Source organism: Malania oleifera, chromosome 11, assembly GCF_029873635.1.
Source record: "Malania oleifera isolate guangnan ecotype guangnan chromosome 11, ASM2987363v1, whole genome shotgun sequence".
Classification (NCBI taxonomy): domain Eukaryota; kingdom Viridiplantae; phylum Streptophyta; class Magnoliopsida; order Santalales; family Ximeniaceae; genus Malania; species Malania oleifera.
The window spans coordinates 83,679,972-83,752,060 of record NC_080427.1 but is presented as its reverse complement, the minus strand read 5'-3'; the positions used below and the strand labels follow the sequence as shown (position 1 = coordinate 83,752,060).

Here is a 72,089-nt window from a genome sequence, read left to right as displayed (position 1 = left end):
TAAAAGGAAAAAGCTAAGTCGTGTAGCATTGGGAGATAGCCTATGTGCAATCAATTTTGAAGATGTGTCGTGCATAATAAAGTAAGGGAGATAGCCCACGCACAAATCAATTTTTGGAGATAGGTTGTAAGGTTTAACCTAAAGGATAAAAGTCATGCAAGCATTCAAGGAAGGGGGGCTAGGTACTAACCTAGAGGGGAGTAAAAGTTGCTGGGCGGCAAGAAAAAAGAAAAAGGTCGCTAGCTTGAAGGAAGAGAGAAAAAGAGGGTTTGTAAAGAACTTTTTTAGGGAGTCGTGTGGAAGAGAAAGAAGAGGGAGAGCAGTAGCTTAGAAAAAAGGAGGTTGTTCGGCTCTGCAGGGGGACTCTTGACCTCACCTCACACTCTCTCACTCTCTTTCTCTCCTCCTTCCCTTTCTTGGTTTATTTATATTTTGCTTTATTTCATTGTTATTTCAATTCTTGTTTTAATACCTTGCTCGAATTTATTATTTGTTTAAGTTTATTTTTATTTAAACCATTGTTGAGGTTAGTTTATTGTTGGATTTATTTTTATTTAAGCCATTGTTGGATTTATTTTTCTTTAAGACATTGTGGGGTAAGTTTATTTAATTGTGAATGGTTGTTATTCGATTAATGAAATTCTTGCTTGTGATTTACTATTTGAATGCTTAACTATTTAGTTGTTTCATTTATTTTATTTCTTTATAGTTGTTTTATTATTTGAATGAACCATTAGATAAATTATTTTGGTTAATTATGGCATTGAGTTTGTTGTATTTATTTTATTTAAGTTAATGTTGGAGTGGAACTTTCATGGTTGAATGTTTATTAAATGAATGGAATACTCATGTTAAAGTTCATAGTTGAATGTTTAAGCATTAAGTCATTTGATTCGTTTAATTTCGTCATTGGTTAATTTATTGTTTCATTTTTTTTCATTTACCTTCCGTTTGCTTAGTTGTTTGGTTTGTTTAACTTCATTATAGTTAATTTATTGTTTATGCATGTTATGCTTTTAGTTTAGGTTTCGCTTTGTTTTAATTTCGTTACAAGTTCTTATAAATCCAAAAATATGAATATGAACTGTGTTCAGAAAATGTTTTTTTTTTTATTTTCCCTTTTTGTTTTAATGCGAGTTTGAAATTCATCTACATTCCCTGACGAGATGATCTAGCCATTTGGGCTATTTGTTACGCGGCAAAACTCTTATACTTAGGGTAGCCTTTGCGTTGCTTAGTTTAAAGTGAGTCAAGTTTTTGGCGCCATTGCCGAGAAATGTCAGATTTAATTTCAAACTCATGGTTTCCCTTTATTTAAGTTTTTTTCATGATCTAAAAAAAGAAATTCATGCTCATTTGAAGAAAGTATGGCTGCACCTGCATCACGCACTCTTAAAGATTTTTTGCATCCAACACGAACCACTATACCATCATGCATTGCTTTACCTAATGATGCACCTAATTTTACGATTAAGCATGGGATGTTGTCAGTGATACCTTAGTTCCACGGGATGGATTTTAAGAGCCTTTACTAGCAGGACATACTTTGAGTTGGCTTGCACTACTTTTATTACTAAAGTTGGCACTAATGAGTTTGTTAAACTCCGTTTATTTCCTTTCTCTTTAAAGGATAAAGCGAAGATTTGGTTTAATTCTTTGAGGCCTAATTATATCTCTCGTTGGACTGATATGCAACATGAATTCTTACATAATTTTTTTCCTTTTCAGAGAACCCAATTTCTGCAAAAGCAAATCAGTCAATTTATGTAGAAATATTATGAGACTTTCCAAGCTTGTTGGGAAAGGTTTAAGGAGCTAATAAACATTTGTCCACATCATGGGTTTGAGTCTTCAAGGCTAGACAATTATTTTTACACAGCCCTCATTCCTAAATGCAAATAGTTTATGCAAACCATGTGCAATAGGGAATTCTTTGGCAAGGAACCGGATCAAGTACTCTCATATTTTGATTACTTAGCTGAAAGTGCCTAACAATGGAATACACGATCTGATTGGGCACCAGTGGCAACATAACCCCTCAAAGCAAATGGTGGTGGAGGTAAATATAAAATCAAAAAGGAAACTGATCTCTAGGCTCCTATTGCTACTTTGATTAAGAGGTTAGAGGTTATGGAATTAGAAAAGGTGGAAGCTGTGAAAGCTGTGAATGTGTGTTCTCTATGCACCAATTCTTGCCATAAGACTCAGGATTGTTCGATTATGCCAGTGTTACAGGAGAGTGGGTCTAATCAGATATAATCAGTGAATTGGGTTAATAGAGCACCAAATCAGCCTTTCTCTAACACATATAATCCGAGATGGAGTTATCCAAATTTTTCATGTCTTCTTCACATTTTCAGCAACCTCCCCAGTCCTATGCACCACCTTCTTAGCTGATATATCATCAGGCCACTCCTCAGCATCAGTATCAGCCACCCCCAAGATTCCAATCTGATGTAGCTACTCCATTGAAGAAATCTCTTGATGATAGCATGACACAAATGGCTAATACACTTCACCAATTCATGATAAAAGAAACTATGACCAACACTCAAACTTCTTAAGCCATGAATGAGATAAGCACTAATTTGACTAGGTTGAAAACAACATTGAGTGCATTAGAGAAAGATGACTCCCTATTTCAAGCCCAGCTAAATACTCAAGTATAGTTTACAGCCATGGACTATCATCCTCTACTGGAGTAAATGTTAGGGATTGCAATGCTGAAACAAATCTCCGCAGTAGTAAGGTGATTGGTACACCCGATAAAGAAGCTAAGCATAATGGTGAGAGTTCCACTTTCAAAGAACCAGGTAAAAATTTTAATATTGATGTTTCTGAAGAACCGAAGGTAACTATTCCGACTTCTTTTCCTCAAAGACTGGTTCTTAAAGAAGTGAATTTCCTGGAAAACAAACTAGATAAAGATCCTTTCTTGTTAAAACAAGGAAGTCAATCTGCACAAGTTTTGTCTAACACTTTGGAGAGCATTGATTTATTTGAAACTATATTTTGTGTAGGTATCAAAGCAAATTCATTGTGGCAACTCAAATTTGGAGACCCGCCAATTCAATTTATAAACTTGCACCACCAGATGAAATTCCTCCTGAGTCTCCTCCTGACATACTGTGATGTTTTTCTTTCCTTTATTTTTATTTTGTTTTATTTTTAGTTTATTGACTAGTACATTTTCCTTTAGTTTCAATTTTTATTTTCTCTTACTTCTCCAGCCAAGTACGCTTTTACTTCCCTCAGTATCATTCTTTTGCTTCTCTTTTCAATCATTGAGGACAATGCTATATTTTAGTTGGGGGAGGGGGGGGAGAGAATATGTATATGCAATTTTGTGTTGCTATCTAATGAGTTTTAATGTGATATTTGCATGTGATGTGTGCATGGGTTAGACAGTTTGGTCCACTTTGGGAAAGTGCTGGTATTGAGCTTAAAGCATACTAAATCCTTATTTGTGAACGTTACAGGCTAATTTTTTTCTTTTTTGTGGACATGGAACATGTAGGATGTAGTGCAAATCAGAGTTTGAATTAAAAGGGAAATTTACCCATTTCACTTAGTTTCAACAAAGGGAAGGATGTTAAAAGTCTTACTAAACACACACAACACAGGTCAGTATACTTAGAAAGACTACCTTAGATCGTTTTTGGTTTATGTATACTTCAATTGTTTGGGACTCTAATGAACCATATCATAATATCATAATGGCTTAGGAAAAAAAAAAGAGAAAAAGAAAAAGTTTGAAGCAAATGAAAACGAGAAACAAGTTAGGGATCAATTGCAAAAATAAAAGAAATAAAAAGAGGGAAACAATTGTGTATTAGAAAAAGCTACCTACTATTGGGGTCCTAACTAAATAAGAAAGTGGGTGTCTTCTAAAGTGTAATAGCGTGAAAGCCACCACTACAATGGTTTTGAATTAGAGTAAGACCGTGTGGTTGTCTCAACTTAATTGTTGTGAATGAAATTGTTAATAACAATTGGTAGTCAATCTTGGAATTCTAGCCTTATTTTCATTCATGCAAGCTTTGTTACATTTCATTACCTTGGTTGACTTATAAATGGTGTATAAATCTTTCAATTGATATTTAACTTGGATTAATATGTTTCTTGTGTTCCTACTCTCAATAAGCATATTTCATGGCATGTGATATTTAAAAGAATTGGAATTATGGTTGCTACTCCCCTGGTTTGAATGCATTCACGTTATTTGCTAGAGACTAGCAAAATGTTAGTTGGGGATGTGATTACGCGTCAAAGTTGTGTAATTAGGAGTTTAAAAAGCGTTAATTAAATAGTGCGATTTTGCTTAAATGCCTAATTACGTCCAATATTTCAATATTGAGCTAAATTTATAATATTTGAATTTTTTATCCTATACATGCCTTAAATTTTAAAAAATTTTGTATTTAATTATTACAGGAAATTTTTGGAATTAAAGAAGAAATAAAGATGCACATGCAAAAAGTGGAGTGGGCCATGCCAAATGATGCAAATAGGGGCTTTAAGTGCAAAATGAAGCTAATTCGGCGATTATTGACAGTTTCAACATCACTTCATAATATGGGAATAACTCTCTCATCTGAGCTCCGATTGAGATGATTCATGATGCTATGGAACGCCAAGAAAAGGCTTTACAACTTTTATGTTTTGAGTTTTAAGAGATACTGGCCGTATCAAGGTTGAAATTGGGCTTAAAGTTGCTGCACCTACTACACCAATCATGCATGGGGGAAGTTTGAAAGCCCAAAATTGATTTGCATGGGCCGTGCATAAAAGGAAGAAGCTAAGATGTGAAGCATTGGGAGATAGCCCATGCGAAATCAATTTTTAAAGATGGGCCATGCATAATAAAGTAAGGAAGATAGCCCATGCGCAATCAATTTTTGGAGATAGGTTGTAGGGTTTAACCTAAAGGATAAAAGCCATGCAAGCATTCAAGGAAGGGGGGCTCGGTGCTAACATAGAGGGGAGGAAAAGCTGCTAGGCAGCAAGAGAAAAAAAAAAGAAAAAAGAAAAAGGCCGTAGGTTTGAAGGAAGAGAGAAAAATAGGGTTTGTAGAGTCCTTTTCTGGGGAGTCATGTGGCAGAGAAAGAAGAGGGAGTGCAGCAGCTCAGAGAAAAAAAAAAAAAGGCTTTTCAGCTATCCAGGGGACTCTCGACCTCACCTCACACTCTCTTACACTCTCTCTCTCTCCTCCTTCCCTTTCTTGGTTTATTTATATTTTGCTTTATTTCATTGTTATTTCAATTCTTTTTTTAATACCTTGCTCAAATTTATTATTTGTTTAAGTTTATTTTTATTTAAACCATTGTTGAGGTTAGTTTCTTGTTGGATTTATTTTTATTTAAGCCATTGTCGAATTTATTTTTCTTTAAGATATTGTGGGGTAAGTTTATTTAATTGTTGGATGGTTGTTATTAGATTAATGAAATTCTTGCTTTTGATTTACTATTTGAATGCTTAACTATTTAGTTGTTTCGTTTATTTAATTTCTTTATAGTTGTTTTATTCTTTGAATGAACCGTTAGATAAATTATTTTGGTTAATTATGGGATTGAGTTTATTGGATTTATTTTTATTTAAGTTAATGTTGGAGTAGATATTTCATGGTTGAATGTTTATTTAATGAATGGAATACACATGTTTAAGTTCATAGTTGAATGTTTAAACATTGAGTTGTTTGATTCGTTTAATTTCATCATTGTTTAATTTATTGTTTCATTTTTTTTCATTTACCTTCTGTCAGCTTAGTTGTTTGGTTTATTCAATTTCATTATAATTAATTTATTGTTATGCATGTTATGTTTTTAGTTTAGGTTTCGCTTTGTTTAATTTTGTTACAAGCTCTCAAAAACCCAGAAATATGAATCTGCACTATGTTCGGTATATGTTTTTTTTTTTTTTTCACTTTCACCTTTGAGTTTTAACGCAAGTTTGAAATTAATCTACATTCCATGAGAAGACAATCTGGCCTTTTGGACTAATTATTATGCGACAAAACTCCTATATTTGGGATAACCTTTGCGCTGCTCATTTTAGAGTGAGCCACCTGCCTACGTCCTCGCCTCAAGACAACCCGCTTGAAGATTCCACTATCCTGCTCACTTAACCAGGTGGAGTAGAAACCGTTTGCAGTTCTTTACAGGCTGGAGTCACCCTAGCTCCCTTAACCGAGCATAGTCAAACTGTTACACACCATATAGGATGGTGCCCTCCTAGCTCCCTTAACCGGGAAGAGCCAAACCATTACACACCTTACAGGATGGTGCCCTCCTAGCTCTCTTAATCGGATGGAGCCAAACTATTACACACCTTACAGGATGGCGCCCTCCTCCAATACAAAGATACGAAAATAATTTTTCGTACAATGTGAATGCTTTTCAAAATAAGCAAAGAAGTACAAGTTAAAGCACTATAAGCACTCTCAAATGATAGGATTTAAAGCTCAGAAGAGTATGTTTTTCTCTCTAAGAAATAATTTTCCAAATAAGAATGGAAGAGTGTGGGAATGATTTACTCAAATAATCTTTGAGGTATGAAATGTGAGAAGCCTCTCAAGTAAGTATATATATAATGAATATATGCTCAAGGCTCTCTTCAATAACCCAAGGGTTTTCTCAAAAATTATTTTTAAATTGAAAATAGGAGAAGCTAGGGTTTTTGCTCAAATATAATTTCTTGCAAATGAAAAAAAGGGCTCTTGAATCTTGCAATAAAATGCTCAAAGATTCACAAGCACTAAATATTTCTCCAAAAATATTTATCAAGAGAATAGTGAGAGAAACTCAATATTAACTCTCTAAAAAGATTTTTCAAAGTAAATACACGTGAAAGAGTAAATGATTTTATGATGTGAAAAATAAATGCCCCAATATAATGTTTCTTCAGCAACCCTCAAGAGCAATAGACTTGCAAATGAAGGGAGTGAAAAAAAAATCAAAGCTCTCTTAAAAGATTTTTCAAAAGAATAAGAATAAGAGAGTGAATGCTTTCTTGCTTTTGAAAGAGAAATAAAGCCAAAAATATTTTAGAGGATATCCAAATAATCAAAGGGTTATTAAATGAGTTTATGAATGGGCTATTTATAGAGTCTCTCAAAATATGACCGTTAAGGACATGTTGGGCATTTTTAAATTTGTTTGATAAAAAGTTAATGAAGTTTTTTTGCGTTGAAACTTGCCCAACCCAAGAGGTTCGGTCGACTCAAGATAGCACCGATCAACTGGCCTTAGGCAATATTTCAAACTCTTGAGATGTTCGATCGACTGGGCAAAGCATCGGTGGCTAGACCAAGGCAATATCCAAATCACCAAAAAAACCATCAACTGGAGTCAAGATCTAGTCTGTCGGGTAAAGAGGCCTGTCAATTGGGATTTTCTATTAATTTTTGGGCTGACCAGCTGGCCTTTGAATTCTAGCCAAAAAGCATGGTCCGGTCAACTAGGGTTTTTATGAGCAAAATGGACCGGTCGACTAGGGCTTTTGAAAACAGGTTAAAACATCAGGTCGATCGACTGGGGCTTTTACAATGTGTAATAGTTGATCGACTGGGATTTTTTAAAAAAACATTATTTTGGCCACGTGTTAAGGTCGGTCAACTGGGGCACTCAAGCTTAACCAAGGTCGGTCAATTGGGCACTCAAGCTTAACCAAGGTCGGTCAATTGGGCACCTTGAGGATTTTAGTTTCAACCCACTTTTTGACTTTTAAAACTATTCAAACCTTTTTGTATGATTTTAGTTATGTTATGAAAAAGGTTTTGATGAAAGGTTAGGTTCCCTAAGGTCTTTCTATGGTCCATTGAGCCTCTCATCATACTATGCAAGACATGCATTATTACAATCAAATCTAAATGCATTACAAATTAAATAAAACATGTCTTCTTTTCCTTACTCTTCAAATCTCCATGGAATACATCAAGTGAGAATTAAGGTGTACTCCCAAGAAGGGGGGTGAATTAGGATTTTAAAATTTTATATATAAATTCTTTTATTAAGTCTTTCCCAACTTTTTTTTTTATATATTTAGCAATCACGCAAGTATAATTGATTTAAAATGACCAGCACTCTATCCAATCAATAAGATAAGTTTGATTTCTCAATATGAAATAAAATAGAACTTTCAACAAACTTCTAACATTCAGATTTTGATATCAAACAAGTTACTTGAGTTTAAGTATGTTAATGAACTTTGATATTTAACAACGTACTTCCTTTAATCAAGGTTTCCGCAATCAATGTACTTCCTTTAATCAAGTTTTCTGTAATTCCCAATGACTTTTTAATTTCCAACAATTAAGTAAAAATCAACACAATTTATATATGTAGAAAATTAAAAATGTTTAGGAAAGAGAAAGACACTAAGATTTTACGAGGTTCAGCTATACCCGCCTACGTCCTCGCCTTAGGCAAACCACCCAAGGATTTCACTATGTCGTTCCCTTAACTAGGCAGAGCAAATTGTTTACACACTACTTCAAATAGGATAAAGCCCTCCTCTCCAAGAGATGCCCCACACTTGGTAGTCCAACGATTCAACAATCCTAAATCGTAAAAAACAACAAGAGAAACAAGAACAATTCTTGTGTACAAAAAGCACTCTCAACAATAGCATATTAGTAAAAGTGAATATCACAATATACTTCAATCAAAATCAATATAGAAAGACGAAGCTCAAGAATTTATCACTGGGGTTCTTTCTTAGATTAAGAAACTCAGTAGAAATGCAAAGACCGTAGACTTTAATCAGCAAATTCTCAGTAGAAACTTCAGCAAATGTTTTAGCAAGAAAGCTTTTGAAGAGTACGAAATATTATGCTTGAATGTTGATTTTAGGAATTGTTTGTATTTAATTCTTTGATATAACATGTATTTATATATGGAAAAAGTTTAATTTTCATATTCCCCAAATTACTTAGAGTGTTTTCCAAGTTTTCATAAAGTTTGGGGCTCGAGCAATCTATTTTGGAAACATTTCTTTGCTATTTAAATTTGACCATTACAAAGTTCAATCGACTGGACTATCGGGATCAGTTGCCTAATCTTTTAAAATCCAGTGAAATTTCAAAGTCAAAATGGGGTCAGTCGCTTAAACTCATAAGGTCAGTTAACTAGGCCTATTCTATTTTCCCAATTTATGTCAGCATAAAAAGGTCAGTCGCTTGACCAGAACAGGTCAGTCGCTTGATCATGCAACAACATATGCTTTTACAATTTTTTTTCCAAAAACTTTTGTTTACTTTTATACTTTCCATATTGCTTTGAGACTTTTGAAAATATTTTCCAGGGTTTTCAAAATTTGGTCTCTAAGTCAATAATGAAACCTAAGAGTTTCATTCATTCATATTGAAATGTTTGAGGTACTTACATGAGACTTCTTAAAAATTATGACTCTTCTAATCACAAAGTCTGTATGTATATCTTCCATTCTTCATATTGAGCTTGGCTTTAAGCTTCATCTTTAACTTCACAAGATTTTGTGTCATTAAGTTCAATCTTTTAATAGACTTTATCAAACACTTTGATATTAGTCACTTGGGTCACTTGAACTTGATACTTGAGTTACCTGAAACATCTTCACTTAATCAAAGCATGTTAAGTTCCCTTGATTTGTTATCATCAAAATAAGATTCGTAAGTCTTGTTAGGCCAACACCAAGTGCATATGCTCTTCAAGACCCTCGTGGCTTTCATTTTTCCTCTTACATGTGTGCGATCTGAATTATGAATCTGTTCAAGTACTAGGCACACACATGATATACTTGTGCTTTGTCATTATCAAAACAGATATCAGACTCAAAAAGTCAACAATCTCCCCCTTTTTTATGATGACAAACACACATGAGCAAAATGGGTTCAGCTTGAAAAGGTTCCCCTTTACAGTATGCAAAACTTAAAAATTAAAGAATATAGCTCAAGCATATTACGAAAAAGAAGACATTTAAATCATACATTTAGTTTTGGTAATGAAGCAATGACACACATTCCATTTGAATTTTAAAACACAGGGAGTATAAAAATGTTTGTCATTTTGCTCAACAATCCTCTCCCTCTTTTGGAATCAGCAAAGAGGTTAAGTTAAGTGTAAAGACATTTGAGCAATTAAAAAAAAAAATTAGCTAAGAGGAGAACACCCCCTATTTGATATAAAACTTAAGCATATAAAAGCATCCTTATTGTTGTTTTGAAAAATTTTGCACCTAAGCATACAACAACAATGCAACTAGCCAAATGGGATTAATAATATATGATGATTATGATAAACATGGTCAAACCAGAGATATCCACAAACCATTGCAATTTAACCATTTCATAAGACTTGTAAAAAATTTGAGTTCAAAGCATACGACATATGATAGCAAGTGTAGGTTTGAGCATAAGATCGGTCTAACTAGTTTGCATGCATTTCATATATATATATAAGCATTTCATATATATATATATATATATATATAATCAATGAAACAGGTATGCAATGTCCTTTTTCAAGAAAGTCATAAAAACAATAAAGCATTTAAAAATATTTAAGCAAGAGAAAAGAATTTTATATTAAAACATTTCTTGCCATAAAAAATATTTCCTCTTTTTGATATCATCAAAGAGTATTGGGGATTATGCTTGCTAAAAAAGAAATTTTAACACAAAGATCAAGCAAGCTACATCTTTCTAGTTAAGGATTTAAGAACAATTCATAATATAACTAGAAACATCAACCACATAGATCCCAAATATATCAGAAAATTTTAAAACATGGATCATATGGCTATGAGCAACCTATTTTCATTCACAATTTACTGTGAGCAAACAAGATATTATACTTTGAAAAATATATGTCAGAGTAAAATGTCAGTCTAAGCTAAAAATAAGGTGAGCATAAGAAATAGGATTTTATAAAATCTCCCCCTTTAGATTTGAATACCAACTTAGATGAAATAAATTGTTTATACTAACCAAGATTAATTTCCTTGAGCATGCAAATTAGCGTAGGCAATCATTATAGAATCTTTAGAATAACTATACTAGATATAGACTAATTCATTTCTAATATACAACCAGTATAATCATCCCTATAGGTCACAAACGCATCATAAAATAGATATTAAGGCTTTATATAGTGCACATAACCGATAACAATCCATATCTACTTATAAAGTCATACAAATTGGATATGATGTTCAGGGGTTTTCAGAAGAGCCTCAATATTCAAAAAGCTAAATAGGTGTGATGCGTGTGAGTCCTCGAGTTTTTAAATTAGACCCTATTCTTTAAGGGTAGAGCTTAGCTCCCCTGTATGTTCTCCTGCGTGCATTTTCAATCAAGGATGAAGATCAGATATCCATTCACTACATAGTCATCCTTTAAAATAAAGTTCAGTATGCAACAACTTACAACCGTTTGCACATGGTTACCGTATACTGCATTCAATTCAGCTCTCGATAGCCAGAATGGCTATACTCAAATAATCATGCCATAATTATGCAAATGGGGTTTAGATGAAGATAACATAACTCACAAGAGTCAATGAGTTTGTGAGACAAGAAAACTTCCCCAAGTCATGGACTATAATCAAGGCCTGATTAACCATATAGGTCCTCAATTTAGTTCAGCAAATATGGCTTAGACCAAACAGTGTCCATGAACTAGATTTTCCTAAAATCATAGAATACGTATACAATTTAGAGTGTTTTAGGAAATTTTAGTTTTAATGAAAATTTGGGTAACATGCCATTTGTAAATAGATCATTTTCCATAAAGACATGCACCAAAAACCTGGATGTTTACAGCAAGCAATTTACAATATTCTGCATTATGCGGATGTCATTCAAATCAAGTATGCAACAACCTAGATCCACTACCAGCATGCAATTCACAATACTGCATCAGATTAAGCATGCAATCCAATATATTCAATCAAGTATAATCAATAATAGTTCATGATACCAGATTAAGAACTAGTCACTATCCATCAAAGAAATCTAAGTATTCATTACATTATGGATAGTAAGCTCCAGTGTTGTACTCATAAAGGCATATAAGTATAAACACAATAAGATCATGAGAGCATTTAATTAATATAGCTATGAAATAAAAATGCTCCCCCTCAATTATGTACTATCATCATTTTACGCCATTTTCATCTTTTCATTCTTTAAATTCTTAGCCAAGTCCCCTAGATTTTTAAACTTGGCTTTTAGTGCTTAGGATTAGAGGACCAAAAAGTCACGAAGAGTATTCCTTTATATGTACTAAGCCTATTTTTCCTTTTTTTTTTAAGAATCTTAATGCGTGAGAGGCTCATGTTCGAATGACTTCCAAGTTTAACTACTCATGCATAGGTTTCTTTGAACTTTGAACTTTGAACTGTAATCTAGATTGAAACCTTGTGTACCTTAGCCATTCAACACATCTCTAAGGATATAAAGCTCTAATGAATTTGAATTTTATTTGAGAGCTTATGAAAGGAGAGGCAGTACATTATTCAGGATAGGTAGGCTAAAGATTATGTCTTGACTATTTTGGCAATTTGAAAGGCAAGCCAACCATGATTAATGCAAACTCGGACATCACATATTTTTGTACCATAATTTCACCAACCATGATTAATGCAAACTCAGACATCACATATTTTTGTACCATAATTTCACTAACCATGATTTTTCCTTTTCGTCTATTAGGATCATCTTGCAGCATCGGTCACTTAAACTATTTGCTCTTGTAGAGGATGATGGAATACGCATTGTAGGATCCCCTCAAAAAAATTGTACTGTGCTCCAACAACAATGATGCATTGGCTTCTTCTTCAAGACATCATTAGACACTTTGAAATCCTTCATAGGGCTTGGTTTGAAACTTTGATCCTTATCTTGGCTTTGATAATCATCTCCTAATTTCACATGATGATGTTCATACGATGGGTATTTCCTCTAGCAGGCAGTTGGGTCAAAGACCATATTATGAAACATCAAGTTCCCTTCATGCCTGAACACAAAAAGTTGCCTACGTGCAAGTCATAGTCTCTGGAAAACTTCGACCAGCCATCTTCCTAGTGTTGCTACTTCTCAAGACAGCTTTCTTGCAATGTTCACCGTGAGTGTCATCCAATAAGTACTTGATCATGAAAGAAGATGGAATCGACAATTCTATATAGCCCCAAGGCAGTCATGATCAAGAGATAATTGCCATCCATTAAAGAGATTTAATCATTTAATACATTATATATAAGCTGATATGGATCCCTAGGGCTCAATTTTGTGCGATGGACAAAAGATGCTTAACTTAAGATATTCATGTTTAGGCATGAGTTAAGCATTAAAAATTATGTACCAAGCAAAGATGCTTTTGTCCATTTGGAAGTGGATTTAATCCAACATGCTTCTAAGATTCTTTTTTAAGGGTAGATGATTTGTGTTACTTATCTCAGAAATACAAGGTTATAGAGATTTTAGCTAGTTAAGCCCTCAACCTTTACTTTGAACAAATCAAAGGAATGATATAAATTATGGAGATGACTCAAATTTTTTTTTTTTTTTTGGTTCAAAGTTAGCAAGTTGTAGTCAATATTTCCATGTTTTATATATATATATATATATATATATATATGTGTGTGTGTGTGTGTGTGTGTGTGTGTGTGTGTGTGTGTGTGTGTGTTAAGTGATTAGATTGGATATTTTACTTGTGATTTCATAGTGGCTTGATTCTCTAAGATTCTTAGTATAACCATAGTATATAGTGAATGCATGTACTAAGATTTAACATTTTAAGCACAGACCACTTCCCAAGCCTCTTGTCATTACTACCCCCTTTGACTAATCCTAAGAACAAATGCAAAATTAAGTGATTATGTAATTCCTATTGGAACCCATTCTTCCTTTTGTCCTATGAGATTTTGTTGACTCTATGAGCCCAATCCTATTTTGATAATAACAAATCACTTGGTATTTTACTTGTGCATTGATATTTTGAACAGGATCATGACTTAGCATGCACGGAGGGTAAGTACGCTACGGAAGCCACAAGGAACAAGAAATACATTCCACTTGGCTCAATCCATGGAAGTCGAAGAGCAAAAGGATAAAGGCAATCCAGATTTTCAGTTGTAATTCGCTTTAGTTTTAATTGTATTTGCATAACTCATAAAATATGATGCGAAGATCAAAATGACATATAGATTGACCTTAGGATGCATATTTTTCGTGATATATTCATATGCATTTTACCTAGGTTGGATCGGGCTGAATAACAAGAAATATTTCCTATCTTGAATAATTGTGTGTTATAGCACTATTAACTAAACAAAGTTTTCCATAGACATTTTAGAATCAATCAAAGCAATGATAAATTTAAACATAATATTGCTTACTTTGCATCATTGTTTGATTTGAAATAAAATCACTAAAATTTATTTTTACTTCTTTACTATTTTCCTTTACATTTATAGATGCTTGGTATAGATCTACTAAGTGTCTAAGCGTACGACAGGTACGCAACCAATAACCTTTTATTCTGCATCTATAGCATTCATTTTCATGATGTGTATCATTGATTATCCTGCTTCTGGGGATCATCCCTCTTCTAGGGGTTATCCTTCTTTGGGGGGATCATATCCTCACGTCTGGATGCCAGTGATAATTTCAATCGCAGCCATAATTATGCCCACGACCATACATGTGACCTCGTCTTCGACCACAAAACATGTTCATATTTTACTTTAGGGAATAGGGTTGAACCAATTTGACAAGTTTGGTAATATTTTATCAAAAGCTCATTATTTTACTTAGCAACAAGACATGATATGAATACAGAAAATTTACTAAATTTCCTATCTCTATATTGCTGCCATATGAGCATATTAGAGGGACAGAAAGTAGTAAAAGTCTTTTCAAACATGTCTTCATTAGTAATATTTTCACCACATGGTTTTAACTTCGAGTTAATTTTATGTAGAGCTTAATTATATTTGCTGATTGTTTTAAAATCTTGCAACTTCAAGTGCAATTATTCATATCAAACATTTAGTAAAATCTGATGGTCAAATATATCCTTCAAAATTTTTTCATATAATAAGTGAGTCTCTAACAGTGAGGTATTCAGTCTTTAATTCTTCCTCTAATTAAAGAGAACAATTATGACTGAGAAGAATTATTAATTAGATGGGGAACTTAATATAAAATAAAAGAGGCAAATACAATTGAGCCCATGCATGATTATATAAATAATAATATATAATATTTTCTTAATAAGCTACTCAATGCATGCACCTTCCACACACCATCATACATACATGTGTGAGGAACGTCATGGCTTTAACACGATTCTTTAAGGATGCGGTATTTCAATATAAAATAGTATTTTCCAAATTCAATGCATTTAGATGGATTTTGACATCAAGAATATATAATATATAATTATTGTCTTTTGATATTAAGTAGAACAAATTTAATTTTACTTATGTTTGACATGTAAATAAATTAACAATAAGACAATTTATAGAAACAAAATGTAAAAGCTGAAATAATAATATAATATTAATCCACTTAAATATGTTTCTTCAGGAACATTATTTTATCTTTCTCAATTTGTACTTTTCAGGAGTATGATCCCAATTTATAATATTAAATTGGGTAATAATTTACCACTTCTCTCAGAGGTTAAATATACTACCTCATATGGAGGATAAAAGTTTTGCCACATCAGGAGGTCGATTTTAACATCTTTTCAAGAGGTTAAAAATATACCCTTTTTAGAAGGTAAATATTTAATATTTCTTCTAGAAATTAAATCTAGAGACGAGAAATTTAAATATATAACATCTCTTCTAGAGATTAGATATATAGCCTCTTCAGAAGGATTATCTTTTAAATATATATACGAGAAAATTAAATATATTACATCTTCAGGAGGCCTGTCTCTTCGGGAGATTAAATATATATACGGAAGATTAAAATATATAACCTCTTCAGGAGGACTATCTCTTCGGGAGATTTAAATATGTATAGCCTCTTTAGGAGGACTATCTTACTACCTCTTCTAGAGATTGGTAGTTTATATACATATTGTTGGAGTGTCAAGCATGAAGAAGAAATTATTCGAGCTGTCCATTTGATGTAGAGATCCAATGGCTGCTCTGTATTTTTCATTTTGGGGGGGGGGGGGGCATTGATGTAATTTTCTTGTAATTAAATGTAAATTGAAATAGCAGGGCTAGGGGGTAAAAAGAAATAGAAACAGAAAAAAGGAAAGGGCATTCAACAAAGACTTCTTCTTCAAAATGGATTGGCCTTCACCTGCGAGCGAGAGCTACTACCGGAGAGAGTCTTCACCGGCCGAGAAGGAGCCTTCAACCGCAGTGGGAGAGAGAAGGGTACGGCAGGAGGAGGGCTCGGCGTTGGGGGTCTCTAGCTTCCAGCGGAGGTTCACGCATGGGTAGGGGCAAGGTAAACACAGATCTAGCTTTTGAGAGCGTTTCTTTCAGGGAAATCAAGGAGGAAGATAGGAAGAAGCCTAGGGTTCTTCGCAAGTGCAAAAAGGGGTTTTCTTGGGTCGTTCTTGAGCTGATTTTTAATGGAGATCGATAAGTCATAGAGGTAAATCTATGTACATATATTTATTTCCACCGTCTTTAATAAACATCTCCGAAGGTGAGTTCCTATCGTGGATGTAGGCTAATTTTTGGGCCGAACCACGTAAATGCATTCTTGTGGTTTTGTGATTTTGCATGTTTATATTTTGCTAAAATTATTGTGACTTTGCTGAATGTTGATTGGTGAATAAATATTTTCTTGATCAGGCTTGGCACATATGCACACGTTGAAATAAACAAGTTTCAATTTAGGTGTGGTTGTGATTGCTGCAAAAAAAAAAATCATATTTGTATTGTGGTTCGTGAACACTGCCAAGAAGATTTATAATTGATTAAAATCTCTAAATTAGAATAAGAAATCAGGTTATTCACACAACAAGTGGTATCAGAGCCTGGCTATGTGATGGGGATTTGAAATAGAAAAATTTATCGGAAAAATGACTTTGGTTTATGGAGGATTAAGATGCATGCCATCTTGGTACAGCAGGGACTTGAGGAGGCTTTTCTTAGAAAAAAGAAGGGGGCTTCCACTTCACAAGAGGGGAAACCAAGTTTACCCTCCACCGAAAAAGTGAAGCACGAAATCCTCCAAAAGGCACAATAATGCCATTATCTTGTCCCTGAGAGACAAAGTGCTTAGGGAAGTTGCTAATGAGGATACGGCAGCTGGAGTTTGGTCAGAATTAGAAAGTTTGTACATGAAAAAATCCCTAGCAAATAGACTCCATAAGAAGACTAGACTCTATACCTTTAGAATGACCCTTGGAACATCTATTGATAAACATTTAGATGAATTTAATAAAATTCTTTTGGATCTTGCTAATATTGATATTAGTATAGATGAAGAAGACCAGACAATTCTTTTATTGAGTTCTCTTGATTCTACATATGATAATCTTAAAGAAACTATGATGTATGGGAGAGAAAAGCTGACTTTAGGAGATGTGCAAACAGTTTTGCACTCTAGGGAATTGCACACTAAGTTTGAGTCTAAATTAGGGTCAAGGGAAGGGTTAAATATGAGAGGTAGGTCTAAAAAAAGGGACAAGAAAGGAAAAGGCAAGAGGTTTAGATCAAAGTCTAAAAGTAAAGCACTAAAGTGTTTTTCTTGTCACAAGGAATGGCATTTTAAGAGGGAGTGCCTGGAAAGGAATAGTTGCCAATGCCACCACCTTTAAACCAAAGGGTAAGGCAACCGTAGTTTTAGATTGGTATGATAGTGCATAAGTGTTGAACGTCTCTGAGAAAGTTTCGGTAAAAGAATGGATATTAGATTCAGGATGTTCCTTCCATATGTGTCCATTAAAAAACTAGTTTGAGTCCTTTACATGCTTAGAAGGAGGTCATGTTGTCCTAGGAAACAATAAGTCATGTAAAATACATGGTATTGGGATAGTGAGGCTTCTAATGCATGATGGGATTGAAAAAGTGCTAAGAGATGTGAGGTACATACTTGAGCTGAAGAGAAACTTGATTTCTCTTGGTAGCTTAGATAAGACAGGGTACACGTTTAAGTCTGAAGGAGGTAGCCTGAGAGTATATAAAGGTTCACTGGTAGTGATGAAAGGGATGCTAAAGAATGGGTTGTACACCTTGGTAGGAAAGACAATGATTGGTGAGGCTTCGCCTATCAATCACAGGGTAGAAAATCAAGTTTCCTTGTGGCACAAGAGGCTAGGACATGTTAGCCAACAGGGCCTAAAGGAGCTAGAGAAACAGGGGCTGCACGGGGATAGGAAACTTGAGGAATTGTCATTCTGTGAGGAGTGTGTCTTGGGTAATTCTACGAGGGTTAGTTTTAAGAAGTCCACTCACACCACAAAACAGACTCTTAATTACATACATTCAGACTTGTGGGGGCCTACTACAGTTAGTTCTTATGGTGGTTCTAGGTATTTTTTATCAATTATAGATGACTTTTGTATCGACCCGAAGAATAATGGTATTTAAATAATAAAAAGAAAGGGAAATGGAAACAGGAACAGAAAGAGGCAGTCGATGATGTTGCATTTTGGATGGGATAATCCTGAGGAATTTTTCAGCTCCTCGTCGACGAACACAAGGGACTCGTCGACGAGGGTATAAGAGGAGCTCATCGACGAGGACAGGATTCAACGATGAGAAGATGCTGAGAGAGGATTTTTGGAAGCCTGAAATTTGTTGATGAGGGTTGAGGTTCGTCGATGAACTTTCTACAAGACTCATCGACGAGGTGACGTGGCTCGTCGATGAATCCCGCAGGATAAATAGGGTTAAATGTGATTTTTTAGTCATTTTCCTATGCAAAACTTCTCTCTCTCTTACCCTTTGGTTCCTCTTCCTCCTCTCTTAGATTTTGGGCCAAATTTTCACTAGTTTGAGGATCTAAAGCCACCATGATGCTCCTGGAAAAGTTCTCTGCCAATCTTCCGGAGCGGATCATTAGTGGGGCTGAGTTGGAAATCATCCCAAATCCAGGGTAAGGCTTTCTACTCAATATTTGGATTTTTGATAGTTGTAGAAAGCATAGTACGCACAGAAATACTGAACTTTAGTTCTGGAAAATGTTGTTTTCAGGGTATTGAATAGGGAACCCTACGGGTGCAGGAGTGTTTGATTTAGGGGCTTTTCAAGAATCGGGTAAGGGGATAAACTAAGCTAGTAAGTTTATAAAAATATGTATATTGTTATAGCATTTGGTTTCAAGGAAATAAATATATTTATATATGATTTATATTTGGGAAAATACTGTTGAAAATGATGGTATGTTAAATATACGAAAAACCTGTTAGTTTGGCATGAGTAGAAATTGTTATGAAATACTATTTTTTGGGAATGTGTTAATGATACGGATTTTTAAAATGAAAAACTAGCATACGAGCAGAGATTTTGATATATTTGCTGGCGTATGGGGTGAGCTATGTGCTTGATTTGCCGGTGTACGGGCCAAGCTATGTATATGATTTGCCAGCGTACAGGTCGAGCTATGGGTGTGATTTTCTGGTTGTTAGCTTTACCGTGATCCCAAGATGGGGGGTGAATTGGTATTTTTAAATTTTATCTCCTAGGTATTCTTCCTAGCAGCAGTATGTCCACAAGCCTAGGGTCAATCTAGTGCAAGCAATGTAAAAGTACCAGGAATTTAGTAAAGCAATCTAAACAACCATACAAGCACCAGAAAGCAGTAAAGAGCAAATGACACGCAGATATGTTATCGAGGTTCAGCCAAATGCCTACGTCCCCGCCTTGGCTAACCAGCACAAGGATTATCACAATAACTTGCTCACTTAAACGGGTGGAGCGGCACCTATACAAACCAGGTCAAATTACCATAGGGCTGACCTCAACCTTTACACCAATCCTTACCGGGCTGGATTACTGCCCCCTCAGGCCACGCCTGGAATCTCTCAGATATACAATCAAAGGTACAATGCAAGAGTTCTTTCATGTAAAGTAGATTTGTACCACCAATGCGCACAAATACAAACACCACAGATGATTTAATAATGTAAGCTCAATGTGGTCTAAGCAAATTAACTCTCAAAAATGTTTTCTATCAATGTAGTGAGTACGTGAGAGTGTCAATAAAAATCCGTGTATCTTAAAGTGTTCAATCAAACGCCTTCACACAGAGTATTAAACAAGCCTCAATAATATCACTCAATAGAATGTGTCAATCATATGAATGTGTATATGCTTAGATGGCAAAATAGATAATCTTTGTTTTTGGAAAATGATATATATACTTGTATAAATAATACCACAAAGATTTATATATCACACACACGAATATCTTTTCACAAATATATCAATATGAACACCACAAGATATTCAAATATGTTTGAAAGTATTTTTGCAATCCCCAAACAAAAACGAACTTCCTAAGATATTGCAATGAGAATGCAATACTTGGGATGTCACCACAAGTCTTTCTTAGGGTAGGCTTATTGGCAAAGCCTCCTAAGAAAATTTAGGTTATGCTCTCAAAAGATCGATTTAATTATGCAACAATATGGAGAGCAAACCTCTAGATAACAATACTCAATACACTTACAAATAAATATGGATGGATGAAGAAGGTAAGCTTGAGTTGTTTTTCAAAGATGTAAGCAATGAGGAGCAAGATAGAATAATTTTTGCTTGAGAGAGGATTTCTTAATCTTTTTGTTAATCGCTACTTAATCCACCAAATGAAGGAGTATATATAGACATTCTGAAAATTTTGACCGTTGGGGACTTATTAGAGATTATTGGAAAAGTTTAATTACACTTAAGACAATTTAACCCTGTTTAAAAAAAATTATTAACCGCGGTAAAAATAGGACCAACCCGAGAGGTCCGGTCGACCAGGACTCAAGTAGCTCAGTCGACCAGGGGGATTTTGAACTAAGTGGCTCGGTTGACCGGAGATGGCGATTTGCCAAATTTCCTAGGTTCGGTCGACCGGGGCTATTTTGAACTGAAGGGCTCGGTCGACCAGACCATTGGGAATTCTCCCAAGACCCCTCGGTCGACCAGGTTGTTGGAGTAGAAATTTGGTCGGTCGACCGGGAGGTCAAAATGTTGACTCCCAGGGGGTTCAGTCGACCGGGGTCAAATGAACTATAAAGGGTCGGTCGATCGAGCCTTGGTCAAACTGTTGACCCAGGGCCAGTTCGGTCGACCAGGCCAAATTGAACTGAATTGGCCGGTCGATCGAAAGTGCACTAAGTGTGCATTTCGGTCCCGTATCGACCCAAATAAATCTTATTCAAGTGCTTAACAAACATGTGTGCATATGTGTGTGTCCTAGGGTCACTTGGGTCCAAAATAGAGTCATCGAAAAAATACGGTGTCGGTCGACCGAAGGTCAACCAAAGGTGCACCCTAAGGTCCTATCTCATTCATGGTTTGATTTGAGCTTACAAAATAAATCATGCATGTGATGTGTGTGCTTATTACAAACCGAAAACCCTAATTACTATTACAGACAAATTTCATTGAAAATTATTACAATTAAGAGTATGAAATTGTCTTCAAGCTTTGAGGTTTCACGTGCCCCTAAAGATATGCTAATATGAACCTGCACATGAACTAGATATTTATTAAATACAGTTGTATTTGTCATTATCAAAACCAGGGTGTAACCTATAAGGTCAACACTGGTGTATGGACCAAGCTATGGAAATGATTTCCCAGCGTATGGGCTGTGCTATGGATATAATTTACCGGCATACGGGCGGAGCTATGGTAAAATGTGAAATACCAGCATACAGACCGATGATTTTCATGATATAAGTATATATGAAAATGATATGATTGACTTGATAATCAATGAAATGAAATATCCATGTATCACAGTTTCAGTATATGTTATATGATATCAAAATGTGGTTGGCTTGGTCTAGGCTAGCACTTGCACGGTACCGTTGCTATATGTCCATGGTCATCATAATCATGATATTTGTGTTAACGACGCTGTACGGAGTGGTGTGAGATTGGATGGTCGATGTGGTTTTTAAGAAGTGTGTGAGCGCCCCTGCTGTACGAACCAGGTTTGGTAGACCCATCAGACTTATAGACTGTACTTTTGACTTGGCAGTGGTCGGCCAACCATTGTCAGGTCCTACCTTCGGGCCACACAACCCAGTCATGTGGGAGTAATACATGACAACAGCTAGCTAACATACCAGGAATGTTTTTGTATTATTATTATATGAGAAGATATATGTTTATGAAAATGCAGTATGTTCTGCCATGTTTTGATGATATATATGTTTTCCCAGATTTGACATAACAATTTATTGAATATGTTCTATATGGTATATGTATAACACGGAATACTCATGTTTCCACACACTAATATTAGTTTATTTCCCTTACTGAGACGTGTCTCACCCTAAATTTTATAATTTTTTTAGGTGCCCCTAATAGAAAAGCGGGTAAAGCCCCGCTAATCTAGTACGATTGGTCTGACCTTCCAGAAGGATAAGTGTTTTGATAGGATCGGATGTATTTTGTGGGATGGCCCTAGTTATCTTTGGGTTGTGTACTATGTGTATATAAATGCAGTGGATGTAGTAACTCTGGTATTATGATGGATGATTTTGTATTTATGATACTATGATTGTGTATTTCCTACTACTTAGGCTTCCGCACTATGTTACTAATATATCCATTGTATCCACGGGTCCAAATGGATTATAATCTGCTGAACTTTGTGATATTGTATTATATTATGAAAAAAAAATTAAAAATTAAGTAAGTCGTCATAGTTTGGTATCAGAGCCTAGGTTGCTAGGTTCTGTAGACTTTAGAATGTAGCGGAAACAGTATCAGAGTATAGGAAATGATTTAAGGATTGTTCTACAGTCGGGAGACAGGACTTCCGTGGTAGTTTCTATGTTTTTTCTGGGGTGACAATTTTAGGAAAACCATAGTAAGGTATTGTCGGGTTGTATTCCTAGAATGTAGGACTGGGGATTAGAAATAAATTGAGAGTATTGAGATAAGAGGCTAGGTTAAGAGGGTAAATTATAAGGATAGGATTTCTAAGTTGTGTTTCTTGTTTTTAGGATGGATCCAGGAGGAAGTAGTGCCCATGCGAGTGGCAGTGATGGATCAAGGCCATCAAGTGTAGCTAGGACTGACTCTGACGCGGTATTATGTAGCATGGCTCAGCAGGTTATGGTTGAGATCGCTAGGAGCTCAAGGGAGCAGAGTGGTCCATCTACAGGCCATGGGTGCACCATAGAGAAGTTTACGAAGATGAATCCTCCGACGTTCTCAGGTGGAGTTGATCCTGCAACCGCTGAGAACTGGATGCAGGAGACCGAGAAAGTCTTGGCTCTATTTCAGTGTACTGAGCAACAGAGGGTCCTCTTTGCCACCTATAGACTGACAGGAGAGGCCGAGAGGTAGTGGACTGCGGTGAGACTGCTAGAGCAGCAGAGGGTGACTCTGATAGCCATGACATGGGATCGGTTTAAAGAGTTGTTCTTCAATAGATATTTTCCAGCTACTGTCAGGAAGTCTAAAGTAGAAGAGTTCCTGATTCTGAAGTAGGGATAGCTATCCGTCCAGCAGTATGCGGTGCATTTCATCGAGCTCTCTCGTTTCGCCCCATATATTGTTCCTGATGAAGTGAAGAAGGCAAGGCAATTTGAGAGAGGCTTGAGGCGGAGTATATTCAAGCAGGTGGTGGTGTTGTGGATCTAGGACTTTGCTGAGTTAGTCGACAAGGCAGCCTTGGCAAAGATTGGTAAGCGTCTCGATGCAAAGGAGCAAGAACAAAGGAAGAGATCTACATCTATAGGCTACCAGCAAGGTCGTAGATCGGATTAGTGGAGGAGAAGAAATCATGATAAAGGGTAGAGACAGGAGACTAGAAGACGTGAGGTTTAGGCAGTGTAGGGTCCTCCAGTCTGTCAAACTTGTGGTAAGAGACACTAGGGAGAGTGTCGAGTAGGAGGGGTGGTGTGCTATTGCTACAGTAGATTGGGGCATATGGTGCCAGACTGTCCTACCCCACCAGATGTAGTTCCAGCTCCCAGACCATACCGGGGAGGTTATTAGGCACCACGTGGGGGCTAGCAAAGGAATACGGCTCCAGCTAGGGTGTTCACTCTGACGCTGGGTGAGGCTGAGACGGTAGGTGACGTGGTGACAGGTATGGTTATTATGCTTTCTTTTAAAGTTATTACATTGTTTGATTCAGGAGCTATGCACTCGTTCGTGTCTTCGAGGTGTGTTAAATTATGTGGGGCTGAAACACAATCATTAGATGTTGAATTGTTGGTAGCTACACCGACCGAGTCAAAAGTGAGATGTAGTAGGGTACTCTGTGGTTGTCCAGTTGATATTTAAGGAGAAATTCTGTCTGCTAATCTGATAGTGCTGGGCATGCACAGGTTTGATGTTATATTTGGTATGGATTGTCTAGTAGCTAATTTTTTCAACATAGATTGTCGAGCACGAGAAGTGATATTTAGACCTTCAGGGAAAGTGGAATTTAGGTTTGTAGGATCACAGGTGCAATCCCCGCATCAGCTAGTTTCAGCTATCCAGGCCATGAGACTACTGCTGAGTGGTTGTTAGGGGTTTGTGGCAGTTATAAAGGAGATGTCAGAGAATGAATTGAAACTTGCTAGCATACCTGTAGTAAAGGAATTTACAGATGTTTTTCCAAATGAGTTACCAGGCTTGCCACCCAATCGTGAGGTAGATTTCCCTATTGATATGCTTCTAGGTACATCACCGATTTCTAAAGTACCATATCGGATGGCACCAGCGGAGTTAGCAGAATTGAAGAATCAGTTGCAAGATCTACTTGATAAGGGCTTCATACGACCTAGTGTATCTTCGTGGGGAGCTCTACTTTTATTTGTGAAGAAGAAAGACAAGTCTATAAGGATGTGTATAGACTATAGGGAGATTAATAAAGTGACCATCAAGAACAAGTATCCTCCACCCCGTATTGACGATTTGTTTGACCAGCTCTAGGGTACACAGGTGTATTCAAAGATTGACCTCAGATCCGGCTATCATCAAGTGAAAGTGAAAGCAGAAGATGTCTCGAAGACAGCCTTCAAGACCAGGTAAGGGCATTACGAATTTCTTGTTATGTCGTTTGGTTTGACTAACGCTCCTGCGGTATTTATGAACTTGATGAACAGAGTCTTCCACCAATACCTAGACCAGTTTGTTGTTTTTTTTATTGAAGATGTATTGGTCTATTCAAGGAGCTATAAGGAGCATGAGACGCACTTGAGGCAGGTTTTACAGATGCTTCGGGAAAAGAAGTTGTACGTAAAGTTTAGTAAATGTGAATTCTGGCTTGAGAAGGTCGTGTTTTTGGGGCATGTTGTGTCGGAAGACGATATTTTTATGGATCCGAGGAAGGTTGAGGCGGTAGCGAATTGGGCTAGACCGAGGAACATTCAGGAGATGAGGAGTTTCTTAGGGCTAGCTGGGTAATACCGTCATTTCACTAAAGGATTCTCAGTTTTGTTAGGGCCTTTGACACGACTGACTAAGAAGAATGCCAGATTTGAATGGGATGACAGTTGTGAGCAGAGTTTTCAAGAATTGAAGTAGAGGTTAGTCACAGCGCTAGTACTAATCATCCCGTCAGGGGGTGAGGGTTATACTATTTATAGTGATGCGTCCTTGAAGGGACTTGGCTGTATATTAATGCAGCATGGTAGGGTGGTGGTGTATGCGAAAGAATATGAAAAGAACTACCCTACACATGATCTTGAATTGGCTGCAATAGTACACGCCTTGAAGATTTGGAGGCATTATCTCTACAGCGAGCGGTGTGAGATCTTCTCCAACCATAAAAGTTTGAAGTACTTTTTCACTCAAAATGAACTGAATATGAGGTAGAGAAGGTGGTTGGAGCTAATTAAGGATTTTGATTGTACCATCAGTTATCACCCAGGGAAAGCAAACGTGGTAGCTGATGCGTTGAGCAGGATGTCTAGGGAATCAACGTTGGCAGCTATGGAGATCCAGTATCCGATCATGGTGGATCTGGAGAGACTCGACATCGAATTAGTTGAAAGTGGTTCTCAAGCTCACATTGCCAGTTTAGTGGTGCAGCCTATTTTGCAGGAGAGGATTAAAACTGCCCAAAAGGAAGACCTAGAGTTAGTAGAGGTGATAGATAGAGTACAAAGTGGTCAGGGGGAGGAATTCAGTATTGCAAATGACGGGGCTTTGCGGTTCCATTCCAAATTATGTGTTCCTATCAATACTGATATCAAAAAGGCTATTTTAAAGGAGGCTCACAGATCTCTGTATACAGTTCATCCCGATAGTACGAAAATGTACAGGGATTTATGAGAGTCGTACTGGTGGAGTGGTATGAAGAGAGAAATTACCGAGTATGTAGCCCAGTGTCTGACGTGCCAGCAGGTAAAAGCTGAGCACTAGAGGCTAGTAGGGCAGTTGCAGTCGTTATTCATCCCAGAATGGAAGTGGGATCATATATCTATGGATTTCATGTTAGGATTGCCGACGACGTTACATGGTCAAAATGTCATCTGGGTGATTGTTGATCGTTTGACTAAGACTACCCACTTTTTACCTATCAAGATCAGCTACTCCCTTAACCGTTTGGCGGAAATCTATATTCAGGAGATAGTTCATTCTCATGGGGTGCCAGTATCGATTGTATCAGATCGAGACCCGTGTTTCACATCACGTTTTTGGAGGAGCCTACAGGAAGCACTAGGGTCTCAGTTATCGTTGAGCACAGCATTCCATCCTCCGTTAGATGGGCAGACTGAGAGGATGATACAGATATTGGAGGATATGCTTCGAGCATGCGTGTTGGATTTTAGGGGTAGTTGGACTTAGTTCATGTCGTTGGAAGAGTTTGCATATAATAACAGTTATCAAACCAGCATTAGCATGACACCATTTGAGGCTCTATATGGTAGGAGATGTCATTCTCCTTTATTTTGGGATGAAGTGGGTGAGCAGTGAGTAGTGAGGCCAGAGCTTATTCAGCAAGCGTGTGATAAAGTTTGGCTTATCAGAGACAGGATCAATGCAGCTCAGAGCCGACAGAAAAGTTATACTGATAATCACTGCAGGAATATGGAATTTGATGTGGGTAATCATGTGTTTTTGAAGATAGCTCCATTGAAAGGGGTTATGCGATTTGAGAAGAAGGGTAAACTTAGTCCTAGGTTTATCGGTCCATTTGAGATTCTAGATAAAGTAGGACCGGTAGCCTACACGCTAGCTTTGCCACATGTGTTGTCCAAGATCCATGATGTATTCCATGTTGCTATGTTGAGGAAATATGTCCCAGATCCTTCTCATATCATTAGTTATGATGAATTAGAGCACAGTGATTCACTGGTATATGAAGAGGTACCAATACAGATTTTGGATAGGAAAGTACAGGAGTTACGTAACAAGGAGATTACTCAGGTAAAAGTTTTGTGGAGGAATCATACAATTGAAGAGGCTTCTTGGGAATCCGAGGAACAAATAAAGTAGAAGTATCTGCATCTATTCCAAGGAGTCTAAACAGGTAAAATGTAAGTAGTTAGGTAGTATTTCTTTTGCAGGTACATGTAATGGTTCAATTAGTGTAGCATTTTAGTTTTGGGAGAATTTTTCTTTTGTATATGTAATCCCCCAGGACTCAGAATGTAACCACGATATTCCTCTGCCATAAGTGAGCGTAAGTAATAAAATAAGTAGACCCTTTTCCTATTAAAGGATGATGAGTTACGTGAACATTAAATTTCAAGGACGAAATTTTATAAGGAGGGGAGAATGTAATGACCCAAAGAATAATGGTATTTAAATAATAAAAAGAAAGGGAAATAGAAACAGGAATAGAAGGAGGCAGTTGACGACGTTGCATTTTGGATGGGATAATCCCGAAGAATTTTTCAGCTCCTCGTCGACGAACATAGGGGACTCATTGACGAGGGTATAAAAGGAGCTCGTCGACGAGGACAGGATTCATTGACGAGAAGATCTCGAGAGAGGATTTTTGGAAGCTTGAAATTCATCGACGAGGGTTGAAGTTCGTCAACGAACTTTCTAAAAGGCTCGTCGATGAGGTGATGTGGCTCGTCGACGAATCCCATAGGATAAATAGGGTTAAATGTGATTTTTCAGTTATTTTCCTACGTAGAACTTCTCTCTCTCTTACCCTTCAGTTCCTCCTCCTTCTCTTTTCAATTTCGGGCCGAATTTTCGCCGATTTGAGGATCTGAAGCCACCACGACGCTCTTGAAAAAGTTCTCTGCAAATCTGTCAGAGCGGATCGTCAGTGGGGCTGAGTTGGAAACCATCCTAAATCCAGGGTAAGGCTTTCTACTCAATATTTAGATTTTTGACAGTTGTAGAAAGCATAGTACACGTAGAAATACTGAACTTTAGTTCTGGAAAATGTTGTTTTCAAGGTGTTGAATGGGGAACCCTGCAGGTCCAAGAGTGTTTGATTTAGGGGCTTTTCAAGAATCAAGTAAGGGGATAAACTAAGCTAGTAATTTTATGAAAACATGTATATTATTATAGCATTTGGTTTCAGGGAAATAAATATATTTATATATGATTTATATTTAGGAAATTACTGTTGAAAATGATGGTATGTTAAATATACGAAAAACCTGTTAGTGTGGCATAAGTAAAAATTGTTATGAAATACTATTTTCTAGGAATGTGTTAATGATACGAATTTTTATAACGAAAAATCAGCGTACGGGCCGAGATTTTGATATATTTGCCGGTGTACGAGCCGAGCTATGTGCTTGATTTGCCGAAGTATGAGCCAACCTATGTATATGATTCGCTGGCATACGGGCCGAGCTATGGAAATGATTTGCTAGTATACAGGCTGTGCTATGGATATGATTTGCCTGCGTACGGGCCGAGCTATGGTAAAATGCAAAATACTGGCGTACAGGCCAATGATTTTCATGATATACATATACATGAAAATGATATGATTGACTTGATAATTAATGAAATGAAATATCCATGTATCACAGTTTCAGTATATATTATATGATATCAAAACCTAGTTAGTTTGGTCTAGGTTAGCACTCGCACGGTACCGTTGCTATGTGTCCATGGTCATCATGATCATGATATTTGTGTTAACGTCGCTGTACAGAGTGGTGTGAGATTGGATGGTCGATATGGTTTTTAAGAAGTGTGTGAGCGCCCCTAGTGTACGAACCAGGTCTAGTAGACCCATCAGACTTACAGACTGTACTTTTGACTTGGCAGTGGTCGGCCAACCATTGTCAGGTCCCACCTTCTGGCCACACAACCCAGTCATGTGAGGGTAATACATGACAACAGCTAGCTAACCTACCATGAATGTTTTTGTATTATTATTATATGAGATGATATATGTTTATGAAAATGCAATATGTTCTGCCATGTTTTGATGATATATATGTTTTCCCAGATTTGACATAATAGTTTACTGAATATGTTCTGTATTGTATATGTATAACACAGAATACTTATATTGTCACGAACTAGTATTAGTTTATTTCCCTTACTAAGAGGTGTCTCACCCAAAATTTTATAAATATTTCCGGAGCCTCTGATAGGAGAGCGGGTAAAGCCCCGTTGATCTAGTACAATTGGTCTGCCCTTCCAGAAGGGTAAGTTTTTTTATAGGATCAGATGTACTTTGTGGGATAGCCCTAGTTATCTTTTGAGGTGTGTAATGTGTGTATATAAATACAGTGGATGTAGTAACTCTGGTATTATGATCGATGATTTTGTATTTATGATACCATGATTGTGTATTTCCTACTGCTTAGGCTTTTGCATTGTGTTACTGATATATCCCTCGTACCCACGGGTCTAGGTAAATTATGATCTGCTGAGCTTTGTGATATTGTATTATATTATGGAAAAAAATGTGAAAATTAAGCAGGTCGTCACAACTTTTCTAGAAAAGTATAGGTTTATATTCTAAAACATAAAAGTGATACTTTTGAAAAGTTTAAAGAATGGAAAACCTTAATTGAAACTCAAGTTGACAGAAAAGTTAAAACACTGAGAATAGACAATGGATTAGAATACTTGTCAAATAAATTTTTTGAATTTTGTAAAGTTGAGGGCATTGCTAGACATTGGACTGTTAGGGATACTCCCCAACAGAATGGATTAGTTGAAAGTATGAATAGGACTATTCTTGAAAGAGTAAGATGCATCTTAGCCACTTCAGGTCTGCCCAAGACCTTTTGGGGAGGGTATGACCACTGTTGTATACCTTATTAATAGGTGTCCTTCCTCGACTATAAATTTTAAAACCCCTCAAGAAATCTGGTCGAGTAAGCCTGCTAATTATCAGGGTTTAAAAGTTTTTGGGTACGTAGCCTATACCCACATTAGAATTGATAAATTAGAGCTTAGGGCTATTAAATGCATTTTTTTGTGATACCCAAAGGGGGTTAAAGGCTATAAGCTCTGGGTTACAGAACCTAGAAAACAAAAATGTATTATTAGCAGAGATGTAGTTTTTAATGAAACTACAATGGGGGGAAAACTAGAAAATTCAGATGAAATTGTTAGGCACTTTAATACTAGTGACCTGCAGCTTGAGGTGGAGCAACCCTCCACTTCTCATAGCCATTTAGAAACAGATGCTACAGATTTTGAGGAGAAAAACTCAGAAATAGAAACTTCTGAATAAAGTAAAACCTACCTTCTAACACAGGATAGAGAGAGGAGGGTTATAAGACCCCCTCAAAGGTATGGGGAAGCTGATATGACAACTTTGTCTCTTTCTATTGCTGAAAAAGAAATTGAGGTGGAGCCTAGGACTTTTAAACGGGCCATGGATAGTAAAGAGGCTGAAAAATACATTCTTGCAATGCAAGAAGAAATGAAGTCTCTAAATAAGGATAAGACATGGGTGATAGTACCTAGACCAGAAAAACAGAAACTCATAGGATCTAAGTGGATTTTTAAGAGGAAAGAGGGAATCCCTGGAGTTGAACCACTTAGGTATAAAGCTAGGTTAGTGGCTAAGGGATTTACGTAAAGAGAAGGGGTAGATAATGAAATATTTTCCCCTGTTGTGAGGCATAGTTCAATTAGAATTCTATTATCTTTTGTTGCTACACATGACTTGCATTTGGAACAACTTGATTTTTAAACTGCTTTCTTGCATGGTACTTTAGAAGAAATAGTTTATATGCAACCTCCTGAGGGTTTTGATATAAAAATGAATAAAAATCATACATGTTTATTAAAGAAATCATTACATGGGCTAAAACAATCACCTAGACAATGGTATAAATGATTTGATTCCTACATGATTCAAAATGATTTTTGTAGAAGCAATTATGATGACTATGTTTATTATAAATCATGTGATAAATGTCATATAATTTGCTATTATATGTTGATGACATGTTGGTTTCTTGTGGAGAGTTGGATATGTTAAATCAAGTTAAGTGCATACGTAAATCTAAATTTTAAATGAAACACTTAAGACCTGTTAAAAGAATACTTGGTATGGAAATAACTAGAGAAAGGAATTAAAAGCTTATCTACTTGTCTCAAAAGTCTTATATTTCAAAGGTGTTAAAAAGATTTGGAATGAGTCATGTTAAATCTACTTCTGTTCCTATTACACATCATGTTAAATTGTCTAGAAAACAGTGTCCTAAAATTGAAAATGAGTCACTGTTTATTAATAGAATACCTTATGCTAGTATGGTTGGTAGTGTAATGTATGTTATGGTATGTTCTAGACCTGATCTATCTTATGTTGTAAGTCAAGTGAGTAGATTTATGAGCAAACCTGGAAAACCACATTGGCATGCTTTGAAACAAATTTTTCAATATTTGTTTGGAACAAAACAGCAAGGATTAATATTTGGAAAAAGGGATATGCATTGTGAAATAGGATTAAAAGAATATGTAGATTCTGACGATGCTGGAAATATAGATACTAGGAAGTCTTTGTCTGATATGGTCTTTTCTTTTTTAGGTAGTGCTATTAGTTGGAAATCACACATGCACTCGGTGGTAGCCTTGTCTACCATGGAGGCTGAATATATTGTCATGACTAAAGCCTTTAAGGTGGTTATATGGATAAAAGGACTATGTCTAGAGTTAGGAATGTATAGTGGAACCGTTATAATTTATTGTGATAATCAAAGCACTATTCATTTGGTTAGGAATCATGTTTATAATGATAGGTCCAAGCATATAGATGTTAGGCTGCATTTTGTGAGGGATATTATTTCTAGTGGTGAAATAGAAGTAAGGAAAATTCCAATAGAGGATAATCCTTCTGATATGGTGACTAAAGCAGTACCTAAATCCAAGTTTGAACATTGTTCAGACGTGGTTAACCTTGGAAGTTGCTAGTGTTTGTTTTGTAGGAACCGCCATAGGAGATGCTAAAGAGGTGTAAGGGACACAAGCTTGCCAAGGTGGAGAATTGTTGGAGTGTCAAGCATGAAGAAGAAATGAGTCGGGCCGTCCATTTGATGTAGAGATCCAACGGTTGCTGTGTATTTTTCATTGGGGGGGCATTGATGTAATTTGCTTGTAATTAAATGTAAATTGAAACAGCAGGGCTGGGGGGTTAAAAAAAAACAGAATCAGAAAAAAGGAAGGGGCATTCATCTGAGACTTCTTCTTCATAACAGATTAACCTTCACCTACGTGTGAGGGCTGTTACCGGAGAGAGTTTTCATTGGCCGAGAGAGAGCCTTCAGCTGCGTGGGAGAGAAAGGGATACGACAGGAGGAGGGTTCAGCGTTGGGGGTCTCTAGCTTCCAGCGAAGGTTCACGCACGGGTAGGGGGAAGGTAAACACAGATCTAGGTTTTATGAGAGTTTCTTTCAGGGAAATCAAGGAGGAAGATAGGAAGAAGCATAGGGTTCTTCGCAGGTGTGAAGAGGGGTTTTCTTCGATCGTTCTTAAGCTGATTTTTGGAGGAGATTAGTAAGCCATAGAGGTAAATATGTGTATATATATATATATATATATATATATATATATATATATATATATTTATTTATTTATTTATTTATTTCCATTATCTTTAATAAAGCGTCTCTGAAGGTGAGTTCCTGCCGTGGATATAGGCTAATTTTTGGGCTGAACCACGTAAATGCGTTCATGTGGTTTTGTGATTTTGCATGTTTATATTTTGCTGAAATTATTGTGCCTTTGCTGAATGTTAATTGGTTAATAAATATTTTCTTGATCAGGCTTGGCACACATGCACACGTTGAAATAAGCAGGTTTCAGTTTAGGTGTGATTGTGATTGTTGCAGAAATAAAATCAAATTTGTATTGTGGTTCATGAACACTACCAAGAAGATTTATAATTGATTAAAATCTGTAAATTAAAATGAGCAATCAGGCTATTCACACACACACACAGATAGATAGATATATATATATATGTATGTATAGGCGGTACAGAAATAAAATCGACCATTAAGGCGATATAAATTTACATAAATATATCAATCGGTTAAAGTTTTGTAAATTAAATAAGAATTAAAGAAATAACTTAGTTGGTTAAAGTCTCGTGCTGATAACGTGTTATAAAATGATGCAGAAATTAAAAATAAAATAAACAAAGATGAGCAAAAAATAAATGGAGACAAGACCAAATTTTACGTGATTTAGATATACTTACTCCACGGGCGGATTTGATCAAAGTTTCACTATTTTAGAAGGAATTACAAAGTGATATGAAACTAGCCTTATACAATACATTTCTCCCACTTTTTTTTTTTTTTTTTTTATATCTCTCATCTTTCTTTCTACTTCTACATTTCTCTCTTCTTCTTTTCCTTTTTATATGATCCTCACTTCAAGCATGCAATATGTATATATAAACATGCTATATGTATATCACAAATGAGAGAGAGAGAGAGAGAGAGAGAGAGAGAGAGAGAGAGAGAGAGAGAGAGAGAGAGGGTGTCCTTTTGTAGGATAAGGGGCGAAAGATGAAGGGGTGGAAGAGATGAATTAGTGCAGACATATATGACAAGTTTATAGGAATATAAATTAATGCTTATATATGGGACAGGTTTGTAGGGACATAGGTAGACATTCACCTATATTTCATAACAATTATAAAAATAATTTTAAATAATTAAATATGTACTAAAAGATCATTTTGATATTTACTCGAAAATTTGTGTCCAAAATATTCAATTTTAAATGATTTTGGAGAGCTAAAGTTTGAAGTTTAAACGACGTGGTCTCATATAATTAATAGCACAGATGTGGTACATTTTTGTGATAAAAATGATTTACTAGAAAAAGTATCACCATATGGTGTTTATAAAATAAAGGGTGGAGGAGGCGGGAAACGTTCTCTAGGGTTTTTTTGTTATGAAGGTTGGGATTGGGCGGCCCCGACCCTCGCCCCCCACTAACAATTCAATTCACCACTTTAAAAGCAAAGCTAGGGCATTCGGCCGTCACATACTCACATGCACTGCGAAAGCCCATTCTCACGTTGGACCCACCAAACCCTTCCCCCTTCCCTGGCTTCAATCTTTTCTCGCTCCCTTGGCAGTTGGAGCGTGTTCGCAGCGCGATCGCAGGCGCGTAAATATCAATCACTCGCCGAGGGGCTTCCCCCTCAATCAATACAAAACACCAGCCCGCACCTTCACTCTCCCCGACTCGCTTAAAAGGCCGCGAAACCTGTGATAGAGCTGCCGTTTCCTCTCTCTCTCTCTCTCACTCTCTTCTGTGCTTTTTCCTTGGGCATTTTTTAGCTGGGGCCCTGGTACTCTGCATATCCAGCAAAACCCAACTGGGGTTATAATTAAATCTTCCATAGACCGCAACACCCATTTCTCCGGTCATCAAAACCCCACTTTGGGATATTTTGTGTCTCCTGCTTTCCTATTTCTAGATTGTGGGAATGGCTGATGATTTAGACGACGGCGAGTTCTGGCTCCCCCCCGAGTTCCTCACCGATGACGACTTGCTCATGGAGGAGAAGATGAGTGGCATGAACTTCCGTAAGAACCAGACTGAGGGTACTGGGGCGCTTTTACCGTGTGGGTTCGGCTCGTTTGGGGCTCCTACGGTTCTCAGTTCTCCGGTTGAATCGGTGATGGGTTCGACGGAGACGGAGAGTGACGAGGAGGACTCTCTAACTGAGTTAACTTGGCGAATGGCTCAGTCCACGCTGCAAGACGATTGCAGCAAAATGGACTCTGTTTTAGGTTCCGAAAACCCGAAGGTACGAGACTTGGTTCTCTTTTCTTTTCTTACTACATTTCTTGTGTGCTGAACGCACTTTTTTCTGAATCTCGAAAGCGTTTTTGATCTGGGGCTTATTTGCTCTGTTTCACAGGTACGGGTTCTGTCCGGTTCGCCGCAATCGACGTTGTGCGACGTGTGGGGCGGGTGCGGCTGCAGAGAAGACTCGAGCCGCGGGAGCCCAAACGGCCCATCGCGGGTCTCGTCTCCGCCGGCGACTTGGGAACTGCTGCACGCTGCTGCCGGTGAGGTCGCTAGGATGAGGATGAACGAGGAAGGAACTGGCTACTACGACGGCCGAGGGCTTTTGATTCCTCTTAGGAAAACTACTCTGGTCTCCGCTCCGGTGAAGAACCCTAACTCTAATGGCGGATTGTATTACGACCAGTCCCTTTCTCAGCCGAATTTTCACGCTGTTCAGGTATGTTCGAAACAAGAGACTATTAGTTAAGAGATATATAGCATTTTAGCTTTGTTTCATTTTACTGATTGGGTATTTGCTTTTTTATTTTCTTATTCTGTTGCAGATTCAGCAGCTGAGGCAGCTCCAGATGATGAAGCAACGGAGCCAGGCGGCGTGGGGAGGACAGGGCATGGCAGGTGGACTTTATCAACAGCACCAAGTGGTTCCAAACAGGGCAAGGGCGAACGAGTTCGCTAACAACGGAAACTCTAGGCCTCTGGGTTTGCCTCCCTCTGCGTGGCCTCCACTGCAGAAGCAAAATCAACAGCAGCAGCAACAGCAAAATGGATCGGGTATGAGGGCTGTATTCTTGGATTCGCCTGGGTCTAGGAAGGGATGTGCTGGAACTGGCGTGTTCTTGCCCCGTCGAATCGGAAATCCTTCCGAAACGCGCAAGAAGAAATTAGGTATTTCAACTCTTTCTCGCTCGCTTTTCGCAGTAGGGTGCTTCCGTTTTGACAGTGATTTTACATTCTGATTTTTCATGAATTTCACTCTACTGATTCCATTCCTGTTTTAGCCGGCTAACTATGTTTTTTTTAATTTTTTTTTTATTAATTTTCATTCTCAGTTTCTGATGCCTCGAGAAATTTATTTGTTGGCTGATTTTCTCTGGTTTTGTTTTCCAGCTTGCTCCACTGTTTTACTTCCGGCAAGGGTGGTGCAGGCCCTAAACTTGAACCTAGAAGAAATGGGTGCTCAATCCCGTTTGATGAATGGGAGCTTCCCTACAGACACCGGTAACAATAAAAATCTTCGGCTCTACTCCATTGATAATGGTTTTTTGGTTTAAACTGCTCTGCTCAACTAATTTTGTGTTCTCTTTTTGGTTCTTTATTTCGTTGAAAACCCAGATGTTCCTCTGAAGCTTCGAAGCAACAACGCTCATCAGCCTCAGCAGAAGCACAGCGTCCGTCCGCAGCCGGCGGCGAGCCATGAGATCCGGTTACCGCAGGAGTGGACCTACTGACCCATTTGGACTTCCTTTTTTGGGTGTTTTTCTACCAATTTGTGTTTGCTGTCTTGGAGTTTTAGAAGGAAAAGGAAGAAGAATTGATGGGTTAGAAGCAGGAATTAAAAAGAGAGAATTGCAGTTAGTTTGCAATAGGAAAATATTATAAAGAAATAGGTTTAGAAGATGAAATGCAATGACGAAGCAAAATTGTTGTTGGCAGAGAAAGTATTTTTGGATAGATTTAGAGGACAATAAAGGGAAAAAGGGATGCTACGCCTCAGCTGCAGCTTCTGTTTTTTCTGATTTGCTCAAGATGCAAAGTTGGATGGAGTCTGTTTCTCCGTTGTTTCTTGTATTTTGGGATAAAAATAAGTGGGGAAGATTTGGGGGGGAGTATTTTAGGGGGAGGATAGGAAATATGTTTAGGAAGTTTCCATCCTCAAGAGGCCCTCTACTCTTACAGTACTACTACCATATATAGTCAGTCTTGTGTTTGTAGAAAATTTGATTCCCGCCCAGCCATCCTCCATGGCTGTGCTTTATCAGTAATAAGAAGAAAGCTAGCAGTTTGATATGTGGGTGTTTTGTTTTCTTGCCTACTGATTTTGATTCCAATGCTCTTTGTATTGTGGAGCAGTGGTGATTTGCGAGGTTCATAAAAAATTGCAGTGGTGATTGGTTGTCTTCTTTGTTTGGTAGTTGGCTAATACTTTCCCATACTATACTGCCTAATGTCCTGACTGATGGACTTTTTCTCTGCTTTATTAGCTGGTGTTCTGTCACCAATAAACAATTAATAAATTAATAAACAATTTAAAGATCACATCAGAGAGGTGTCATGGTACGGATATGATACCAAAGATATGACAATTCTATTTAATAAACTATTCCGAGACGTGTACGTTTTAAAAATTTTAGGGCAAAAGGACTCGAAATAAATACCAAATATCATGTTAAGGAAAGTGCAAAAAATAGTGTCTTTTTCAATTATGCCCACCCAAGATGCTAGCCTCTTACTTATCATATGGCTTTTTTTTTTTGTCTTTATTAACGTCTTCAAAAATAATTTTTCATATATTATCTCTCCTATTTTACCTTAATACAATCAATCATTTTCATGTAAAAATAATACAAAAATATTCAGAATATCTTATATTTGTAAGAAAAATTGTGCTTGAACCTTGAAGAGAACCTTCGATCAGGGATGCAATGACTGCCACAAATTGCTGTGAAGCCTGTGAAAGAGGAATAAACAAATACGCGGAAATTTTCAGAACACAAAACTTGGGAGAAACAAGATAGAGACAAGCACATGCCAAAGAAAATTCACACGCACACAGAAGATAATATTTATGTGGTTCGGTAATTTTGCTTACGTCCACAGAGTTGTAGAAATTTCACTATTATCAAGGAAGTATACAGAGTGCAGCAATTACAGAGTTTTTCTCACTCTTAACAAGGAAGAAACAACGTGCACACACCCTAAACACTAAAGTGAACACCTTTGAATCGTGCACACGAGCTCACAACACTCTCCACGCTGCAACACACTTCTACGCCGCTCACAGCACATAGTTGAACATTAGAAATATATGTATCTTAGGGTTTACAAGATCAAAACTTTCAAAATAGGAAAGTTCTGTCGAAATCTCACATAGAAGATCGTCGCCGTCAACCTAATCGCCCCCCTATTCCCCATGGTCGTGACCTGGTTGAGCCTTACAGGAAATCAAGAAATTTGAACTTCAGCATCCTCGACCTAGTCGCACCATTAAGTCTTGCTGGTTGAGATGATGGTCGAGCCTCAAGATCTCGTCCTTCAGGATATCTTAGAATCTTGACTTGGTCGCCCTTCAGGGTCTTCCTGGTCGAGCACTTGGGCGAGTCTCTTAGTATTTCTGGTCAGGCCTAGGCCTATCGGCCCAAGCCTTCGTTCCATGGATTAAACATAACTAGGCTCGACAAAGCTCAACAAATCTCCCACTTGGAGACTAGTTCAATCACTAACATCAACCGCAATTCTCCGAAAGAATAATCACTCATCCCTGCAACTCATTCTCCTATCCTCAAGTTAGAAGGCCAACTGAAGCTGCACACAGCTTCAACTTCTCAATAGTGACACCTTTAGTTAACATGTCTGTCGGGTTTTTAGATCCACAGATCTTTGTTGGAATTAGTGTATTCCCAAGAGGGGAGATGAATTGGAATTAAAAAATTTATCTCCTAGATTAAACTATCCAGCAGAAGTATATACACAATCTAGGGTCCATTTATGCAATTCTAAATGTGCAGACAAATATAATGTGCGAAAATTAAATCATGCACAGTATTCACATATAATTGAGAATAACATACATGTACAGTAAATATAAAGTACTGAAATGTAAAGTGCACACACGATATGTTATCGGGGTTCGGCCAATACTGCTTACGTCCCCACCTTAGCTCGCAAGCCCGAAGATTACCACTATTACTCACTTAACGAGTGGAGTAGCACCGTTTACAACTAAGTCAAATTACCAAGGCTAACCTCAACCTTTACAAGTTCTCCTTACAGGGCGGAGAAGACTCTAGGTCAAATTCACAGGGCTGACCCCAACCTTTACAATCCACTCCTTAACAGGGCCGAGTATACCCTCTTCGGGCCCACGCTTGGAATACAATCAATCAGCTCAATATTTGCGTACAAATGAAGTTGCTTTTAATGCAAACAGATTTATACCAATACAACACAATATAATCAATGCACATTAAAAAAATAAGAACTATAAGCTCAGTGCTATATGTGTGCAATCAACACTCAAAGTAATGTCTATATTCAATCAATCACAAGAGTGTATCAACAAGCTAATCTTTGAAACTAAGTATATATGTAAATCTCAATCATAGTTTAAGGTTTCAAAGATTTCTACCCAGAGTATTCTAAATGTCTCTAAAAAATATTTTCTCAATATTTAAGCACAAGAGATATTTGAAAAATGAGCTTATGAAAAGATTGTTGCACACTCAAAAATACAAGTTCAATGAGTCTTGCAATGAAGACGCAAAGACTCACTATGTTGATTAAGGTGTAATCCCAAGAGAGAGGGGGGGGGGGGTGAATTGGATATTAAAAAAAATTGAGCCACTGAATTTCCTTTTATACACTTCTTATAAATTCACCAACTACTTTTTGTTGCTTAATTATGTATGTGTGTGGCAATCCTATCTATGCATGCAATATACTCAATTTAAATCCAACGCGAAAAATAAAGAGTAGAGGGAAGAGAGAAGACAACCACAATTTTACGAGGTTCAGCCGACTTGGCCTACGTCCTCGCCTTAAGCAACCACTCAAGGATTCACTAAAAACCCTGCTCCTTAAAGTGGGACGGAGCTTCCCTTACAAACCGCTGCTTACAAGAGGTACAACTCCCTCCTTATCCGCTGCTCACAAGAGGTACAGCTTCCTCCTCACACCCGGTTCACAACCCGAACCGAAATCTGAAAATAACACTCAAAACAATACAAAAGCTTGGGAGTACAATTCAATTTCCTAGCACATTAACATATGATATAACTTGAAGCTCGTGAATGTATGAAAATGATAAACTCGTTTTATGTATGATATGCCTCAACACACGAATCCCTTTTTAACCAAAACTTTCAAGTAAAGATAAATTCAAAAACGTTTTGGAATAATCTAGGGTTCTTGGTTCACTTTGCAAAAATGCACACTTATATAATTGAAGTGAACTTGTTGGCAAAAACTTTGTCTTGAATATACACTCAATCAAAATCACAAAGTTTTATTTCAAGTACTCAACCACAAAACTGAGTATATTAATTTGCAAAAAAATATCCCTCAATTAAAATTATATTTATAAGTATCAAGGATATTAAATCAAGTTCTAATGTACCTAAAGATAGATCCTTTTAGAAACCACACACTTGAATCAAACCTTTCAATGAGTCACACACCATAAAACAAATAATGATCTTATTTAAAATAACTTGGTATATATAAAGATACTTTTGAGATCACTCTTTTAATCAAAAACTAGGTTTTTCAATAAGAAGCCCTTTGAGAAAATATATGTATATTTATATACTCTTGAACCACGATTTAATCTACCAAGTTAGATAAACTTTCTCAAGTAATGATCTCTTAGAAAATTAATTTTTGTACGAAAGGCACACTCAAGATCAATACTTTTCAATACAAGTGAAGAACAACCAGTGAGATGATATGTAAAAATCACAAGACTAATAACTTGAAAGATCAAACCTCAATACTAGATTGAAGTACAGTAGAGTAACCAAGTTCCCTTTGAAAATCTGAAATGATTTGCCCAAGTTTTGAAGATATGAGATTGATGTATAGACAAACGAATAGCACTAAGAGTAGATAATCAACAAACTTGCAACAAGGTGTGTTCTTCTCTTTCTTGTGTGTCTCTTTTTTTGTTTTAGGGTTTAGATATTCATAATATATAGTATATTACCCTTAGAATTGATCTCAGCCGTTGGATCAATAAGATACCTCGCGTGTCTTTTTAATAAAGAACTGATTTTTAGGCTTTCTCGGGAGTTCAGGCAATCGAACTCAACTTCAGGCTCCTGAAGTGTCAACTTCAGGTGCCTGAGGTTCCAAGGTCAGGCAACCGAGGTACCTCTGCCAGGTTCTGTCTTTCTTATTTAATTCTTCAGGCGACCGAACTTAATCTTCAGGCAACCGAAGAAATTCTTTAGGCTACCGAAGTCCAAATTTTTATTTCCTTTTTCTAATTTTAGAAAATGCTTTGCTCTTTTTCTTGGGCCTTTTATAAAACATATTTTCCATGATTTCAAAAAACATTTCTAAGTCCATGAAGGTTCCCTAATGATATACATGAAATGCATGAATCCTAAAATCATTCTAAGTTATGTTGAGCATCAAGATAAATCATACGAAAATGTAGATACATGAGTTCTAAATACCCTTTCCCAAGATATTCTTGAACTTTGCCACTTGCATCTTGATTCTCGTACTCTTTGAGTTCCATGGATCTTGCCAAGATTTGTTAACTTTTCGTGCATACTTAGTGTAAGTTATGTTCACAAACTCAATGCACAGATCAAATATCAAGTGATTTGTCATTATCAAAACAAGATTGGACTCGTAGAGTCAACACACTAGTTACAAGATTTTTCTCACACAGATTTATTAAATAAAATCAATGGAAAAATCTATGCTGAACTCTCAATCCAAAATCAAACAAACAATATATACAATGAGAGTTTCTAGTAAATGAGAATGACGAATAACCACTCAAAGTACTCTCACAAAGCTTGGTTTAGCAAAGAAATGATAATATGTGGGGGTATAGGGTTTGTATTTGGAAAAATCTCTCTACAAAATATAGAGGATATTTTGCTAATCAAAGTGCTAATCAAATCACTAATCTGAGCAAATGAATTCCTACATATAGAGAAGACCTAAATTATAACCATTGAGGACATAAGGGTAATTCTTAAAGTTATTTAAAACATGTTTAAGTAAAATAACCCTGATTAACCCCAATTAACCGTGGTAAAATTTAAGTCAACCTGAGAGTTTCGGTCTACTGAGCTATAGGTTCGGTCGCCCGAACAAACATAATAGAAAAAGTGACTTTTCCAAGTTCGGGTGCCTGAATCAGGGTTCGGTTTGCTGACCTAGGCGATTTTCCAATTTGTCCAAGGTTCAGTCACCTGGACACAAGTTCAATCTGCAGAAATTGCATGTTTGGTCGCCCGAGGGTGATTTGAACGTGAATGTTCAAGTGCCCGGGTTGTTGGAAAAGGTTAGGGTATGAGTTCAGTTGATCGAGGACTGTAGAATCATTTTTGGTTTGGTCACCCGAAGTCAGGTCAACATGCTGACCATTCAACGGTTTCGTCGACTGAGGTGTTTTGAACACCAAGGTTTGGTCACCCGAAACCTCACTATTCTTATACATTAAGTCTTGTTTCAACTCAATTGGTTCCCCTGAGAGTATATATGATAATGGGGACTTACTTAAGTGTAATTGCAAAGGTCTAGAGTCTTTCTAAGGCCTTTTTGAGTTAGTCCCAAAAATTCAGTGTCAGTCGACCGAAGGGTAATCCCTAAGGTCCATCTATGGTCTTGAACTTGTAGTTCCTACCATACATGACATGCATCAATTATTACAGACCGATAGATAATTATTACAGACCTAATGAATTGAATATAAATTACAATAATTAAAACACTTTGGGTCTTCATTTTTCCTTTGAGTCATCATGTGCCACCATATGATTTCACCAATATGATCCTGACACAAATTTGTCAAATATTAAATACCTTGTATTTGTCATTATCAAAAACAAGATAGGACTCAAAAAGTCAACAGATCTTCTCAAGTATTACCAGCTTATCTTTAATAAGGTAACGAATAAAGTGGTATTTTTTCTATATATGCTTCAACTTTGAATGAAAAGCCAAATTTTTAACAAGAAAGATTGCACTTTGACTGTCACTATGTAGAATGCCCATCTTCTGCTTCTTACCCAATTCATCTAAGAAACCATGTAGCCAAATCATTTCCTTTCCAGCTTTAGTTGCTGCAACATACTCAGCTTCTATAGTAGACAAAAGTAACAATCTTTTGTAGATTTGAAGCTCAAGATATAGCTTTACCACCCAGAGTAAATATAAACCCAGTAGTACTCTTTCTACGGTCAGTATCACTAGTAAAATCAGCATCTACATAACCATGTAGTTTCAAACTTGCACCTGTGAAGCAAAGACATGTATTTGATGTACCCCTCAGATATCTTAGAATCCACTTGACTGCCTCTTAATGCTTCTTTCCAGGCCTACTCATGAATCTGCTCACAACGTCTACTGCATGTGGCCTTGTACACACCATGACATACATCAAGTTGCCAATAGCTGAGGCATAGGGAACCTTGCTTATGTGGTCCCTTTCTTTTTCTATCTTCATTGACTATTTTTTTCTTAGTTTGAAATGACTACCCAAGGGTGTGCTCACTAGTTTAGCTTCATTCATGTTGAATCTTCTAAGAACTTTCTTCACATACTCGGATTGTGAAAGCTTTAATGTACCATTAGCCTTGTCTCTAATGATCCTCATTCGAATGATTTACTTTACAGCTCTCAAATCCTTCATTGCAAAATGTCTTGAAAATTGCTTCTTCATATTGTTAATCTCCTCAATGCTAGACCCTGCAATGAACATATCTTCTACATATAACAGTATAATGATGTGAGAATTGTCAAATAACTTAACAGCAATGATCAGTTTCACATCTCTTGAACCCAATTTTATGCATAAAATAGTCAAATTTCTTATACTAGTCTTGGAGCTTGTTTTAGACCATACAAGCTCTTTCTCAATTTGCAAACTAAATTCTCTTGTTCCTGAACAATGAACTCTTCTGGTTGACTCATGTAAATATCTGCCTATAAGTCACCATGAAGGAATATCATTTTCACATCTAACTACTCAAGATATAGATTTTCTGCGGCCACCATTCCCAGTACCAGTCTAATTGTAGACATCTTCACAATTAGAGAAAATATTTTTGTGAAGTCAATGCCCTGGTTCTTCTGAAACCCTTTGACAACTAATCTGGCTTTGTAGCGCTTGCTACCATCATGTTCATTCTTTATTTTGTATACCCACTTGTTGTGCAAAGCCTTCTTCCCTACTAGTAATTTAGTTAGTTCTCATGTTTGGTTCCCCAACAAGGAATCCATCTCATCCTTCTTGGCTAACTCCCATTTGCTTAAATTTTCATTTTGTAAGGCTTCATCATAACACTATGGCTCACCACCATTAGTTAATAGGAGATAATTTAGAGCAAGTGAATAACACTGTGGAGGTCTAATGGTTCTGGAAGATCTACAGACCGTAACTATAGGTGTATTCTAATCTACCTGTGATTCTACATTCTCTGTTGACTTGATTGGTTAAACCCAGTTTTGATTATGACAAATACTTTTGGTACTAATGGTGGTATTGAGAATTGCATGCAGGTTCACCTTGTGCGCGCTTCAGGACTAAAAGACTTATCATGATGGCGTGCAGTGTTCGTGCCGATGAATGAAAAATCTTGGGCTGCATTTGTATTTATTATTTAGTTTCTTCATTCTGGGATGTAATTTTATTATGGACTATACACCCAAATGGCTTGTAATAATTTACATCATGCATGATAGGTAGGTATGCTCAAATCGACCTTAGTTGGACTTTAGGTACCTACACAGACCATAGAAAGACCTTAGGGAACAAACTTTGGTCAACCGACACCGGACTTTTTTCGGTGTCTTCAAATTGGACCCCAAGTGACCCTAGGACACACACATTTACACATATGTTTGTTAGGCACTTGAATAGAGCTTGTATTTTTAGAAACGGGACCGAAATGCACACATGATGCACTTTCGGTCGACTAGCCAAGTCAGTTCATTTTGGCCTGGTCGACCGAAACCTCTCTCGGTCAACTGATTGACCAAGGCCTTGGTCAACAAAACTAAAATAGTTCAAAAGCCTCGGTCAACCGAAACCCTCTATGGTCAACATTTTGACCACCTGGTCGACCAAACCAAGTAGTTCAAAAACTCCTGGTCGACTGAAACCTCCTTGGGTCAAAAGTTTGACCATCTGGTCGACCGACCCTTTTTGTTCTCCAACTACCTAGTCGACCGGAGGGTCCTCGAGAGAAATCCCAGCGGTCTGGTCGACCGAACTAGCCAGTTCAAAATGGCCTGGTCTACCGAACCTCAGAAAATTGAGAAATCGCCCTCTCCTAATCGATCGAGCTCTCAGTTCAAAAGTCCTTTAGTCGACTTAATCATATGAGCCCTGGTCGACCGAACTGATTCTAGTCGACCGGACCTCTCGAGCACCCTGAATTTTTTTATCGTGGTTAAATATTTTAAACAGGGTTAATTATTTTAAAATGATTTAAAACTTTCCTAATAATACCCAATAGGTCCCCAATGGCTATAATTCTTCCATTCTCTATAAATTGCCCATCATTTGCAAAAATTAAAAGGAAATTAGAAAACTTGATTAGGGAAAAACTCTCTCAACTCTCAAAATCTTATATTAGCCAAATACTTCTTATAAACACTCCCATGCTCTTCAATCTTGATTCCTTTTAGTATTGTGAGTATTTCTATAAGGCTACAGTGCGTAATCTCTCTAGCTATTACTCTCTTTTGGTATAAAGTTTGATTGATTTTATTTGAGAGTATAGCCTAAAGTTCTTCCACGGATTTCATTTGATAAATCTTGTGTGGGAAGACTTTGAGGGTTGTGGTTCTTGCATTATAGATGCAAATTACCTAAACCTAAATTTTGTGTGCAAAAATCCTTTTGTGAGAAGCTAGTCTTTCAAACAACTCCATTGTGCTTTAAACATTGAAACATCGTATTGAGTTTGTTTGATCTATCTTGCTTAGCATATTAGAAACCTTGATTTGATTTTGTGATATTCGAATATTGTGTTTCAAATCTTTCTTGATACACACTCTAGATCTTGATTGATTATCATACTTGATTGAGTGTTTAGCACACATTAGAGCACTGAGCATATCTACATATCATTCGTGCTAGCATTATTGATTGAGTTGTATTGGTGCACACATCTGCTTTTCTAGAAGCATATTTTCGTGTACAAATTTTATACACATTTGTTGTATTTTCAGGCACGGGCCTGAAGAGGGAGACTAGCCCTAGAATAGTCCCGGATTGGCTTAAACCCGGTTAGGAAAGCTAGGTGCGTCGTCTTGTTAAGGCGTGTAGGTTGAGGTCAGCCCCGCTAATTGACCTAATTAAGGTTGAGGTCAGCCCTGTATTAATTTGACCTGGTTGTAAATGGTGTCGTTCCACCCTTAAGTGAGCTATTAGTGGAATCCTCGGGCTTGCGAGCTAGAGGTGGGGACGTAGGCATAGTTGGCCGAACCCTGATAACATATCGTGCGTGTTCTTTACATTTTCACAATTTATTTACTGCACGTGTATGTTATATTGTGAATGATTAGGTTTACATTTGCATAGACAGACCCTAGGTCTAGTAATACTGTTTATCTGGTTTAACCTAGGCAATAACTTTTAAATACCCAATTCACCCCCCCTCTTGGAATTGCACTAAAGCTAACATTCTCCTTATCTTCTTCACCCCTTTCCTAGATGGTACTTTCAATTAACTCATCTAAGTTGATAAACTCATATTTCTTTTGATCTATCTCAGTGAAATCTGGCACTGCAGTTGACTTGTCCTTGTACATCACCTGTTTGTTAAATATCACATTTCTACTTCTAATGATTTTCCTATTTTGTTCATCCCAAAACTGATAGTCGAATTTCTTATCACCATAACCAATGAAAAAACATATTTTAGACTTTGCATCAAATTTGCTATGAGCATCAGAATCAATATAGACATAAGAAACACAACCAAAAACTTTTAAATGAGAAAACTTTACCTCTTTATTGCTCCAAACCTCTTCAGGAAGTTTGAAATTCATGGGAACCGAAGGTCCTCGGTTTATCAGGTAAGCTGCAGTGCTAACAGCATCAGCTCAGAAAGTTTTTGGTAGTCCAACATGCAACCTCATACTCCTAGCACGCTTATTGAGAGTTCTGTTCATGCGCTCTACCACACCATTTTGCTGTGATGTCCTAGGAATGGTCTTCTCCATTCCGATTCCATATGCAGCACAATACTCTCTGAACCCTCCATACTCTCCTCCTTTGTCTGACCTCACATTTTACTTTCAAACCTGTCTCAGTCTCAACCATAGCCTTCCACTTCTTAAAAGTGTTAAATACATCAGATTTATTTTTTAGAAAATAAACTCTTACCTTTCCTGTTGATTCAATAATGAAAGTGATGTAATATCTTGATCCTCCAAGGGATGCAACTGGAGAAGGCCCCCACAAAGTAGTGTGCACTAACTCCAATTTTTCAGCCTTTGGTGTTCTGTCGGTATTCAAGAAGCTCACCCTTTTTTGCTTCCTTAAAATGCAGCTTTCACACAAGTCAAAATCAATGGACTTCAATTTTGGTAGCTTCCCTTGTGACAGTAGCATCTTCGACAGAAATCAAATTCCTTCTCAGGTCAGGAATATGTCGTACCTTCTTTAGTAACCAAGTAGACCCATTGGGCAACGACATCCAGACGTTTCCCATACCCACAACATCCAAGGTTGTACCATCAGCCAAATACACCTCACTGAAATCACCTGCAACATAGTTCTGTATGATTTGTTGGTGTAAAGTGGTATGAAACGAAGCTCTTGAGTCCAAAACCTAATCATCAAGTAGACTGTCTACTGCATAAGTAGTGCATCCTGTACCTCCTTTGTTACGGCATTAGCAGAGTCATCTTCATTCTTCTTCTTGATACTTTTGCATTGCCTCTTGAAGTGACCCGTTTCCCCAAAGTTCTAGCATTGTCCTTTTTGGCCAGATCTCTTTTTTCTTACGTTCTTATTAGAAATTTTGGATTTTGATATGCCCCAATTTGAATTTCTATCATTACCTCTGCCTCTTGTTTCAAGGTTTAGGGTAGAACCAGATCCTAAGGTTTCACCAGTATCTTTTCTGCGAATCTCCTCAGCCAAAACTAAATCTCGTATGTTATTATGCTTTATTTTTTCTTTTCCCATGGAGTTACTTACAACCATCCTCATGGTCTCCCAACTATTTGGCAATGAAGCCCAAACAATTAGTGCACGTATCTCATCATCAAAATCAATTTCTACAGACGACAATTGATTTGCGATTGTGTTAAAATCATTCAAATGTTGTGCAATCGATGCATTCTCAGCCATCTTTAAATTAAATAGTTTCTTCATCAGATGTACCTTGTTATTCGCAAATGGCTTTTCATATATACCTGACAAAGCCTTCATCAGATCTGTTATGGTCTTCTCCTTTACAACATTATATGCAACAGACCTAGACAAAGTTAATTAGATAACTCCAAGTACTTGTCTGTCAAGGAGAGTCCATTCCTTGTCCTTCATGGTGGCAGGATTTTTCCCCTAGAAGCGATAGATGTAACTTCTTCCTATAGAGATAATCCTCGATTTGCATTCTTTAGAATCCAAAGTCTGTGCCATCGAACTTTTCTATCACAGGTGCTTTTCCTGCTTCCTCTGCCATTGCTTGTGATGCCTAACCATAGCCTCTGATACCAGTTGAAAAGGGAATAAAAAAACACGCAAAAATTCCCAGAACATAAAACCTGTGAGAAACAAGATAGAGACAAGCACGCATGCCAAAGAAAATTCACACACACGCACAAGACAATATTTACGTGGTTAGGCAATTTTGCCTCGTCCACGGAGTTGCAGGGATTTCACTATTATCAAGGAAGGATATAGAGTGTAGCAATTATAGAGTTTCTTTCACTCTCAACAAGGAAGAAACAACATGCACACACCCTAAACACCGAAGCGAACACCTTTGGATTGTGCACACAAGAGCTTATAACACTCTCCACGATGCTGCACACTTTTACGCCACTCACAGCACATAGTCAAACATTAGAAATATATATCTTAGGGTTCACAAGATTAGAACTTTCAAAATATGAAAGTTTTGCCGAAATCTCGCACAGAAGATCGTTGCCGTCAACCTAGTCGCACCCTTATTCCCCATGGTCGTGATCTGGTTGAGCCTTACAGGAAATCAAGAATCTTGAACTTCAGCATCCTCTACATAGTCGCACCATTAAGTCTTGCAGGTCGAGATGATGGTCAAGCCTCTCAGGATCTCATCCTTCAGGATATCTTAGAATCTCGACTTGGTCGCCCTTTAGGGTGATCTTGGTCGAGCACTTGGGCGAGACTTTCAGTATTTCTGGCCTGGCCTTTTAGAATTGGATTTTGGTAAATTTTGATAAAATTTAATGTAATTTTATATTAAATTTTATTTAAATTCACTCAAATTTATATTAGAGGTCTTTTCCAAGTATAGGAGGATGGTACAACAACAACAACAAAACCAAGGCTTAAATTCTATTAAGTGGGGTCGGTTATATGATTCCTTTTCCACCAATTTATGCGATCATGAACAATTTCTTTTGACAAATTTAGGGCTATTAAATCCTCATTCACTATCTCATTATAAGTTATTTTAAATCTACCCCTACCCTTTGTACTACCCCCACAGTAACTAACTCGCTCTTTTTCACTCGCGCACTATGTGGCCTACGTTGCAAGTGCCTAAACTATCTAAGTTTTCCCTCCCTGATCTTATCTTCTATAGAAGTTACACCTAACTTATCACGAATATGTTCATTCTTTAATTTATCTTTCAGTGTTATACCCCTCATCTATCTAAACATTCTCTTCTCGACAACTTTTACATTTTGGATATTTAGTTTTTTCGTCGCCCAACATTTTGATACATATAACATAGCTGGTCTTATGGTCGTCCTATAAAACTTCCCTTCTAATTTTAAGGGTATTCTACGATCACAAAGCACACTTGAAACACTTCTCCATTTTATCCAACCTGCGTTATCTCTATGCATCACATCATTTTCAATTTCTCCTTCAACTTGCATAATAGATTTAAAGAGGATGCTAAATTCAAAAATATTTATTTAGTATTTTAAATGTAATATTGTACTCTTGAGTTTTTAAAATAATTAATTTTTTAAATCCAAAATTTTTAAATAAATTGAACTTTCTAATTGTCAATGGGCAACATGTGGTAAATAATATGTTCACATTAAAAAATGAAATTCTATCCTTTAAAAAAATAACTTATATATAAATATTTTCAATTATCATAAATAAATTAGAAAAATAATATTAATTAAATTAAGTTGAAAATTTGGTATAATGTTTTGAAAATTGAACTATTAGTGAATAGGATATCTTTTTGGGTTGATTGGTCTAACTAATCTAATGGTTTAAGTCAATAAGTTGACATAATCCGTACAATATGATCAAATTATTTTTTAAAATAATTAAAAAATATATGAAATAAAAAAGTAAATAGTACTAATAACTTAGAAAAAATATTTGGACAATTATAACGTTTCAAAATATTAGTTATATTAATTTTTATGCAAATTAAATGACTAAGTATATCTTTCATATATGTATATATAGTTAAAAATTAGCTTGAATTAGTCGATTGTCAAACAACACCTTGTTTTCAACATTTGTTTAAATATCATATTTAATAACATAAAAATCTAAAATTTTTTTTTTAATAAACTTTATGAATGGGCGGGGGCAAAAATCAACCAATTATTATAAATATAAATTTTTTAGTTCATATAACTTGCATATTTTAAACACAAAACGAACTAACATTTAACTTTATAATTTTAATTGATAAGTCCGAATTTTGAAATTTTAGTTACGTCATTTTAACATTAAGTTTGATAAGTTACTTAAATTTAAAAATATTGAACTGTATTTTTTTTTTTTTATGATGTATTTACTCACTTAATCTCTATGAAAATTATATATAACAAATATTTTATAAACTTATAATTAGTAGATATTCTTTTATAACTGATTAGTAGTTTTCATTTTTTTTCATATATTTTTATAAATTTCAAAAATAATAGCAGAATTATTTTATTGTGTTAATGTTAATTGGTAGAGTTACAGCATTTGAACCAATTAAACTGGTCAAATTGAGAGCCGATTGGATCTTCGTTTCACTTATTCAAGTTTCAAGACATTATAGTCACAGATTTTTTGAACTAAATTTATTAAATTAATGACATTTAAAAACATCATTTTATTTAACGGCAGTTGGCTATTAAAAAAATTTATTCTATTAACAAAATGAACTCATGAGAGTTCTTTTGATAATTTTTAAAAAACTCAGTGAGTGGAGTGTCAACTCAAAGGTGTTAGATTTTATCTTTATTTGAATTTGGGGAAATCATAAAAGTGTAATTTTATTTTAAAATTTTCCTCACTTGTAAAATAATAAAAATTATATTAACTTTTGTTTTTATACAATTGCTAAACAAATTAAAAATAATAATATTTTTGTAACTAGTAAAAACATCAAAATAGGAAATATAAATATATTCTTATAATTAAATACTTTTAGAAAAATGTCATCTTGCTTTTGTTATTTTCTAACATTTCTATAGAAAATTAGGAAACAATAAGTTTATAAAATAATAAGCATAATGCTCTTATAAATTTTTAAATTGAGAAGGCTTTTAATATTTATTTGTATCTTTTAAAGCCCTATTGTACTAATTTTTTTAGTAATTCTAATTTGCGTGTATATATTATTGGAGCACCTTAAAATAGCCTCGTCCAGTTACGAAAAACATTTAAAGATTGTTTATAGGTCTAATAAAGCAGATTATTGACTTGATAGGTCACACCCAGTTTTGATTATGACAAATACTCTTGGTACTGATGATTATACTGAGAATTTCATGCAGGTTCACCTTGTGCGCGTTTTAGGACTAAAAGTCATATCATGATGGCGTGCGGTGTTCGTGTCGAAGAATGAAGATCTGTTTGTTGTATTTTGTATTCATTAGTGTAGTTCTTCATTCTGGGATGTAAATTTAATTATGAACCGTGCACTCCTATGGCTTGTAATAATTTGTATCATACATGGTAAGCTGGTATGCTCAAATTGACCATAATTGGACTTTAGGTACCTACACTAAGAACACAAGTCCCCAACATCACTTATCATAATCAGGGGAATTCAATTAAGGATCAAATGAACTTAAATGCAAAAGTTGAGAGGGTTCAGGCAACCGAACCTAGGCCGTGTAAAACTGTTCGGTCGATCGAACTGGTCAACATGTTGACTTAAGTGTTCGAGCACCTGAACCAAATTTAAACGTATCTTCCCTAAGCACCCGAGCTTTTGTCATAGCACTTTTCAACTACCTGAGCAACTGAATAACTATGTTCAAATTGGGCTCGGGCGACCAAAATGCCTAGTTCAGTTAACCAAATTGTGAGTCGGGCACCTGAACTATTGAGCAAATGCTTTTGACTTTGTTTCGGCTGACCGACTCACCCTTGGGGCACCCAAACCTCTAAAAGTTGAATTTTTGACCATATCTATTTGGGCACCCGAACCTCTGGCCGGGCACCCGACTCTCACGGGTTAAAATATTTTTTACCAAATTTTTAAATGGGGTAAAATGGGTTAGTATTCTTAATGGTCTTTTAAAAAAATTTAATTATGCCCATTGTGTCCCCAACGGTCAAAAATTCCTCCTTGCCTATATATACCCATTCATTTGTCATAATTAGCAAGGATTAGCAAACTTGATTAGGCCAAAATTCTCTCAACATCCAAAATCCTTTACTAGCCAAATAATACTTCCAAACACTCACATACTCCTCATTCTTGACTTCTCCAAGCATTGTGAGTATTTTCTAAGGCTATTGTGATTAATCTCTGTAGCTAGAACTCTCAGGTACATTATTGTTTGATTGATTTTCTGTGAGAGTTTAGCATTAAAGTTCTTCCACCGAATTCATTTGATAAATCTAGTGTGGAAAGACTTTGAGAGTTGTGGTTCTTGCATTGTTATTGCAAGATACCTAAACCTAGATTTTGGTGTGCAAAAATCCTTTTCAAAAAACTAGTGTTTCAAACAACTCCAGTGTGCTTTGAATACTAGAATGTATAATTGAGTTTGTTTGTTTGAACTTGCTTAGCATATTTTTGAAACCCTGATCTGATTTGTGTTATTCACATAGTGTGTTTCAAATATTGCTTGGATGTATACTCTAGATCTGAACTGAAAACCTATACGTGATAAAGTGTTTAGTACACATTAGGGCACTGAGCATATTTACATATCATTCGTGCTTGCATTATTAATTGAGCTGTATTGGTGCACACATTTGCTTATCTAGAAGCGTATTTCCATGTACAAACATTTTATATACAATGGTTGTATTTCAGGCGCGGGCCTGAAGAGGGAGACTAGTCCTGTGGAATAGTCCTTGATTGGCTTAAATTCGGTTAGGAAAGTTAGGTGCACCATCTTGTTAAGGCGTGTTGGTTGAGGTCAGTCCCTTGAATCGACTTAGTTGTATTAGGTGCCACTCCACCCATTTAAGTGAGCATTATAGTGGTAATCCTTGGGCTAGTGAGGCCAAGGCGGGGACGTAGGTATAGTTGGTCGAACCTCGATAACATATCGTGCGTATTCTTTACATTTCTGCGCTTTACCTTTACTACACGTTTATGTTTTTCTGTTGATTGCGTCAACTGACTCGAGGCGGTATCTCGACTTGGTCGCCTTTCAGGGTCTTCCTGGTCGAGCACTTGGGCAAGTCTCTCAGTATTTCTGGTTAGGCCTGGGCCTATCGGCCCAAGCCTTCGCTCCATGGATTAAACATAAATAGGCTCCACAAAGCTCAACAAATCTCCCACTTGGAGACTAGGTATGCTCAAATTGACCATAGTTGAACTTTAGGTACCTCCACTAAGAACACAAGTCCCCAACATCACTTATCATAATCAGGGAAATTCAATTAAGGATGAAATAAACTTGAATGCTAAAGTTGAGAGGGTTTGAGCAACCGAACCTAAGGTGTGTAAAACGGTTCGGGTGACCAAACTAGTTGACATGTTGACTTAAGTGTTTGGGCACCCGAACCAAATTTGAACGTATCTTCCCTAGGCACCCGAGCTTTTGTCAGAGCACTTTTCAACTACCTGAGAAACTGAATAATTGTGTTCAAATTGGGCTCGGGCGACCGAAATGCCTAGTTCGATTAACCGAATTGTGAGCGGGGCACCCAAACTATCGAGCAAATGCTATTGACTTTGTTTTGGCTGACCGACTCATCCTTGAGGCACTTGAACCTCTAAAAGTTGAATTTTTGACTGTGTTTGTTCGGGCACCTGAACCTTTGGCCGAGCACCCGACTCTCGCGGGTTGAAATAATTTTTACCAAATTTTTAAATGGGGTAAAATGAGTTAATATTCTTAATGGTCTTTTAAAAAAAATTAATTATGCCCATTGTGTCCCCAACGATCAAAAATTCCTCCTTGCCTATATATACCCATTCATTTGTCATAATTAACAAGGATTAGCAAACTTGATTAGGCCAAAATTCTCTCAACATACAAAATCCTTTATTAGCCAAATAATACTTCCAAACACTCACATACTCCTCATTCTTGATTTCTCCAAGCATTGTGAGTATTTTCTCTAAGGCTATTGTGCTTAATCTCTATAGCTAGAACTCTCAGGTACATTATTGTTTGATTGATCTTCTGTGAGAGTTTAGCATTAAAGTTCTTCCACCGATTTCATTTGATAAATCTAGTGTGGAAAGACTTTGAGGGTTGTGGTTCTTGCATTGTTATTGCCAAGATACCTAAACCTAGATTTTGGTGTGCAAAAATCCTTTTCAAAAAGCTAGTGCTTCAAACAACTCCAGTGTGCTTTGAATATTAGAATATATTATTGATTTTTTTTGTTTGAACTTGCTTAGCATATTTTTGAAACGCTGATATGATTTGTGTTATTCACATAATGTGTTTCAAGTATTTCTTGGATATACACTCTAGATCTGAATTGAAAACCTATATGTGATTGAGTGTTTAGCACACATTAGAGCATTGAGCATATTTACATATCATTCGTGCTTCTATTATTGATTGAGCTGTACTGGTGCACACATTTGCTTATCTAGAAGCATATTTCCATGTACAAACATTTTATACACAATAGTTGTATTTTAGGTGCGGGCCTGAAATACACTAGCCCTGTGGAATAGTCCCGGATTGGCTTAGATCCGGTTAGGAAAGCTAGGTGCGCCATCCTGTTAAGGCATGTTGGTTGAGGTCATCCCCTTGAATTGACCTAGTTGTATTAGGTGTAGCTCCACCTGTTTAAGTGAGCATTATAGTGGTAATCCTTGTGCTGGTGAGGCTAAGGCGGGGACGTAGGCATAGTTGGCTGAATCCTGATAACATATCGTACGTATTCTTTACATTTCTGCGCTTTACCTTTACTACATGTGTATGTTTTTCTATTGATTGTGTCGACTAACCCTAGGCGGTATTTCACTATTGATGAAACTAGTTAACTTAGGAATAAATTTTTAAATACCCACTTCACCCCTTGGGGTTGAACCAACTCTATCACAGTTTGAGTCAGATAGTTTATAATAAATTAGACAAACTATCACGTGAGAAAATTATTTTGTATTTGATTTAATTAAGTGGCGGATTTATGATATTTTAGATTAAATGATCTATGGAGGATGACAAATAATCCATCATTTTCATTCTAAGTATAATTTTTTTTTTTTGGTCATTTGATGAACAATTTATTTCATAACATAATAGTTAAAGTTATTTTTAAAATTATAGTTTGATAAATTATTAAATATTTAATTATCAATCATAAAATTTTAGTTTTTTAATTTTCAGATCATAAATTTAAAGCCTTTGTTTTGATAATAAGAATTGATTATTTGAGTTTGAGTTTAAGCTGGGGTACACCTAAAGGTACATATAGTAATGCAAGAATTGTGAGTGTTAAACTGAGCTTATGACGGTTGGGTTTATGTCTAATAAGCACGAACATATAAAACTAATATGGATTTAAACATTATTTGTTAACGAGTTAGCGAATATCCATAAGATAAAATCTGAATCTACTAACTAATTCATTAAAATACAGATAAATTTTAAACCATATCTAAATGATTCAATGTGTAGAATGGTAAGAAATTAATTTAAATAGATTGGATTCGATTCAGATTAACAAATATTAATCCATTTTGTCAAATCTAGCTATTTAGTCGTAGTTTTATTTTTAGTTTTTTGAAAAATTACAAAATATTTTAATTAATATTTTATTTTTAAAAAAAATTGTGTACAATAATCAAACAATAAAAAATTTTACACTATTTACCAATAAAAAAGTTTTTTTTTCATTTTTAATTTTTAAACAATTACAAAAATACCACCTTATTTTTAATTTTTTTAAATTTATATAGAAAAGCTAGATAATATTTGTTTCCTTATTTTTCTAAATTTCTAACTCTTTATGTATAAGAGCATGGAATTTGGATCTTAAACTTTAATTTATGTGGATTATGTATAGTATTTCTTTTAAATTCACCCAAATTCAAATTCAAGCTACAAAATTTATGATTACAAATATAAACTATATAAAATTTTAAAAAGTGTAAAAAAAATCTTCTTTTTTGATTATTTTGAAATCTGAAAATAAAATTAAAAAAATTATTTTGGACATTTAAATACAATATTTATTTTTCTACCTTTTTAATATAAATCTTACAATAATATAAAATAAGCCAAAACTTTTATAAATCTTTGGAAACAAAAATTGAAATATGAATAATATTTTTGACAACTAAATGGGCCATTATTTGTTATTATAAAAAATAAAAAGTTTATTTAGTTGTGCAAAATAATTGTTCATTTCTATTTCTAGATTTTGAAATAATTAAAAAAAATTACAACTTTTCAATTTTTCAAAAATTATATAAAATGGTATATGAGATTATGGATTTTGAAACTTAAATTTTGGATTTATGTAGATTTGGAAGAAATGTTTAATATAATAGCTTATTATACTGTAAACCGCAAATTCAAATTCAAGATCCAAATTTCATGCTTCCAAATAGTTAGTAAGAAATCTAAACTTTAAAAAAAAAAAAAAAGCAAAAAGAAAAAAAAAAAGATATGTTCCAAATTTCTCTACAAATTTTAAAATTTTAAAAATAATGCAATAATTAAAATTAAAAATAAAATAATTTTATTAGTAAATAATGTCAAAAATTATTATTATTTTTATTTTACATAAAAATATTAGGAAAATAAAAATTCAACTTAATTTTTTTATATTCTTTGAAAAATTAAAATAAAAAAATTCTTTTTATAACTAAATTGGTCCTTAAATTTTATAATTAAAATTAAGCGAAAGTGTCTTTTTTTTTTTTTTTTCAAAATATTTGAACAATCTCAAAAACTAAAAGCCAATTGAAGTGAATCTTGAAAAATAAAGTGGAGAATCATCCAAATTAAATTTTGCTAAGAGTCCAACCTTCAAGTAGAACATATTTCCACATACTAAGCAAAAAACATTCAAGAATCATAAAGAACAAGAAAGCCTACCCGCGTTGCGCAGTAGGATAACATAAAAAATAATAATAATAATAATAATAATAATAATAATAATAATAGATATAAAATAAGTCAAAAATAAATCTAAATATTAAGACCAATGTTAATTTTATACTTTTAGTAGATATAAGTATAAACAAATAATAAATAAAGTATAAACTAATTGTCGCGACGTCCCCACGGAGCAAAAGTTGCCCCAGGGTGGGCGAAATAAAAAGTGTGTGGTTTTGACATTTTCGTGGAAAACATGATATGATGGAGTCGTCACTAACGTTTTGGAGTGTGGTTAGAACACTTGATCACTACCCAATTAAGGGTAGAATCGATTTATGTATACCAAAGTAGGAATCGGGAGTTTGGTTACGTGAAGGGAAGGTATTAGCACCTCTTACACGCCCGTTCTACTAAAGGTACCTAATTAATCAAAAATTATATCTCAAATTAAATTTAATAGTCTTTATTTTACTCCCTTAAAAAGAAGGCAAAAGTGCACATATACATGCAAAAATATTAAACCACACAAATATTTACATAATATACATATTTCCACATAAACGGGGTACGTAAAGCTTAAAAAGCTCGTACCCCTTTTGTTACAATCATAGGGATAGAAAATTGAGAAAATATTTAATAAAAATAGCTCTAGTAATTTTTTCACAAAATTTATAGAATTTTTCAAAATGTCAAATAACATTTTTCCAAATTGTTTTGGGAGGTTTTTTGGATTCATTCGAGATGAAAAGTTTGCAAAAACAATTTCTCGACCTCAAAAATATTTTTCGGATTTTTCTTTGATTTTATGAATTTTTTGTAATTGTTCCATGCTTTTCCCAATTTCTTAAACAACTAAATAACATAAAGACAATTAAGGAAAATGATAAAAATCAAGTCAAAAGATATTTTTTACAATAATTTCATCCTAATTTTTCTTAATTCTTTGCGATTTTTCCATGTTTTTTTCAAATTTTAAGGCAATTAAATCATATAGTACAAAAATAAACAAGTACAGAAAATGAGAAAACCAATTTGAAATCGGTTTAGGGGGTTAATCGTGAAAGTGTTCGTGGCTGCGTGTTAAAGTGGGTGTAAATGTGTAAATGTGTGTGGACAAATGTGTGTAAATGTGTGTGAACAAATGTGTGTAAATGTGTGTGAATAGTGAATGAGTTAGTGGGAGTCAGAATGATTTAGTATAAGTGTTAGTATGAGTTAGTATGAGAGTATGAGAGTTAGCATGAGTTAGTATAAGTGTAACGCCCCAAACCTCTCGTGGGCCTGAGGTGCTACTTTAGTAATGTCTGTGTACCTAATATCATCTCAAAATAATAATCATGTAGCGAAAATAATGAAACGTTATCCATACATACATTACCAGAGTTCTAAGTTCTTTCATACATATAAGTTCTCAAACATCCATATCACAAACCGACCCAAAACTGAACAACTAGTTCGCTTTATAACACCATAATACATATCCATTAACTTACAACAAAACGTACATACCCTGAAATCATATAGATCTTTCCAAAAAGACTATTTTAACTTTCACTCCCCTCACGTTGCTAAGCACGATACCTATTATTTCCTAAAAAGATGACTTGCATAATGGGGTGAGACACTTGTCAGTAAGGGTGATCAAGTTAACATGGCTACATATATAATTCCTAGCAACAGTATCGTGCTCATAACATAATGGTCCATAGGGTTCCTAAAGCATATCATGTAATTTAAGTAATAAAAACATATTTCATATTCATTTCATATAAAACTTGCCATTTAAAACCTCCGGCCCTCGTTCATCATATAAAACTCGGCTTAGAGCCATTAAACAGAATCTTGGCCCTCACAGCCGAAAACATAATCCTATACTTTCATAAGTAGTTCCAGTATTTCACAAACATTCATCATTTCAGTTACAAAAGAGCACATACATATCATTTGCCTGCCATATAATTTCCTATACTTTGAATATAGCCCATAGGCAACCAAGAAAACATAACACATATAGTTTAAAACATAAACCCTAGCTTCCCACCGTTCGTTTATACTGAAAATACCATAACATATATCCTAAGTTTGAAAACGGATCTTTTGAACGGTCGGTTTTAGAAATCTCAACTGAAAACAGAAATATACTTACTTCATAGACATTTCAAACGGTTCAATTTCATTAAAAAGTTGACTTAACTCAATTCCCTTACCTTTTCTGAAAAAAAAAAATCTGAAACGCTCAAAAACTGATTCTTAGATTTTTCCCGAAATTAAGAATATACTCCACTAGGATTGTAGATATTCGCCCCTTGATCCTCATGGTAACTTTTGATTGTCGATTTAGGCGACGAACAGTGAAGAAATCGAAGAGAGAGAGAGAGAGAGAGAGAGAGAGAGAGAGAGAGAGAGAGAGAGAGAGAGAGAGAGAGAGATTTAGCTTTCTTAATGAAGAAGCAAACAAAATTCCTATTTATAAACTCTTGACCCGGTCAAATTTGTCAACGAAGTGGTGCCTTCATCGACGAGCTATAGAAGGCTGTTCGTTGATGAAAGAAAAGCTTCGTCAATGAGCTATAGAAGACCATTCATCGATGAAAGAAGGGCTTCATCAACAAACCCATAGATCTCTTCATCGAAGAGACTCTGAATTTTGGCGACAAAACACCTAGAGGCCCTCGTCGACGAGAACCTGGACGTCGTTGATGAAGCCTACTGTTCTACTTTTGAAAATTTCCTTTCTTCTTTAATTTTCCTTATTTTTATCGGGTTCGGATCTCTACAATCTCCCCTCCTTATAAAAATTTTGTCCTCAAAATTTGCTAACTATTTTCTATCACATCACCTAAACTTTCACTACTCCAACTCTAGGAAGAGCAAGCGACTACCCACATAGTAGCCCCTTCCCAAATTTATTACCTACCCTCACTTATGGCAAAGGAATACCGTGGTTACACATAGTATTTTGGGAACTTACAATACCTTACATAATTCTCTCAGAGACCATCCGTACATAAACTCATAAACAACTGACAAACTAAATATACTTACCTTACCTGACCTGCATATAAAACTAATACATACTTGTTCAATCGTACCGACCTATCTAATATTGATCAGTATTGAAAAGCTATGGGTACTTCTAGTGTATTTCTGTCTCTAGCTCCTAAGAAGCCTTCTCAATCGCATGATTACGCCATAGTACTTTTACTAACGGTATTTCCTTCATATGTAGCTTCTGTAGCTTCTAATCTAGAATTTGAACTAGTACCTCCTCATAAGTCAAAAAATCCCCAATCTCTTTGGGTTCATAGCTGATCACGTGCGTAGGATCTGACACATACTTCCTTAGCACTGATACATGGAAGACGTTATGAACTCTAGACAATGTCGGTGGTAACGCCACTCGATAAGTGACTGGACCAATCCTTTCCAGGATCTTAAACAACCCAATGTACCGAGAACTCAGCTTACCTTTCTTTCCAAAGCTCATCACTCCCTCAATCAGAGCAATCCTCAAGAATACCATATCCCCGATCTCGAACTCTAGCATTTGTCGATGAGTATTTGCATAACTTTTCTGCCGAGTCTATGCTGCCTTTATCTTCTCCCTGATAAGTTCACCCTTTGCAGGGGTCTGCTAAACTAATTCCAGTCCCAACACCTACTGTTCGCCTACCTCATCCCAGTATAGTGGAGATCAACATCAGTGACTATACAAAGCCTCATATGATGCCATCTCAATACTAGTCTGATAACTATTATTATACGCGAACTCGACTAACGGAATATATCAGATCCAACTTCCACCAAAATCCAGTACACATGTCCGTAACATATCCTCCAAAATTTGAATGGTTCTCTTGGACTATCCGTCCATCTGTAAGCGAAATGCGGTACTGAAAATGAGTTAAGATCCTAAGGCGTCTTATAAACTCTTCCAAAAATGAGAGGTAAATCGTGGATCTCGATCTGATATAGAAACCGGGACGCCATGAAGCTGTACTATCTCCTGCACATAAAGCTCTGCCAGCTTATCCATAGAATAACTGACCTTGATTGGAATGAAGTGCGCAGTCTTCATTAGAAAATTCACTATAACCCAGATAGCATTTTGTCCATGCATTGCTGAAGGAAACCCCAACACAAAGTCTATCGAGATATGCTCCCACTTCCACTTTGGGATGTCAAGTGGCTATAGTGGTCTTGCTGGCCTCTGGTGCTCGGCCTTCACCTACTGACACGTCAAGGACTGCTCTTTGAAATGGGCGATCTCTTTTTTCATGTTAGACCACCATAAAGGACTTTGCAGATCCTTATACATCTTTATGCTTCCTGGATGTACCATATATAATGAGCGACGTGCCTCTTCCAGGATCGTTCATTTAATCTCGTCATCATTTGGCATGTAGATCCTGGTGTGAAATCTCAACACCCCATCATTTGAGACATGTAAATCTGCATTTAACCCATCCTATATCCCACTCACAATCTCTGCGAGGTCTACATCTTTCATCTAAACTGATCTAATGCTCTCTTGTAAGGTTGGTTGCACTACCAGGTCAGAAATGAATGTCTGGTGATTTCCTTCTACTATCTCTACCCCCAACCTTTCTACGTCCATCCTGATCTCATGCTGAATCCCAATTGCAGATATTGATGCAGGCACTGACTTCCGACTTAACACATCAGCTACCATATTGGCTTTCCCGAGATGGTAACTAAATAGTACATTCGTAGTCTTTAATCAATTCCAACCACCTACGTTGCCTCATATTCAACTCTATCTGAGTGAAAAAGTGTTTGAAACTCTTATGATCAGTAAAGATCTCGCACTTTTCATCGTATAGGTAGTGCCGCCAGATCTTTAGTGCAAATATCATTGCTACCAGTTCTAAGTCATGCGTAGGGTAATTCTTCTCATACTCCTTGAGTTGGCAAGAAGCATATGCAATAAATTTACCTTGTTGCATCAAAACACACTCGAGCCCTTTTTGGGATGTGTCACTATAGATCACGTAACTACCATCCCCTAATGGAATGGTCAACACGAGGGCTGTGACTGGACGTTGCTTCAACTCCTGAAAGCTCCGCTCACACTCACTAGTCCAGTCCAACCTATTGTTCCTTTCCGTAAGTTGTGTCAAAGGACTTGACAACTTAAAAAAACCCTCGATGAATCGGCGATAGTACCCTACTAGACCCAAGAAACTCCTAATCTCATGTATGTTCTTCGATCTCACCCAATTTACAACTGCTTCTACTTTGCTCGGGTCTACTGATATTCCTTCCCTAGACACTACATGTCGTAGAAATGCAACATGTTCTAGTCAGAACTCGTATTTCTTGAATTTAGCAAACAATCTCTTCTCTTTGAGTACTTGAAGTACTAGCCTCAAATAAGCTTCATGCTCCATAGGACTCCTCGAATAAATCAGAATGTCATCAATGAATACCACTATGAACTAATTAGAGTACGCTTGGAACACCCTATTCATCAAATCCATGAATATTGCAAGTGCATTCGTCAAACCAAACGACATAACCAAAAATTCATAATGGCCATACTGGGTTCGAAAAGCTGTCTTGATACATCCTCTGACTTCACCTTCAGTTGGTGATACCTAGATCGCAGATCTATAATGACCCAGAAATTAAAACTATAAATAATTGGGAAATATAATAAATGAAAAGGATAATAAGGGGAAAAGGAAAGAAATTGGAGAAGGAGTAGCAGGCCTCGTCGACAAATGTTTTGTCTTCGTCAATGAGTGTCCTTCTAAAGATCGTCGACGAATTCTGTTCCTCGTCAACGAAGGAATCCAGAGAGGGTAAATCTTAAACTTTGAATTTCATCGACGAAAGTATCTTATCGTCAGCGAAGTATCTTCAGTGGCTTGTCGACGAATCCACGTGTAGCAACATCTATAAAAAGGTCCAAGATTGCTTCCACGCGAAGAAAATGAATTTTCTTCATTTCTCTCTCTAGAAATTCAGTTTCTCTCCCTTCTTTCTTCGACTTCGGGCTAGATTTGACCCGATTTGATGATCCGGAACCATCATAAGGTTTGTAGGATCGTTCTCTGCAAGGCTGTAGGAACTGATCGTTGGTTTGAGAGGTTTGGGAAACATCCCAAAAATCAAGGTAAGTGAGTTATTTTTGGAACCTCTTAATGAATATTATTATTTGGAGCCGAGGAAGTATTAAATAAGTATTTTTCTTAAGATTTGAGTTAGTTGGGGTTTGTTTAATTAAACTAAGATTTTTGGATTTAGGGTCCAAGTGAACGCCGTGGGTATTAGTTCGAGGATCCTGCCGGCGTAGTTTAAAAGTCAGGTAAGGGAAAATTCTATATTAAATCAGGTTTTTATGAATTAAATGAAAATAGACTATGTTATATATGTATATAAGTTTTTTTGTGGGTAAAAAATGCTAATCATATAAATTATGTTTTCTGAGCTTAAGGCTACTTATTTAGCTATGTATATGTGAAAATGAACCAATGAAAGTTAATAATATTTTCAAGATAATTATGTAAGAAATTAAAGGTATATTTTTAGTATATGAATATTAAAAGTTGATTGGCCTATTTTATAGGAATATGTATGAATTTTATTGCTAAATAGTGTGGCATGAGTAAATGTAAGTTATGTGCAAATATATGTTAAATATATGAGATGTAGGCTAAGTAAGTAAAGCATTAAGAATAAAATATATTATGGACTATGCTGCTTGTGTATGTTAATGCAACCAAGTAAATGTAAGACAACTGAAAAGAGCCATGTTAGCAGATTCTAGCACATTTCTATGTAGACTAACTGATGATAGCTAAAAGGAGCTGTAGACTAACTGATGATAGCTAAAAGGAGCTGTAAACTAACCGATGATGGCTAAAGACTAGCTGTAGCATGAATGAAAGAAAGGAAAATGCAATGAAATGACAACGAAATGATAATGGAATGAAATGTGAAATGTGAATGATGAAAATGGGAAAGAGTCACTTAAAAGTGAAATGTAATGAAATGTTAAAGCTATAAACATGAACAGAGGTGAATGGTTGAATAATGATAGAAAGAATAATGTATTATGATAAGAGAAGTATTTATGCTAATAGAACATGTTACGTTTGGGCAAGGCAAACTCTTCGCCTGAGGGCTTGCTGAGAAAGGCGAGTGCCCTGGTTGTATCAGGTGTAGCAATAGGATGCATAACATGTTAAGGCAGAGGGAAACTACTTGTATGGGCGAGTAGATTTCCCTATTCTTGGGAGCCTTTTCTGGTAAACCTTTGTTTGAACTGTGTGAGTACAAGATCATTCTAATACTTGAGGGCTTACTGAGTAAGGTGAGTTCCCTAGTATGCTTCAGTAGTGACCCTATGGTTGCCAAGAGTATCAGAGTAGAGATGTGCTACTTGTATGAACGGGTAATCACCCCTATCCTTAGGTAATCTCATGGGTTAAATCTTTTGCATGTGATTGATTAGGTTCAGAGAATGATTTTAGTGTTTATGATAACGATTTGAAAGTGTTATTAAATGATATTTATAAACCTTATGTTAGCCACACACTATTTTAATATATTGTTTCTTCCTTTATTGAGATGTGTCTCACTCGAATTTGACTATTTCTTTTTTAGGACATCCTCGAGGTCGGGCTTAGAAAGCTTGAGGGTTTATAGCCTTTTGGGGATTACAAAGAGAAAGGGTATATATGATAATACTGTTAGGTTGTATAAAGTTTAAGTTTATGTTTTATGTTTTATGTTTTAAGTCCGTTGAGAAAAGAATGATTGTGAATACTAAAATACATTTTGGAGATATGTGTGTATATGGAAATGCATGTGATGGATGGATAATATGAATTATATGTAGAAATAGTAAACTCTAGTATTATATTTATGGAGATTATGTTTATATTTTCTATTGCATATGTTTTCATTTATGGATTATTAGGATTTCATCAGGTATAACGCACCGGACCCAGGAATAAGGATTTGGGGCATTACAAGATCGATCTTGGAGAAAACCTGAGTACCCTTCAACTGGTCAAACAGGTCATTAATACATGGTAACGAGTATTTATTCTTTACTATTACCTTGTTAATTTCTCGATAGTCGATGCACATCCTCATCGACCCATCTTTCTTCTTCACGAACAACACTGGTGCTCCCCAGGGTGATATGCTTGATTTAATGAAACCATTATCCAGAAGTTTCTACAATTGCTCCTTTAGCTCTTTCAATTCAGTCAGAGCCATTCGGTATGGAGCCTTGGAGATTGGCGTCGTCCTTGAAGTCAACTCAATGGCGAACTCCACTTCACGATCAGGAGGTAACCGCGGTAAGTCCTTCGAAAACACATTCGAGAACTCCCTTATCACTGGGATATCCTCCAGCTTCTGTCCTTCCTTTGGTGCTTCTTTCACATACACAAGGTACCCCTGACACCCCCCCGAAGTAATCTTCTTGCCTGAATCGCTGAAAGGATCCGTGGTGCAAAGCGAACACACGACCCTACGAACTTAAATTCTTGCTCCCTTGGAGGTCTGAATACCACCTCCTTCCTGTGACAATCTATACTTGCGTAGTTGGATGCTATCCAATCCATCCCTAGAATAATGTCAAATCCATGCATATCAAAGATAATTAAACAAGCAAGCAGCCTTTTCCCCTGAATCTCAATTAGGTAGTCTCTAACCACCTTACGGCATACAACCACCAATGACCACACCTAACTCAACACCTAACGACTGAGCCTCTATTTCACATACTTTAACAAACCCCCTAGATATAAACGAGTCGGTTGCATCTGAATCAAAAAGCAAAAAAGCTTCATGGGAAAACATATAAATAATACATGTAACTACATCCCTTGTGTGCTCGACATCACCCGGCGTCATAGAGTACACCTGTGCATGGGCTGTATTCCCCTGATGACCACCTTTGGGTGTCTGATTCCCTCTCCCATACTACTGCTACTGAGGTGTGTAATTCACTGTCGCGACACAGTCCCGCACCTGATGCCCTGCTACCCCACAGCGGTAGCAAACTGCCATTCCAGTCCTACATTTGCCCTAATGCTTCTTATTGCAAATGGGACACATGGCACTCTGGGAACTACTCTGCGGGGCTTGAGATCCCAACACTTTCCGTTGGCTTGACGAAATACCAAGCCACTTCCAAGAGTTCTAGCTGGAGCTGGACTGATAACTCAGAGGCAATGGCCTCTTCTTTTGATTTTCTTATCTCTCCCCCTCCTGAATACTGGCCTCCGCCACCATGGCTTTGTCCCCTAGCTCTATAAAGCTCTAGACCAATAACGTTGCCACCTACACACGTGTTGCTTGCTTCAGCTCTCTCTCAAACATCCGAGCCTTCTTCGGCTCATCCGGGACCATATGTGGAGCGAATTGGGATAGCTCCAAAAATTAGGCTGCATACTACTGCATCAATAAGGACCCCGACGTCAGATGAAGGAATTCTTATGCCATCACCTCTTTAGTGGCAACAGGGAAGTATTTGCTTGAGAAAACTTCCCTGAAATGGCTCCAGGTAATAAATGCATACCCTGGCCGCTATTCTTCCACCAACTTAGCCGATCTCCACCATCTCTTTGCCTCTCCCACCAGTTTAAAGGTGGAAAACCTCACTTTCTGCTCCTCTATGCATTCTGGCACCCCCAACAACTCCTCCATCTCCTGAATCCAGTCTTTCGCCACAATCGAATTTGGTCCTCCCAAGAATGTCAGCAGATTCGTCTGAGAAAACTGTCTGAATGTGCAGCCTCTGTTAGCCACTAGCTGACCATGTTCAAGAGAATCCCTCTGAATTTCATTCCTATCCTGGTGTGCTATACTGTGCAGCACATTCGAGGCCTCAATGTCATGTTTGCTGGAGGCATCCACATGATTGTCCCATCCAAACATGAGCTCCTTTTTCCTGGGTTCCATCCTGAAGATAGGATAGAAATTGACTTAGAAATTCCACATTTATCAAGGTTGATGCATGTATGGAATGACTAATAGCTAAAACATACAAATTTGTAGTTTAAAAGAATCACTTATACATTTCTACTACAAAACTGCCAAGGTATCCATCCCTAATCATGACGCTAACACTACATGCATACTTTTCCAACCTATCATTCCCAACCTAAGTTTCCAAGCTCCAATCCCTCAACCTAGAAACAAAACCATCAATGGATTTACCATGGTTTTCCTGAAATCGTCATTCCAGGAAAAGCACAGAACACTGTCGAAAGATCACCGTCCCTAAGCTTCTAGACTAAAACTCGACTTATCTTATCCATTCTTATCCTTAACTTATCTCAACCTATACTCTAGCAATTATCACTGACAAAGTCTGCAGAACCTAGCAAACCTAGGTCTCTGATACCACTTGTAATGCCCCAAACCCCTCGTGGGCTCAGGGTGCTACTTTAGTGACGTTTGTGTACCTGATACCATCACAAAACAATAATCATGTAGTGGAAATAATGCAACATTCTTCATATATACATTACCAGAGTTCTAAGTTCTTTTATACATAAAAGTTCCCAAACATCCATATAACAAACCAACCCAAAATTGGACAACTAGTCTAGTCTATACAACCATAATACATATCCATTAACTTACACCATAATGTACATACCCTAAGATCATACAAATCTTCCCAAAAAGACTATTCTAACTTTCACTCCCCTGACGCTGCTAAGCACGATACCTGTTATTTCCTGAAAAGATGATTTGTATAATGGGATAAGACACTTCTCAGTAAGGGTGATCAAGTTAATATCAGTGTGTCAGCAGCATGCATTAGTTTTTTTATACAAAATACATCCATTCTTCATATAACCGAAAATAACTGTCTTTACATCATACATACTTATACAGTTGAAAGTACTCATTTCATTTTCCTAACATAAATAGTTCATTAATCACATAACATCATTTACATAAATATACAAATATACATAAAAGACACTCCCTAGGACTACTGCCATGTATAAACCCCTGTGGTCAGGGATGTGCTGCCCGAAGGCTAGACTAAGCCTGGGGTGATCAACCCAGACAAAGTCAAACATACATCTGCCTCTAACACCCCGTCCACACAAGCATCCGAAATTTCTTGCTTGCTCCGATTGCCCTACCATGTTCTGAAAGTCCGGGCTTCCAAGTAAGGTACACCCTCTACCGAGGCTAATCAGCTGAAACCACCCACACCACTCTCGCAATATAGTGTGGGTGCACATGGCCACATATATAATTCCTAGCAATGGTACTGTGCTCATAACATAATGGTCCATAGGGTTCCTAAAGCATATCATGCAATTTAAGTAATAAAAACATATTTCATATTCATTTCATATAAAACCTGCCATTTAAAACCTTCGGCCCTCGGCCATCATATAAAACTTGGCTCATAGCCATTAAATATAATCCTGGCCCTCGTGGCCGAAAACATAATCCTATACTTTCATAAGCAGTTCAGTATTTCACAAACATTCATCATTTTAGTTACAAAAGAGGCATACATATCATTTGCCTACCACACAATTTCCTGTAGTTTGAATATAGCCCATAGGCAACCAATAAAACATAACATATATAGTTTAAAACATAAAACATAGCTTCCCACCATTTGTTTATACCGAAAATACCATAACATATATCCTAAGTTTGATAACAGATCTTTTGAATGATTGGTTTTAGAAATCTTAGCTGAAAACATAAATATACTTACTTCATAAACATTTCAAATGGTTCAATTTCATTAAAAAGCTAACTTAACTCAATCCCCTTACCTTTTCTGAAAAAGAATCCAAAACGATTGAAAATCGATTCCTAAATTTTTCCCGAAATCAAGAATCTACTCCACTATGATTGTAGATATTCGCCCCCTGATCCTCGTGATAACTTCTGATCATCGATTCAAGCGACGAACGGTAAAGAAACCAAAGAGAGAGAGTGTGTGGTTCATGGTTCTAGAGAGAGAGAGAGAGAGAGAGAGAGAGAGATTTAACTTTCTTAATGAAGAAGCAAAAAAAATCCTATTTATTGACTCTTGACCCAGTCAAATTCGTTTACGAAGTGGCGCCTTTGTTGACGAGCTACAAAAGGCCGTTCGTCGATGAGAGAAGGGCTTCGTCGATGAACCCTAATCTTGATATTTTTGGATGTTCTGGATCTCTTCGTCGACGAGACTCTAAATTTTGGTGATGAAACACCTAAGACCCTCGTCAACAACAACCTGGACATCGTCGACGAAGCCTATTGTTCTACTTTTGAAATTTTCCTTTCTTCTTTAATTTTCCTTATTTTTACGGGGTTTGGGTCTCTACAATAAGAGTTAGCATGTAAGTTAGTATGTGAGTAAATGAGTTAGTATGCAAGTTAGTATGTGAGTTAGTATGTGTGCAGGTGTGTGTAATGGTGTGTGAACAGTGTGTATGCAAAGTGTTGACTTTTTGAGTTTGATCCCTGGTTTTGATTATGACAAACTGCATGGTACTAATGTGTGTGCCTAAGTACTTGAACAGGTAATCATTCAAATTACACACATGAAAGTGAAGTGGAAGCCAGAAAGGACTTAAAGCATATTATGCTGACTGATTCCATGAAAAGTCAAGAGCAAAAGAAGAAGATATTTGTTTTAATTGTATATCTATTTTTGTTTCATTATTTGGTATGTAATAATTTATGACTTTTAATAATTTGCATATCATGCATAATAGGTATTTATGCACAGGATACTTTAGTTGACCATAGGGAAAATCAATGACCATTTGGTCGATCGACGCTAGGTTTTTTAGGCTAAATTAAAATGCCTAGAACTTAGAGAGACCCTAGGTCCCTACACATTTACTTAGAAAAATCCCCTCTATAATATAAATCATAATTATGCAATCAAGGGAAAATCATACTTAAAAATGGGACCTAATCTTAAAATTAAAAGGGATTCAAGTGACCAAACCGGGAATGTTAAAAATGCCTCGATTGACCAAATGGTTGAAAAGTCAGAAGGTTGACTTAGGTCAGGCGACCGAACCAAATTGAACTGAGTGTCCTCGGTCGACCAAACATATAATACTGACTTTTCCACTTTCCCCGCGTACTCAAACTTCACGTTCAAATTAACCTCGGGTGATCGAATCCTCAAGTTTAGTAGACCGAACTTAGAACCAGGCAACCAAACCTCGAGCAATTTGGAAATCACCTTGGTTTAGCCACCCGAAGTTCTCACCGAGCACCCGAACTTCAAAAATGCACTTTTCTTCATGTGTTTGTTCGAGTGACCAAACCCAAGGGTCAGGTGTCTGAAACTCTCGGGTTGGCCAAATTTTACCATGGGTCATTAAGGGAAAATCAGGGTTATTTAGGTTAAACATGTTTTAAACAATTCTAAATATTACCCTTATGTCCCCAATGGTCAAAATTTTGAGTATGGCTATATATATGGATTCATTTGGAAAAATTAGAGAGGATTAGGAAAATCATTAGCCATAAAATTCTCTGAAATTATTTTTGCTTATACTACTCATTTTGAACAGATTCTTTCAATCTTTCAAAATATATTTGCTTACTCTCCTCACTCTTTGATTTGAAAAACTATTCTTGAGGAGAATCATTTGTTCATACTCTTTGTTTTGCAAATAGATTTCAACTTGAAAGAGAGTTTGCACTTTTGAGTATTGTGCATATTTCCATCCATTTTCAAGCATACAACTCTCATCTTGCATAATCTTTTGAAAATAATTTTTGAGTGTTAGCTTAGAGAGTTTTTTCCATAGTATTTTATATTGATAAATATTGATTGGGAAAACTCTAGATTTGCTTAAGGTCTTGCATCTTCATTGCAAGTATCTAAAGCTTGCATATTTTTATTGATATGTATATATATATATATACATATCATATTTTTGCAAGCTTTTATCCTAATCTTTATTGGGCATTATATTGAAAAATATTTGTTGAGAATATTTAATTAGGCTTCCTAAGTTCCTTTGATTATTTTTTAATTGTAATATCTTGAATCAAAGGTCTTACTCACACGTATATTAATATACATAAATTGTTGTGTGTTGATATTTCACTTGACCAATCTCACCTAAGTGTAAATACCATTATTTGTGAGTGCATTGGTTATTGTTTGAGCGCATCAGTACATCTGCTTAGCATAGAAGCACTGAATTTGTTCACATTGATTGCACTCAAATTGTTATATCTGTTGTA

At 36.3% G+C, this 72,089-nt stretch overlaps 1 protein-coding gene across 1 annotated transcript; it reads left to right on the top strand.

Moving 5' to 3' along the window:
• The first annotated feature begins 34,400 nt into the window (after positions 1-34,400).
• On the top strand, positions 34,401-37,295 carry LOC131167952 (uncharacterized). The gene is made up of 5 exons (XM_058127040.1): positions 34,401-35,283; positions 35,398-35,724; positions 35,831-36,173; positions 36,396-36,506; positions 36,621-37,295. Exons 1-5 carry the CDS (start codon positions 34,960-34,962, stop codon positions 36,734-36,736), a joined length of 1,221 nt encoding a protein of 406 aa, XP_057983023.1. The 5' UTR covers positions 34,401-34,959; the 3' UTR covers positions 36,737-37,295.
• Positions 37,296-72,089: the final 34,794 nt, after the last annotated feature.

Bases quoted from the DNA above. Each gene is read 5' to 3' on its own strand.
- LOC131167952 (XM_058127040.1), top strand. From the start codon at position 34,960: ATGGCTGATGATTTAGACGACGGCGAGTTCTGGCTCCCCCCCGAGTTC. The intron at 35,284-35,397 runs GTACGAGACTTG...TCTGTTTCACAG, and splicing joins TAGGTTCCGAAAACCCGAAG to GTACGGGTTCTGTCCGGTTC. The intron at 35,725-35,830 runs GTATGTTCGAAA...ATTCTGTTGCAG, and splicing joins CGAATTTTCACGCTGTTCAG to ATTCAGCAGCTGAGGCAGCT.